This window comes from Passer montanus, unplaced genomic scaffold, assembly GCF_014805655.1.
Source record: "Passer montanus isolate IOZ18808 unplaced genomic scaffold, ASM1480565v1 scaffold2, whole genome shotgun sequence".
NCBI lineage: Eukaryota > Metazoa > Chordata > Aves > Passeriformes > Passeridae > Passer > Passer montanus.
This window is the reverse complement of record NW_024366591.1, coordinates 10,792,707-10,864,795: the sequence shown is the minus strand read 5'-3', so window position 1 is coordinate 10,864,795 and position 72,089 is coordinate 10,792,707. Positions and strand designations below refer to the sequence as shown.

The 72,089-nt window shown below is 35.6% G+C and overlaps 1 long non-coding RNA gene across 1 annotated transcript; it reads right to left on the bottom strand.

The window, feature by feature from the left end:
• Positions 1–19,446: 19,446 nt before the first annotated feature.
• On the bottom strand, positions 19,447–55,991 carry LOC120501087. Its single transcript, XR_005627226.1, has 3 exons — positions 55,882–55,991; positions 50,736–50,800; positions 19,447–19,699 (listed from the first exon to the last, which is right to left on the bottom strand). It is a non-coding gene; the product is annotated as an uncharacterized LOC120501087 (long non-coding RNA).
• Between the last annotated feature and the right edge of the window lie 16,098 nt (positions 55,992–72,089).

Genomic DNA, 72,089 nt, shown 5'->3' with positions numbered 1-72,089 from the left:
ATCTGAAACAGAAAACAAGCAAATCACATCTGGTAAATCTCAGAAGCAATCTGTGGAAATGACGTTTAGATGGAAGCACTGCAGCATGGATCCAGTGACTGGACAAACCTTCCTGACAGAGTAAGTATCACTGTACCAGAATAGAAGGATGAGCAAGTGAGATTCTCCAGTGGGTAATATTTAATTAACTAGCAGGATGAAAGAATAGAGATTGTACTAATTGCCTTTGTAGATGCATCCAAGCTGATAGTGGCTGCTGAAAGATGATCTCAAATTCAAAATGAGTTTGTCAAGCAAGACACAAAAAGAAAACAAAATTCAACCAGTAGAAGATCCTATGCTTCTGCAGAAATGGTTGCTCATGCAGGATTGGGATACCTAGCTAAACAGCAGAAAACATCCTGAGTGTAGTAGCAAATCATATCTAAACATGAACCAACAATATTATATACTATAATATTACAGCAACAAGGACATTCCATAGAGGGGTTTATACACAGGACTACATCTACAGGACAGTCAATAATCCTTTCCTTATACAGCTTTGGGGACGTCTCAGCTGGAGCACCTTGTCAATATTCATCACGTTGAGACAAACACAAGCCAGATAGGAAGGCATCAATCTGGGTGGATAATGACCATCAGAAGATGGAAAACAATCATCATGAGTCTAGGAAGTCTGATGGAATGAAGAAAGGATGAATGATCTGCAGTTTGAATAATATCTAAAGGAAAGCAAGAACAGATTTTTAAACTTCTAAGATGTACCAGCAAACATGAAGCATGGATAAATGCTGAAAGGATTTCCTGGAGGAGGTCTAGTACTTCTTTATCAGTAGATTTTCAGCACTAGCTTTCAGCCTTTTTCAGGTCTCTGATTCCAGTTTGATCATAAACTGGCATGCATATTTTTGCTGCCCTTCATGCATTGTTTCTTATTACACAGAATACAACAGACAGGTATTTATACCTATTTGAATAATAAATTCTCAATAATTCTATCAATAAGTTCATTCACAGAAAAGCAAATAAGAATTTATCACTGTACCTGACAAGTACAGGAAGCTCACTTGAATACCAAAGTGTTTGGAGTCACGATTTCACCTACACCTTGAATGCCAAGCAGTAAAACATGGCTATGGTGAAAGTAGAATGAAATTTCATTGAATGAATTAGTTCTATCTTCTTCTGGATTTAATTTATTCCTTCTTTACCCATGTAGGTAATACAATAGCAGAAAAAAAATATAAAGCATGGAAGAAGGTTTTCCAATTACTGCTTGACCTCTTGCGCAGCTCTCAGCTTACTGGGAGCCAAGCAGGGCAGTCAAGTGATATGGGACATTTAAGTCTTTGCTGTGATTGTTTTCATAACATTGGTGGCAGGAATATGACCAACTGATGCTTCCTCTAGTCTGAGATCATACTGGTACATACCATGGTTAGGTATAATGCTGTAATGAGATGCCATATATTGTCCAGTTCTGAAGTCTGCTGGGAATAAACTTTATGAACTCTGATACTTTCAAGAACCTTCTGTCTACTGCTTAGCAAGAAATCCTTTGGCAGTTAAGAGAATGTCAGTTTTAGAAAATAAACCAAATATATCAGAACGTGTACTGTAGGATAAGGTTTAGGCAGTAGAAAATTATACAGTTCCATACCATATAAAAACATAGTATTTTGTTTAATTAAAATAGTTTGGCAGAATTCTTCACTGCCTTAAAGGTCATAGTCAGATAGCTGACGCAGTGAGAATCTGATGCAAAGCCAAATAGTGCAAAGAAATCTAGCAGAAGATGATGCATAAAGGTGACTCATGCATCATAAGACACAAGGGGAAGGAGTTAAATAAAGAAAAGAAAACAAAACTGGGGAAAATCAAAGGAATAAAGATTCAAAGAAGGGAAAATTGAAATTTCCTGAATGCACTGAACAGGTAAAATATCTTCAATCCTATGGCAACAACCTGTGATCATTTCTGCATTGTCTCTTGATATTCTACTGAGATTTCTGTCTGTAGATCCCTCTAATTTTTACCTTAGAAAATCTTTAGCTTTGAATATGGAACATTTAGAACTAGGGATCAACATATCCCTTAACTGTACTTAAAACATTTCAAAATAGACAGAGTTTTGTAAAAACAAAAAAGTATATTCAGTACTATCCATTCAGAATTTTTTCTGGTTATTTCAGGAACACTTTTCACTTAATTTTTCTGTTGATCGTTGAAAGCTTTGGTATCCTTAACATTTGCAGAAGTTAAAGGTGATGGCAACGTAACATCACCTATCTCTGAACTCTCCATGGCATTTGATGGTACTATACCCTTATAATTTACCTCCTGTCCACCTGACAAATAATTGAAGCTTTCTATCATGCTTCAGAGTCATGATGCCAGATGTAGAAATAATTGACAGTCAAGCCTCTAAGTGAATTAAGTGGGTGCATTTCATAAGCCCATATGGATCAGAAATAAAAATACACTAACTGACAAAACTGATGAATGGTTTAAAATAGCAAGAAGAGGAAAGATTAAATCTGCATTCTATCACATATTGCACAGTTACTTACATTGACAGTGATTTCTCAAGAAATGTCAGGACACTTTCATTTTATCGGGCGTTTTCTCAGATATTTTGGCAGAAGTGCTGGAAGAAATTACATCAGGTTAATCTAATTGAAAATACCATCATAAAATTGATATTTCGAGCTCATCTCCTGGCCTAGTAGTTGCAATACATTGGAAAAACCATCTTGAGGATTCAAACTTTATTACCACAACAGTGTAAAATTCTGATCAGACTAATAATTCCTCAGCTGTTCAGCAAAGATGGTTGCATGCGCTCATAAAATCTTCAGATACAGATGATTTTTAGATCACTCAGTGGTGAAAAATGAAGAAACTCCACTTTCTTAACCCCCAAACCTCCCCCCCACAGGTTGCCTGATTATACAAAAACAAGAACAAAAGATAAAGTTTTAGGTTTGCCTTTAAGGAAAAGAGTAATTAATTCTTTTGCATAAAGGGGTAGAAAGTATCTCATTTGCTGCCTTCACAGTGGTTTCTACACCTTCATGTAGTATGTTAACTTGATAGTGGGCTAGATATTCCTGATAACAGAGCTGCTACCAAAGGAAACAGTTTCTGCTCCCAGTGACGAATTCATTTTGGAAACTTCCTGCCTTCTTCTGCTCATTTTTCCAATTTCCCATGTCACAGATCTCAATATCGTTAGCTGCAATAATTGAGAAACTACAGAGCATAGAAATATTTGTAGGTGATTTTTCTTATTGCCTGAGGATTTCAAGGAAGGGGAGGGGGAGGGGGAAGGGGAAGGGAAAGGGGAAGGGGAAATACATGCTTCCTGTTTTGTTTTGATTTCAATCCAAGCATGATTAACTCTTACTGTAAAATTGAAGGCAGTTTTCAAAAGATACATTTCGTGAGTCACTGGATTAATTTCATTAAGTTCACTTTGCATTAACTAGTTTATGTCAAAATGTTAGAAAAAAAATATTACTTCACTATGCAAGCTTGATGAAATGTATCAATTAAAAGTCTCTGAGCCCCTCAAAAGAGCCAGCAAAATAAGGAAGACTAGAGTAGATCTCTCTAGAAGTGTGTCATATTCAAATGAGGAAACAGAGGAGCTAACATTTAAATGGCATTTAATGACACCTTTTGCATCTCACTTTTGAATGCATTTTATTCTAAGGGAGATGGAAAAAAATTAGGGGAAAATGTCTGGGGTTTTGAGTGGTGTTGAAAACAGTTGAGAGGTCCCTGTTAGTATTACATGTTTCTCAATAGCTTCTGATTTTCACACCTACATTCTCTTGATCGTATGGGAATCACTGTTTTATTCTTTGTTAAAGGTGTTTTCAGCTTCAAGATTGAAGAGAAAAAAGTCTAGACACATGAGTAGGTTCAAATGCATCTCTGTATATGGTTACAGTAAATGCACCTACTTTAATTTTTTTTTCTTCAAATTCCCCAAATCCAAGAACTCTCAGTTTCTTTGAATATTTGGAGTTGACAACCATTGAGGTATTACTGTGATCTTGTTTCTATATTCCTACTGTTTTGTCATAGATCTTGTTTTTGTATTCCTACTGTTTTGTCATATTTTAAAATTCTAAATACAGGAAAAATGTATCCTGAAAAATGTAGGTTAGTTTTTTGTCTATTACATTTTTGAGAGGCTGCTGATCTCATCATACTTTAATTAATGTTTGCTCTTTATTTTAATGTGATCAGAAGGGCTCCAGAAGGAATAGATAAATAATCAGGATGGACAGTTTGCTGAACATCTGCCAATAATTTGATTGCTAACAAGAAATAAAGTAGCACTCAAGAGAAGAATATACTTCCAATGATATTTGAATTGATGAATTGATTGAATTCATGTTTTTTCAGGTTCTTACTGGGGAAAATAAAGTCTGGTTTCCCCATTAAATGTTCCCAGAACATTTCTAATTTTCATATGTTTGTTTTTTTTCCTTAAATTCATTGTAGATGGAAGGAGTGTTTTTAGAATATAGTCTGTGATCCTAAAGCTCTCTGGTGTAGGCAGAGATGAGCTGCTGCTGCTGCTGGTGGGGTGGCAGCATCAAATCAGGTTTTGACTCCTGCTCTGGTACCACTTCTTTCTCCTCACAGTTACAGATGTTCAGGATTCTTTCATACTTCCCTTCCTCCTTTGTGTTTCCTCCACAGTCATGTCTGTGCACGCCATTTGTAAGCTCTGTGAACACTCACATTGCCTCAGGCAATTGTTATCCAGGCACTTTTGCCAAGGCTGGGCTTTGTAAGCACTCCCAAACTGGTCCTATTTTAAGAGAAACATGAGAACAGGCCCAGTGATACATATATTCCTCTCTCCTTGAGGAGCCTGTTCTTGCCACTTTTCTACTTCTAATTTCCAAATATTGATGGGCTTAGAACAGATATCATGCTAGAGTGACTTACTTCAAGTGTTATTCTAGGGTCCAGCTCTTTGGTTTTCTTTGTGTAATGTTTTAGTTGATTTCCTAAATGGAGGCTTTTTGCATTTGTCCAGTTTAAGAGCTAAACAAAGATTTTTTGATAGCTGTCAGGGTAATGACTAAATAATGTGCATCAAAGGATATTTTCTGGCTCACAATATTCCATAATTATTGTAGTGCTGAGGAAAAAAAAAAGGAAATTATCATCTGATAATTTATTATCAGATGATAATAAATAATAATCTTATTATCTATCTGATCATCTTTTGTCTGCTCTGGTGACCTTCCAAGAGCTAGTTTGATCACTGTTCTGCCAAAAGAAACTTGTTTCCTGGCCTGACAATGTTTTTCCATGGAACATCCCCTGGTCCAGAAACATCCAGAGTTGTTCAGAGCTAGCACCAATTAAGCCCCTCTTTACATAAGGGGGCTGACTTTAAGCTAGGTAAACTGAGTGGGTTTTAATTTAAATTAACTGCTTCGGGAATAATCTGAACAATGCTATTTCCACTTTCCCCACAAAATTTTTATGTAAAGCAATGGAGTGTGATGAACATTTGAATTGTGCACCAAAGTGGCAAGGACCCATGAGGCCCCTAGTAAGTCAGCAGGAACAGCACTACTTACAAGACTTAAAAGACACTTACTTGCTTAGAGAAAGGCATAAAATTATATAATCAGTACTAATCTCCGAATGCCTTGTGTAGTGATGGGTAGCTGAATGGAAAAGAGACCAGATGTGCAAAATTGTCCTTTTAATCCAACCTGAGATTACTTGAGACTGATCAAAGCCAGAAAATTCCTGAAATATTTTTTCAGCTATGAATTGTCAGTGCACAATGATAACCAAAATGAATAACCAGAATATTATGTCCCCAAAGGAGGAGTGTCTCAAAACAGTAGAACAATTTTCTAGATTGTTCAGACATTTACATCAAAAGATATGTTTCTTTTTACATGCAGTAGTGTAAATGTGACTGCTTTAACTATGGATTTCCATAAGCACAGAATTTAATTTATGTCATCAATGATAAAATTCTCATTTCTGTCTTCTCAGAATCACGCCCAGTATTTTGAAACAACAGCCAAAAATTCTCAAACTGTCAAATCAATTATGCTTTCACAAATGTTCTATGTTTCCAAAACAAGACTTAATGCAATGCTTAATTTGCATAAATAGTTTCTTCCATTAAAAATAAAAAGGGACGTGTCCCAAATTGAAAATCGTCTTTCTTTCAGCCTGGACTCATATGCTGGTTTAAGACGGTGACTATGATAACAACTATATTAGAACAAAGCAGTAATATTGTTTAAGAGTCAAAAGTGAAATTTCCCATGCTGTTTTGCTCGTGATCCATATTAATAGTTTCTACTCTGTACATTTGTCCAAAACTGTGCTTACGGTTTATTTATTTCTCCTTGAAAGCACTTTTGCACTTTACCAGTGAAACCTAACAGAAATAATTGAACCTGGCTAGCATTAAGCTAGTGAGATCTTAAGCTAGTGAGCAGAGAATTAGGGTATTTACATCTGACTAAATATTTTACAATTTTGGGATAATGGGACATGGTACAACACATAAATGCTGGAAAATTGATCTGTAGTTTTTGGCTACCCAAATATTTTATAATTTGCCTATTGGAATAGAAAATAATCTGCTAATGTGTTTTTAACAGACTGCAGAATAAGAATGAGCACAAATTGTATTCAGTATCACAGAAACTTTGATCCCTGAAATATGTCCAAAGCTCTTTCTTAAACTAAGCAGGCTTATATGTCATTTGTGTATAGCAGTTAATGCAGTAGTGCATCTGTTACTCTTTCTCACCTAAAAATTATTTCCTTGCTTTCAATGACTGTGAAACTATTTTGTTTGAAATTATGATGATGAGTGTAAAACCATCAGATGCTTAGCAACACCATCATGAAATGATTTCATGACTTAAATTGCTCCATTGGTTGTCAGTATAACAGCAAGTTCTTAACAGATGCAGATATATAACAGTATTATGTGTTAATTCATTGAATGTGTAATTTCTTTTTTCATTACAGGACTAAAAACTACCAAGATTTTTTTTTTTAATGTAACTAATCTTTAAGGTTATAATTTTTGCAAATTCTTCACCAAAAAGTCTTAGAGACCCTAGTTATCTGACACCTCATTAGCATAATGCTACATCTGAGTTAAGAGTTCATATGAAAATGTTAAAGGCAGGTGTTAAATGTTACTTTGGACACTGATGAGAGCAATTTGGAATCCCAGCTTTTGTGAGAGGCAGCATAGAGGGGTCTGCTTGAAGCATCAATCTTTTGGCAGAAATCTGAAGACCTCTGGAAGGCCTCAAGAAACTTTCACTGCTTGTAAAAAAAGATTGCATCTCTTTTTTTTTTTTTCCAAGATTCAGTGAGAGTACTCAGTACAGAAATCTGAAGACCTCTGGAAGGCCTCAAGAAACTTTCACTGCTTATAAAAAAAGATTGCATCTCCTTTTTTTTTTTTTTTTTTTCCAAGATTCAATTAGAGTACTCAGTGCAAAAGTTTCCGTGATAAGAGCCAAAGTTACCCAACCTGTTTGCAGAGAGGGGAATGAGGAAATCAGATGATTTGCTGCTAAGCATGAATTCTGTTAGCACTATCATTTAGGGAATCGCCCTCTAGCAGAGCATAAAGCATCTCTTTCCCAACGGAAAGTGGTGCAGCTGTGGGGACCAGGAGCCTTCCCTGGTGTCTCTCAATCAACCATTGCTGCCTGAGGGACAGGCTCTGCTGCCACAGTAAAAACCCCTTTCCACTTAGCTGCTGCTTGGCTTTGCTTTCCAGTCTCGTTTGCAGTCATGCATAGAATGAATCGGATGACTTGGCTTCTGTGGCAGCATTAGGAAGGAATTTAAATACCAGCTGGGTGGGTAAGAGGGCATTTAGTCCATCCACTGGAATCTAAAAGTCAGCAGCCTCACAAAAGCTTTACCTTTGTGAGTCTGAGGCAGCTTCAACAGGCATGCTATAATTTTCATTATATAGAAACAAAGAGGTAATAAAAGCTCAAAACCACAGAACTTGTGTGAATGGGGCAGAAAAACTTTACAAGGGCTAATGTTAGGATTAGTTTTAATATCAGAGGACATGGGAGAGTTATGAATAACGCATTAACTGAATTTCCAAATGAATGCTAGCCAGGGAGTAGATTCAAACACTTCCGTGCAGGCACAGAGTTTGTGGTGATCAGGAGTGGGGCTGCAGCCCAGCCTCATCCCCAGTGGGCCACAGCTGTGAGCAGCAGGTGAGCAGCACTGAAGGCAGTGAGACCTGGAGTGCCCAGGGACACTGAGCAACCACAAACGGGAGCAGAGGGCACACAGGTGCATTAATGGTGGGGGTGTAAAAGGTTGGGTGAAGCAACAAGAAGGGCAGATGATTGCAACCTTCTGAAGTGACCTGATGGTACTTTGTATGGGTTGAAGCTTTCTGATGCTGTACGATGATACTCTCTGTGTTGTTGTTGTCTCAGCTGTGACACATGCTATGACAACTTCTGTGTGTCCCTGAAGGAAAACGCCCTTATTTTAACTGTTGAAAAAGTCATTGGCTTACCCTGCAGGGATACAAAGGCAGAATACCCAGAAAGGTACTAAGATCATTGCATTCAACAGGAGAAACCATTTTGCCATCCAGGCAGTGCATCCTGTTGTACATTCTTATGTCTTATGTGTTTGTAATCCAGGCAGACTACAAACCGGACCACTTCAATCTGACTTGATCAAGAAAAAGAGGCTAAAAATCCAACTGCTTAATATGCTAGTGCTTTTCCATTTTGGAGATTTCATGGTTGTTCCTTTATTATTTCATTTTCCAGCTTTTGAAACAATATGACATATGCAGATAGAGGAACAATTGGGATTTCCAAAATCCTTTCTGAGTTCTGCAAAGATGTTAATTCTTGTGATTTTAGCAGCCTTTCTCCTGCTAAGAAAAGCTCATTCAACAGTAGGCAGATATTAAAAATTACAAGTCTACTTTTCAAGTATCACAGGATTATCCTTTAAGAAAGAGAACTTCTACAGGGCTTCTAGTCTTTTTCACATCGAGGGAAGAGACATCAACTTGCTAAATGTCTGTGGCAGATAAAAATGACTCAATGCTTTTTGCTGCCATCGTTAGAACAAAACTGATATTCCTAATCTCTTGTTCTTTGGAGGACATCTGTCTTTAAGGCACAGATTACTGGTTTGTTGTTACATTTTTAGGTTGAATCAATGACTATAAACATACTCGCACTTTTCAAAATTTTTCCTTCGCTTCATTTTTTAGTATTTTACTGCTGTGCAGCAGTCTCATAGTTCTCATTTTATTTTCACAAAGTTTTTAAAATGTATGAGATTCTTAAACATAATTTCCCTCTGATACAAGGAAGTCTCTACAGCTTTACAGAGAAAGAAGGATGCAGAAGTTGAAAGAGGAGTGTTGTATGCCTAAAAACTTGTCATCCTCTAGCTGTATTGGTTGCTGTAATATAATACTTCTCCCCATGAACATTGCTTCATGGGAGAGGCTTACTTAGGAGTTTAAACACTTCAGTCTCTTCAGAGCTGAGATTTTTAGTAGCCATCTGAACCTAACAAGTGTTTGCCAGCCCCTTGCTGTACAAGGTCTAATAAGATTTAATCTTTTATTAAAATTTAACAGGTCTGGGTGTCTCTGCTCTTGCTTGAACCAGGATGACTTATGAGGAATATCCTTTCTGCAGCTTACACTTGTTTTTTGCAACTGAGTAGATGGTGTTATTTCAATGCAAAAACTAGCCCTCCCTTTAAAATATTTTTGAAGCTGCATTAAGGATTTGTTGGTGTTATTGCTAAAATTATATTTACTTGGATACAACCATATGAAATGCAACCATGTAACTGTAAAATCAAACTCCATGAAAACCGGGATATGCTTAAGGTGCACAACAATATTGTCCAACTGGTCATGTTTTTGTTTTCTGTTTGAGTGACTCAAAGTATTGTTTTTCCAGTAAAAAGTTAATTTATGCTATATGGCTTCTAATGCTGTTGAATTTTCACTTTGGTACTGCAATATTTTAATTTTTTCAATCTGGTTCCTAGTCATCCTATTTTTTTGTCTAGAGTTACCAGTTAAACAGTGGGGGAAAAAAGTAGCTATGAATATTCATTTTAAAATAAATTTATTGCAATCCTTCTTATGAATCTATTGTATTTGTTTTCCCCTGGTCCCATAGCTGAAATTTATAAGCATGAATGTTTAAGTAAAGACAATTTTGAAGTCACTTGGTTGAACACACACTGATGATACACCCTGAATTTGAAAGCAAAAATATCAGAAGTTCTTGATCGATCATCCAAACAGGGAACAAAACCAAACCCCTGGGCCTGTTGAGAACAACCAACATAGAGGGGCAATAAAAATTAAAAAGGGAGGAGTGAATGGGAATTTAGGACTGAAGACAGTTAAAATAATCTATAAGGTAGACTCAACAGAAAAACAATTTTTATAATCAATAAATAATAACCCTTGTTAAAAGATAAATTCAGCATCAGACTAACATCCAGCTAGAATTTAGAATTAGAATTTCTGGATAACAGATAAAGGTAAATGAGTAATACCCACTTGTGTTATTTGGGAAGTTCACCAACAACTTTTCAATTACAGAAGATTTCAGCTATGGCTATTGGGATGGAATACAACTGCAGCGGGATCACGCCTTGCAGCCATCTCTTCCAGGTGGAATTGGATTTAAGTCTCCAGTCAGAGAGAGGTAAAAGGAGGGTCAGAGCATAGAAGGACTGGTTCAGCTTCTAAAACTCTAGCTCAGTAAAAAATTAAGATATTAGTAAAAGATTAGGAGTAGTCACACGGAAAACAAAAAAATCAAAACAACTTTTTAAAGAGGCTGATTATTCCTCACGTACTGAGAAAGTGTCCCTAGGTGTAAATATGACTGGCAGATGCCAAGAAAAACCAAGGAAAATGGTCCTTTAACAGACCTTAAGTTAATTACCTACTATGACTTAGCCCAGACAGTAATAGTGGAGAAATTCAGATGAACAGGTGATAAATAAATGTTATAGAGCAATGAAGTACTGAACGTGTGAGTTTATTTGACCTGAAAAGATTGTTTTAATGGGCCCTTGTATTCCAAAAATTTCCTATTAAGCTGCAGACATTGATCTGTAGGAAATTGTGATTCATGAAGATCACATTAATTATTAGGGGAAGTAAAATCATGCTATAGAATATATATATATATATATAAAATTGTCTTTTTTTGTCTCAGAGAATTAATTTATCATATTATTAAATCTGTGTATTTAAAATGAGATTTTTACTGAAAGATGTAACTTTTCATTTTATATGGAGGGCACTTACGCTAGTGTCTTGAATTTACAATGAAGTTTGTGTTGCAGTGACTCCGTATTTTGAGACTTACTGAGTGTTTAAAAGTAAGGATAGACCAGATTTCATACTCATAAGAATGTGTTTAGTAGTTCAGGTAGCTATTTAGAGGGCAATATCAAAATGGTCATCTCCACAAATCCAGGAACTCAGTGTTTCATCTTCTCACTTCTGTGACAGTTCTGTATATTTTTGCTTAGAATTGCTGAACTCTTATGATTTGGTGTAAAATTCATAAAAAGGAACAGGATCTACTCTGGGACTTGAAACTTTCCACTCATGAACAAATATCTGAGCCAGGCTACAGATCAGACACAGAGCAAAAAAACAACTGGTCTTTTGTTGAGATTCTACATAAGTGTTGAGCCAGGAACAGTCCCAAAGAGACTGTATTGACAAGTAGTTGGGTTGTTTTTCCTAACATTGCTATGGATTCTATCCACTGCAGCATTAGAGCTCAGGTATCAAACATCATGGTCTGAATTTCACTCTGGAATGTTTGGATCAGTTTGAATAATGAAAGGAACGTCAATCTGAAACCATGCGAGAACCCTCTGTAAGTTAGACAGGCTCTACTACCCAGGATTCTCCAGTTCTGTGATTCAAATTATTGCTAGAAAGTTCCATGTTCTCTGTATTGCCATTGGGTAGTTTTTTCTGCATTAATTGTAATATTCTGAATCACTTGTTCCTGTTGGACCCTCTGTTTAAACCCTGCCTTAACCTCGCCCCTTTCCAAAATACATAAATACCCGTGCAAACCCTGGACCCTGGATTTTTCTGGTTCATTCCTTATACTGTGTACGCCGTTTGGTTTGTTATTTTATTGTTACATTAAATTTGTTTTTCTGGACAACTGGATCAAGGGGTCTCTCTTGTGGGAGTCACCAGAACCAGTTCCCGGAGAAGGCCTCGGCCAACCATCTGGGCTAAAACCAGGGGGCTTCACCGGAAGCTACTTTAGCACTGAAGGCCTTTATAGGATTTGGCTATTAATGACCTAGGTTTCTCTTAAGGTAGGGTTTTAATACAAAAACCTGCAGAAAATAGTCTTTTTCTCCCCCTTCTTCTTTCCCACACACTGCTGCAAATGAATATATTGCAGTACACACTACTTCATTAGGAAGGCAACTTCATTCATTAGAGGCAGAAAATGTCCTGCTATTGTGCTATTCAATGGATCTGCTAAAATCATTGTCCCAGCAGAGAAAGCAGAGTATATTGTAGAAAGGGGAGAGAAAAGAAACTCAAATATCTCACAAAGGGATATTAAGTCAAGCTGGTAAGTCTTTTATTCAGCTCTTAATAAGCTTAAACAATGATAAGCCTGAATGGGAGAAGGGTGTAGCCCAGAACTTCTTAAACCATTTAAATCTTCTTAGAAGTATTTTTTTCAGAGGTAGGAAATGTTTCTGTCACTTACCATTTAGATGATGAGAATAAAAAATCAATTAAAAAAAAAAAAAGAAGAGGAAGGAATTAAAAAGGCAGAGGGAAAAGAAATTTCCCATTCAGAAGAATAATCTTTTATTACTCGAAGGTCCATTTCTGACTCATAATGAAAATCTATCAAGCATAAAACATGTGTGAATACTCTGGACTACTAAGTACAGACACCATGGTGGAATTTTCATTTGCCATTATTAGACTAAGATAATTTTCAGGCAATATAATGGGCATTAAATTACTTAGTGTCAGTTTCACACAGAAATTATAGTATTGTGTTAGTGAAACCAGTGTAAAATACCTCATAATCGTTAAGCATTGTTTTTCCCTGTCCTAGTATTAGTTATTCTTCCTGTCTTTATGCCAGTACTTAATTTGCCATTCCTTTTAGCAAGAATATGTGCTATAGTAAAAAGAAACAAATTCTGTCTCAATTACTTTTGCAGTTTCAGGGGAGAAGAGAAAGAATGAGAATTGAATTGGTAGATGCACATTTTCATTCCTGTGTCCATTTTGTCTGCATTAATAATTTGCTGGTGAAAATAGGAGGAACCTACTTGTCTGGACAGGCTTAAACAGCTGCTACTGGGAAGACAGCATACCATGCTCTGTTCAGGTAAACAGACATTTCTTTGTCCTTCAGCTTAGAAATTAAATAGATAAAACTAAATACTTCTTGTCTTCTTAGGTGGCAACAGGTCTAATATGGAACAACTGCATTGCAAAGTGATAAACCATAGCAGTACACTACTCCAGTGGCTTTCCCTTTGAAAGCATACAGTCAAAAGCTATTTATAGTATATGGGAATTAAAGCCTGTGGATCATGCGAACTTTGATACTAATCTTCAGAACTTCCTCACACTGGCATCAAACATGCTCGCACTACAGGACAGGTATGATTTGTCCTTTGGAAAATTCCCTAAGTTGGCCCTTTCCTGCAGACAGCCAGCTTCTTCCTTTTCCCAGACCATTGTGGAGGTTTAGAATAGCTCCTCTTTTGACAAGAGAGTGAACAGGAAAAATGAAGTTAAAAGCAGTGCTCTACTGGGAATACTCAGATCACAGAAAAGAGTGGTGAGTGACTTATAACTGCCTTGTGGTCCACTCAGGAGGTTTTGTTTCTTTCTTTGAAAGTTCTGCATGGGAAACATGCATGGCAAAGCTTCTGATTCATTTCTGGTGTCAAGGTCTGCAGAGTTCTCGAAGCTGCTGCTGCTGAAGCCAAAGTAGTGTAGCTGTGATAAAAAAAAGACAGTATAATTCAAGTTTATATGACATTTCTCCAGGCTTTTTTTTTTCCCAGAGAAGAGTGGAGTTCAAACAGTAGATCATCCCATGGGATGTCCCTGGCATGAAGAAAGCCTCATGAAGAAAACCTCATTCAATGGGTCCTATGGGGACAAATATTAGCTGTGTTATAACCTCAGACTAGGGTTTTACAGTTTCTGAGAGATGAAGGGTGAAAATGTGCAGCAGCTGAAAATTACAGGTGGCAAGCTAGCTATTCAGTTAGTGTGAAAATATTTCTCTCAGCTTCAAGAGAAGTGTAGAAGTTCAGCCAGAAAGCTGGAAGGAGAGCAGGTGTGGGTAACACAAGTATCTCAGAAGCAGGCTTTGTAAAGCAGAGTGGGCAGTGCTGCATGGTACTCATGACCTAAAACTCCAGCTGGGGACTGCCCAAGTTTGAGTGAAATAGAAGCAAGCTTTTATATAGGAAAGGTAAAACTTGAAATTCTGTTCACGTTTTAACAGAGGGAAAACATTTGATTATATTTTGTTGTGTGGGAAATAAGAATAGCAGTGAATCGTATTCTTTAAAAGTAATCTAATCCTGTGTTTACATTAGTCTGTCATTCACAGAGATGAAGGACTGGCTATGTGGCCTTGAAGGCCAGCACTTAATGATGGCAATCAAATCTTTGAGGCCCCCAGAAAAGCAAGTGATTGATGAAAACTAGAGTCTGGAAAGATGAAAGAAAGTCCTAGAGCTTCAGCAGGAGAAAAAAAACTCTTTAGCATATCAACTACATCTTGTTAATTTACAATCCTTAAAGAATGCACATGTCAATGCATGTGAATTCTCAAGGAACAGTACCACATAAAGCATATCTGTCACTATAAGACATGAAAAAACACGATGCGAACACGCTGGTGTTCTCGAGGTAAAAAGGTAGTTTATTTTCTGATTCCAACATTTATAGATTTCCAAAGGTGACAGTGGATTGGAGGGTGAAAGTGCCACCTCTCCAATGACACTGGACAAACCAAACCAACAGTCCATTAAATTTCTCCTCTTCCATAACAGAATGCAAAACAAGCTGTTTACAAGAAGTGTGAGAGAAAGTTCGTTACAAGAATGTAAACATCAGAAGGCTTAGAAAATCTTAAAAAATGAAAGCAACTCATATCTGGCTGTCTTTCCTGCGTGAAGTGTCTATATAATACAGTGAAATAAATAAATAAGTGAGGGTTTTGCCATAATTTTAGCTTTTTTTTTCTTCAGAAAAGGCTTACAAGCAATTGTATACAGGCCAAAAGGTAAATTGATTGGAATCCAGCAGTGAATATAATACGTGTTACTCAAAATCAAGCCTTTAACCCAAATACTTTTCATCTCTCAGCCTTTTTCATACCATTTCTTTTGAGAACAAATTTTTTAAACTGTCTTAAAATTAATTGAAAAAAAACCCCTTTATCTCCAAGAGATGGAAGTGATAGTCTGCCCAGAGGAGAAGAATCATTAAAATTATCTGAAGTCAACGAAGTTTAATGGAAATTAATACATTGAAACAAATGCAATGTGACATCTGATATTTCTAAAATAATTGATTTCCATTTGCTCAATTAAACAGCTGCAGCTCAGAGTCATGATTCAGAGGCACTCTTTTCTTTCTTAGTTTAAAGGAACACAGCTAATTTTGATAGTGTAGTATTGGGTGTAAAATATACAGCTTGTGGAAGAGAAAAGGCTTCAAGAGGTGCTATATTTGATTTAAGGGATAGGAAAAGTATCATCAAACTATTCTTTCACAAGTAAGTTTTTGTGCCTCATGGTACATTATGTGTCTGCAGTTTTATACTGAAATTTTAAGATATCAAAAATTAATTTATTGCCAAAAATTATTCAGTGCAATGACTTTGAGGCAAATAGCCTGAATATTGTAAAAATTAGATAACTTTTTGGTTCATCTGCCAATACTTTGTGACTTGTTGTAAAATACTTGGGGTTTGAGTAACTTCCCCTGACATTAATCACAAAACCCTTGGCATGAGAGGGGAGCAGGGAAATCAGTAGATTGCCTGAGTGGTGTGGAGGTGGGCTGTTTTCCCCCATGTTTTTGCAAAACAAGAGGTCTACACTAATTCCAATAACTTCCCTCCTTTCCAAAACAAAACCATCCTTATCTCAAGGAGGAGTCTGGGTTGGGCTGGGTGACAAGCAGACATGGTTCCCCAAGTCGTTGGCTGAACATTTGGTAGAGCAGGTGGAACAGGCCAACGTTCCCAATCCCTAGCATCCACACAGCTGGAAAGCTTGTGTCCTATGGCCAGACAGGAATGCATAGGGGAGTGGTGCTTACTGCACATTTTAAAAACCTATGGGGCTGTAATAAATCAAGACTAGATATTTTCTGAAATGGGCGTCAGAGGTCCTCACAGGTAAGTATTTAATACCTTACACTGTATCATTACTTTTCTCATTAATTCTAATTTTCACTCTGTTTAAGATCCTGAAATTTTGCTTTGGAAAACAGAATGATGACCAGATCCTCACCTGTCCTTGAGCTTGTCTAGCAGAGCAAATCAATTGGAAAAGCACATTAACTTCTACTGAGAAACACTGCAATGTCCTGAAGCAGAGGAGTTAGATACTCTCTCTTTGTGTTGTATCCAGCATCTGTCCTCTACAGATATATAAATTGTTAATGAGACAAAAATATACATATGATTTGATATAATTTGGCTCATTTCAGTCTTTAATTTTTACTATCTCAAACTTCGGTTCTTTAAAATAACTGTAGACAAATATTTCTGAGGTATCACCTTTTCTCTTTCTTCTTTTTCCCACCACATAGAGCTTGTTGTCAAGCATTCACACATCTCTAATCTTGTGGTAAAGCATTCCAACTTCTCTAATTTTGTGGTAAGACCCTATGAGAAGCAAACAATGCATCTAAAAATGTCTCTATGTGATGCAATTTTTCTTGCTAATCCACTCAAGTACAAGGGGCCTTTTGGGTTGCAGAGGCAATTTCCCTGTTATTTTAAGTGATTACTTAATACTGTTTTTCTCATCAGTAGTGATCATGTCTTAAACCAAGACATGGTTCCCTCTCTTCTCACTCCCTCCGAAATAAGTTTTCTTTTTTACAAAACTCATCAGTGTCATTATTTGAAACCATCTTTTAACTCCCTTTTTGCATTTACTGGGATCAGTAATACAGTTAACAGATTTAACAATTAACCTCTTTTTTAAAAGAGGTTACCATCCTCCTTCTAGAATAGGTGATACATTATGGTTGTTAATTATGTGAGAACTAAAAAATTATTACATGTTTATTGGAAGCTTATGTAATCATGCATCATGGCTTAATCTTTCATTTAGTTTATTTTGGGTAATGGAATTAACATAAAATGAGGTGAGGAGATAAGCCTTAGGAATGAAACAATATTAAAATCTATAGTTCCAGATCCAACCAAACTCTTAGAGAAATTCTGACAAGACCTTGGGAATGTGCTTGACCTTTTCTCTTTTCTGAGGAGTTCTTTAAAAAGGTCAGAAATATAAAGTTTATAAATCTTTTTCTTTGGTAGTAGCACAAATAAAGCTAGTGTATAAAATAGGACCCTTTTCTATATGACAGACAAAATTGTTAGACAGAAAACAACTTTTTTACCTCTCTTTAATATTGACAAAGGACACTGAAGGTAATATTTTCAAAATTGTAATGATTCATACACTCCTTTCAAATGGTAAAAGGAATTTCCAGTTTTGGAAATTTTTTTTTCTTCATTTGCTAAGGTAATTTCTGTTATATGAGTAATCTGGATAATTGTCAAAGTCTATGTAGCTTTCTATGGTGATTTCCTTATGCACACACTGCTCACATGCATAAAAAAAGCTGGTTATTTTAACACAAGAATTCTTATAGTTGAGGAAAACTCCACTTTTCAAAGAATGATTCAGCCTTCCATGCCTGGTTTCACACTCAGATTCCTGTGGCATTAGTGTTGACAGCTGATTTCCTCTCTTTACATGTCTCCTACCTTTTTACAATGAACTTCAAGATAGATTGTCAGGGGAAGTTAAAATCAAAAGCTTTCAAAATTGGCTTTCTACCTGTCAGCTCTTTGTTGTTTTCTTTTATTACAGTTTGCTTGTTTATTTAGTGTGCATTGTTTTTCTAATCAAAAAAGTAGAAAGAGGAGGAAAAAAAGCCATGACATTTCTGTTTGCGTGTTTTGCTAAGCTTAAGCTGGCTAGGTAGATTTATCCTGTTTTATGGGACAGATGAACAGCACAAGGATTGTGTTCACACAGCTACAGCAATTATTGGCCAGTATTTTGAAAATGCTACATGAAGAGAATAATTTTCCTGTAATGTTTTCCTGTAATCATTTTCCAGTGTTTTTTTTAATTGGTTTTCAATTAGGCTGTTGTTGTAGTATTTGGAAGTTTAAGTGAACTAATCATTGTCAGTATTCCAGAAGGAAAAATAAAAGGGCTTTCGGTAAGAAAGGAACAGAAAATGAGCTTTGTTCTTCCATTGGAAAAATGATTTGGTTATTTTCTGTGTTAGAACATCTTTCTTGAGCACAGGTTTCTACCAAACTGTGGGGACATTCCATGCCTCATTAGGTCACTTTAAACCCCTTGGGGTTGACACTCATTTTCTTGTAACCAAGAGATTTCTAAGGCATGTGATTATTGGTGCATGAGTACAATCATTCTGAGAACTACAAGTTTAGTCAAATAAAATTGCCTGTTAAAAGGAAAAGTAAGAATGTAACATTTTCATGGGAAAATACAATTAAACAAAAAATAACCTTAATTTAGCAAATCAGTCACAGTTGAGACACTGCAGCAGCTCAAGTTTCATGAGCTGTTGAAAGGCAATTCTCCAATTCAGATTTATTTGTAAATGTACTTTACAGTCCATACTTGTACATCCAAATAATTCTTGGTCAAAGTAAAACATTTTCTTTATTAGAATATAACTGCTGCTGTAATGTGTGCTCTGCACAAAAGAGAGAGCACACATTAAAACTGACCAAAGCAAAAAATCAATCTGAAGCCACACTAACACAAGTTTTTTAAGTAACTTTAAACTTTTCCTTTTTATTTTATCTGATTTTACCCTGCTTTTCAAAATAGAAAGCACTTATTTAAACACAGTTGGACAGAATGACATATAAAAAACATTGATATGGTAAACAATGTTTTCTCATCCACACAGATGGCAAAGACAGCCTGTGCAGACAGTGGCATTAACTATAGAAGATCCAATGCACTAGGACTGTTTCACATTTATGGGGAAGTTCTGGATCGGCATGAATATCTTCACTTTTTGATAATGGTCAAAGAAATTGTGCAGGAAGGGAGATGGCAAGTCTTTCAGACATTGTAGGTTGCAATACTTCATGTTGTGATTCAACAGCTATTTTGTTTCACTCTTCATACATTTTTCTGTCTCGAACTTTGAATTCACAAGGCTCTTAAGCGTGCAGGACAGGTTTGCAGGTCTGCATGACTACAGAAGTAACATGTCCCTTCTTTCTAAGAGTGATCAAAGGAAATTGATAAGCAGAGTTCCCTGTAGATCCATCTCGTTCTCACAAACACACCTCTGAAAGTACATAAGGAAATAAAGATAGTAAAATGACAATAAAAGAATTCTGGATACATTTTTACTGATACTTTCCAGTAAGCATATAGTGATATGATAAAATTCATGTCTTTAAAATCCATTGGGAAATACTTTGAACTATGACAAGGAAATAGCAATTGCAGCAAGCAAAATTAGAAAGAATCAAGCCTCATAATCAGATGTATAATTACTAGAGGGCATTTTGTGGCATATTTCATTTTGTGACTTGGATAAAACAAATGGTTCAATGATTTTCACTTATTGGATGCCTGAGGCTATGTGGTGATATGGATGTTTTATCAAATTTCAGCATGTACAAGTTTTCAAGGACTTTCATCTGATTTAGAACATGTCCCATTTGGAGGGAAAAATGACAAAGTGTAGGGGGAAGTGAAATAATTTTAAAATTAAATATTTTTTTAAAGATCAGGCTTAACTTATACAGTCATGTATATCACAAAGTTTTCCCAGTTCACTGATTGGCCTTAGTATTTTCCAGAGAAGACAAACAGTTTCTTGTTCAAAATACCTACTTAACTTTTTTTTTTTGCTCTCTTATATTTCTTTTTTATCTTCTATGTTTTAATTTCGTGAAACCCTAACAACCACCTGAGCCAGTTAAATCCTTGACTTTGCAGCAATAGTGTCAGAGATTTTAATAAGAAAGCAGCAAACCTTGACATTTTCTGTAGGAAGCAAACAGCAAGCCTCCTGGTCTCTTTGGAATAACCATCTCTATATTGTATACAAGCCTCATTTCAGTAAGACTTACCTTGTCTGATCCTTTTGGTAGTTACAGTCACAGTGAAAACAGTTTGCATGAGAGAGTTTGATAAAATGATGGCAAAAGAAGCAATAGAACATGACAAGAAAATCTGTCTGCACAATAGCCTATGAAAATGGAGCTTCATTTCTGCTTTTTGCTTTGGAATGGAACATCTCTAAGTCTATCACCTCTTAGGCTTACATAATTCTAAATAAAGTTAGGCTAGAATTTTAAAACCATATAGCAGATTATTTCCTTCCATTAATCATATCAGCTTAATATATAGATTATGATTGTACTTTATTATTATGATGACTGATCACTAAAATTGGAGATCATGTCAAGCAATAAATCAAGAAAATGATTCAAGATTGGCTCTGACCTGAAATGATACTGGCTTGAGTGGAAGAGAAAGTTTAATTCTCATTGTTCTTTTTTAAAATCTAAAAAATTATCTAAGGCCATTTCTTTTTCTCTAGTAGCTAAAAACAAAACAAAAAACAAAAACAAAAACAAAAAAAAAAAAAAAAAAAACAAAAAAAAAAAACAAACAAAAAAAAAACAAAAAAAACCCCAAAAAACCACAGGATTAGATTTTATTTAAAAGTTTCCATTTTTAATAGTTATTATGTTTATTATTGATAGTAAAATTTGAAATTTCTTAACTTTTCATATTATGAAAATAGAATTAGAGTGAGATTTGTGCTCTAGACCCTTCACCAGCTCCATTGCCCCTCTCTAGACACACTCCAGCATTTTCAGATAGTTCTTGTAATGAGAAATCCAAAAAAAGCCAGAAGATTCTGGGTACTGCCTCACCAGTGCCAAGTACAGGGGGACAGTCACTACCATGGAGCTGGTGGCCACATTATTGTTGCAGGCCAGGATGCCATTGTCCTTCTTGGCCACCTGGGCACGGCTGGCTCATGTTCAGCCACTGTGGATCAGTGTCTCCAGGCCCTTTTCCATGAGGCAGCTTTCCAGCCACCCTGCCCCCAGTCTGTAGCACTGTCAGGGGTTGTTGTGACCCAAGATCAGGACCTGGCACCTGGCCTTGCTGAACCTCATACCCTTAGCCTTGGCCTGTTGGTCCTGCCAGTCCAGATCTCTCTGCAGAACCTTTATACTCTTCAGCAGAACAGTCCCAGCCAGCTCAGTGTTGTCTGCAAACTGATGGAGAGTGCACTGGATCCCCTCATCCAGATCACTGATAAAGATATTTAACAGCTCACAGCCAGTTTCCCCAGGAGAGTGCTGTGAGAAATTATGTCAAACATCTTACCAATGTCTAAATAGTCAACATCCAGAGACTTCCCTCATCTACTAAGCAGGTCACGTGCCATAGGAGTGGATCAGGTTGGTTGAGCGTGACCTGCTGCTCATAAACCCTTCCTGGCTAGGCCTGATCCCTGGTTGTTCTCCAAATGTCACATCATAGCACTCAAGACTACCTTCTCCAGGACCTTCCCTGGCACCGAGGTCAGACTGACAGACCTAGAGATCCCAGAATTCTCCTTCTAGCTTTTCATGTAGATGGGTGGCACACTGGCTAATTTCAGTCAACTGTGACATCCCTGGCTGGCCAGGACTGCTGGTAAATGACTGAAAGTGACTTGGTGAGCTCTTCCACCAACTCTCTCAGTAACCTTGGAGGTGCAGGTGGGATTGCTCACCAATCCACTCTTTTCTTCTCTGTTATTAAGAATATAGTGAGTGTGGTTTACTAGTTGGGAGCTAGTTCACACAATGATTTGTATTTTAGAAAAAGAAAATACTGTCACTCACTTCTCATTTTCTCTGTAAATAACCAAAATGCAATTGTTTCCATGGCCCAGGATATCATAGTCTGGAAAAGAAGTTATGACTACTTCTCATACTTGATAAATGTTCTTGTAAAAAGGCTCCTCATTACAATGAAGCACTTATAAGTCTTTCATTAGAAAATCCCACTTGGCCATTAAACAGTACTCATGTTTTCCTATTGTTCTTAAAAAATGAATAATTAATATCCTACATGAGAATAAACTAGGATGATGAATAACAAAACAGAGCAAATAGTTATATCTTATTTTGTATATCTTACAATTTGCTGGCTACATGTGATTTTCTGCCTTCTTTTTTGTTGGCTAGGGTGAATTTTATTAATGCGTGTGTGCGAATAATCATGTGTATATGTAAATGGATGCACGGATCAAAAGTAACAAGCTTCAGTGTGTCACATTCATATTTTCTGGAAAATCCCTTCGCCCAGGATTTTTCCCCTGGGAAGCTGAGAAGCCTCAGAGAAAAAGGAAAACAACAATTATCTCATTTGCTTCTCCTGTGTTTTGCTCCATTGGAATGTGATTGGAGATCGTTTATCAACAAGTGATTGTTTCATTGGTTTCTACTGTGAGTTGTTTTGACTTACTGGCCAATAAATGCCAAGCTGTGTCAGGACTCTGGAGAGAGTCACGAGTTTTCATTATTATCTTTTTAGCATTCTGTAAGTATCCTTTCTGTATTCTTTAATGTAGTTTAGTATTGTATTCTTTAATATAATATAGTATCATAAAATAATGAATTAACCTTCTGAGAACCAGGAATCAGATTCATCATTCCTTCCTTCATCGGAGCACCCCATAAATACAGTATCAGTGGATATTTGTGAACATTTTACACACACAGACACACACAGATGCACACACATATGTTCAAGAAAATTTAAAGGAATTTTAGGAAGTAATAAAAGACTTGACAATACTTTTGATCATGGAATAACTGCTTGGAAAATCTCAGCTCTTTTATGCACTGTATTTCCCTGAACTGTGTCATGGCTGTAGGTACAGTCTTTTCTGGTTGTTTGTTTTTGGGTTTTTCCCCTGCACGACTTTCAACTAGAGTTTTCAAACATTCCCCAACATATCTTACACGAAGAGATGAAAAATGGTCAATATAACTTCACATTTCCTGAAGCCCAACAAAAAAAACCCCAGCAAATAATCCCTTTAGGGGCAGAGAGAACCTATCTTGCCCATAACCCTAAAAAATTTTAAAAATAAAAGAAGAAATTAAAAATTAGTTTAATTTTGACTAATAAAATATTACTGTTAGACCACATAATTTGTTATAATTCTCCAAATCTTGGAATTTATTAAACCAATAACAGTGGCCTAATAAAACACTCTTACAGCAGAAAGAGAATGAGTGTGTTTTTTCATGTCTGACATTTCATGTGTTTTCACAAGGGAACCAGAGCCTAGTCTGCTGTTCCTTCTACAGAAACTTGGTAGTTCAACCTTTACTGTTGATTTCAGTTGTAACTGATCACACCGTGTTATTGAAAAAAGAGAAAAATTCATTTGAGGAAAAAGAAAAAGCCTTCATTTAATTTGGAATTTACTCTGTTATACTACTTCTTGTAAACAAGAGAAGTGTTGGTTTAATTACCATAATTTCTGGCCCACAGGTTTTGGAAAAAAGAATTAATCCTGCAGGATGTAATGGAGTATAAGGTTTGATAAAACTTCTGCTGCGAGACCAGTTTCCTTGTAACACATCCTTAATTAATGTAAATGTTGCCAAACACCAGTTAAAAAAAAGCCAATTCAAGTTGTTTCAGTTAATTAAGCAGCGCTGCTGCTCCCGATGCTCTCTTTGCAGTGAGCAGGCACTCGTGTCCCTCGTGCTTCTCCCCTGAGGATTTGGCCACGGGAGGGATGGGCAGGACTGGTCCTGCTGAGCAGAGGCTCCAAGACCCAACATCCCTGGATGCTGCCAGACCTCTGTCAGTCACCGTGGCTGGGCTCCCCGAGCCCCAAGGAGATGCCTGAGCCCTGCCTGGCCCTGGCCCCCAAGGTGGCACAGGAAACATGGGCTCTGCAGTCAGACACCTGTGCTGTGCCTCCACATAGCAACGAGTTAAATCCTGTTGGAGCGAAGAAAGGATCTGAAGATGTAGGAAAGAAGAAAGAAGAAACACTCTTTCTCATTGTATCATGCCTGTAATTTCAGGTGTGGCTGGAAACTGTTCACTGTTTGGCTGACACAGGCTTCTCCTTCACCACACTGCTTCTTTTTTTTTTTTTTTTTTGTCTGGAAAATTTAATTTTGAAATTAAAAGTTGTTCTAAAAAAAGTCTGTGGCTGCACAAAATAAATGAGGAAAAATTTTAAAAGAGTTTATCAGTTGATGGAAAGCTCAGCTCAACCTGATTCAGACAAATATGTACAAGACAGGGTGGGAGCACCCAAATTAAGGACTAGACTTTGGTGCATTAAAACAATGCTCCCAAGTCAAGATGTAAGGACTATTAGCTTCTGCCTTGTGAAATTATAGATCATATTTATAGATACACATAAGCATGTGTATGTGTTCATATGTGTATATAGGCAGAGAAAGCTAAATTTTCTCTCTTCTTTTTGTCTTTCTGCACCTATCTTCTCCATTTGGATAAATAATGCTTCTGTGAACAGCACACTAATCTTAATCTATAACAAATAAGATTCATCTAGAAAGAATCATCCATCCTCCTGAATTAACATTTATTTCTTATTGTAATGGAGGCTACCCCTCTGCAGTACTTTTGCTGAATGCAATATTTTATCACAGTAATAAACAAATTAGAAATGTTGAAAGTCATTCTTTGTCATCATTGTATCTTTTTCTCCAATTCCCTTTTGACAACCCAATGATTTATAGTATTTATATTAATGTCTATGGAAGATAATTTTTAATGGCAATATTTTATAGCCTAATCTCTTTTTGACTCAAATGGTTTTACATTTTTACTGACTGATGCTTATTTCATATGAATTTTGTCATCCACCGACAAAGAAAACAAAAAAGGCATTGCAACCAGAACACATTTTTTTAGCTCACAGTAGTAATTTAACACAGAGGATACCTAGCTGTCTTTGTAGATACAACTGATAAATTAACGTATCATTGGTGAAAGTGAAGAAATTCCATCTTTTCATAGTAGATAATTGATCTTTGTTTTCTCATGGTCTTGTTTGCAATCAAAACTATTTTTTTCCAGGTTACCTTTTAACTGACAGCTAACATAAAGTGAGAGATATCTAGATTTTAATCTTAATTCTGCAGTCAGAAGGCCTTTCAAGAAAAAGATAAGTGTATAGAACAAAAGCTAATATCAACCCAGAGGATCTGCACTGTGGGTATGTCTGTCTGCAGAAGGTTCTGCAAAGCACAAATGCAAGAAAAAACACTTCCTTCTCTGCTAAAAAAAGACATATTTTATGGTTTATACATTAATTCACTGAAGTCTTTGGTTTGCAGGAGTCTCTCTCTGTCCAGCCATAGCAGGGTAGACAGCAGCAGAAAGCCACAGCTGTTGCTATTTTCTCCCCACACTGTGCAACCCCAGCAGCACCTACAACTCACATTGGTACACAAAGGGTCACTTCAGCAGTGTGTATTCTCACAGGAAGCCATGCATCTGGGCAAAACACCAGCATCCAGTGGAGAAAGCCTGAAAACCTGTCTTTAGCTTGTACGAATTTTAGAAAATGTTCTCCCTTTCCTCTCCTGGTTGTTAGATTCTGCCTGAAGACTTTGGGAAGGATCAAGGAGCTAAGTTAGTAGAGTAATACAGGGAACAGATTGACAACAGCTCACTGGGTGACTAGAGAGAACTGAAATCACAGGCAGATATTTGAGACCCTATTACTGGGAAAGTAAGAGATGGTGCTAATTTCATGAGACCTGTAAGTACTGGCCAAGGACTTAAGGGATCAACAGCCCTAAGTAGCCCAGAAATAAAATGAAGAATAACTGGCATCAGCCCAAAAGTAAGAATGTGTAGTTCTGTGTGAAAATAATTGCTTTAAGAATAATACAAAAATATAGTTTTCAAAATTATGTTGAATTTGTTCTAGAAGAATATAAGAGAAGAGTTAAGAGAAAAATTTAAATTCTTGTAACATGGAAAAGGTAAAAATTAAACAGAATACAACATAAATATGGATATAATACAGGCTTTAAGTGTAGCACAGATGAAATTTGTGGTAAAAAGTCTAGGAGAAAAGTTTAAAAGATCTGTTCTTAGCTAGTTGGATTTCTGTGGACTTATAAACAGTTAGGTTTTCCAGATAGGGGTTAGGTGCCTATGTTGTTGTTTTTTTGAATGACCAGAATTAGTGTTGTTTTCATTGCACTATTAGGCATCTATCAGATATTTACCTAACACTGAAGTCCACTTGCCCATATCTTAATATCCTGGAAAAGCTCATTCTACTAACATTGTGGAGCTGACACTGACAGTACTGAGGTCACAGCACAGCATAGCTCAGTCAGACAATGTTCTTTCAAAAAAAGACTGGTGGAAGACTGGAACAAACCATATCTGGTTTGTTTCATAGCCCAAAAAGCAGCCTTGGTGGAGCTTTGCAGTGCTCCACCACTTTACACTGCAAGAGAAAGGCTCAGTTCTTTCAGGCTTTTCTGCCTGTCCTCTCCTAACAGCATGCCAGTCAGGAGAAAACACACAGATTAATAAAATTAACAAAATCTTCTAGTGCTGTAAGACTGAGTCTCAATACAGAAACTGAAATATCTGAAACATGTGGACAGCACAGGGCCAGCTGGACTTACCAGCTGCACGTTCACACCAGCAGCAAAGTTCCTGCTTCTGCTCAGCTCTGGGTTCTTGTGTGTGGAGACTCCTGCCTTTAGGATCTTATATCCTTTCACCTGTCTCAAAACATTCCTTGAGCCATCAACCTGAATTACATACACAAATCATTCATGGAGTGAATTTCTATGCTTGGGAAACACAAAGGTGTTCTTTCTGTAAATGAAAATTCACATAAAAGATCAAGACTGCTCATAAATTTTTTTTATATGAAAAGCTTTCCCCAGAATTGATTAGTAGAATGCATTTTCTTATTGACTATCAAGTTCCAACTTGTGAATATTTATACTGTACATTCAAAGCCTTTAAAAAAGATTAACATTTTTATTGGTTATGTCAATTATAATTTCAAGAAGGCCTATTATATCAAGTTTAGAGACAAGGCCAATTTTTAATAGATGATACATAAACTAGAATAAATCATTGAAGCAAACAGACAATGAAATGCATGAAAGTACTTCCCAAAAGTGATTCTTTTCCATCCTATTAGCATAACACATAAGAATAATATCCATGGCAATCAAGAAGGACAGCAGACAACTTGATGGCACATCACCCATCAGTAGAGTCATTACGTTGCAGAATTTTAAGTAATAAGAATTTCAATAACAGAAAAAAGTGTGTACATGGCATAACAGCAGGAACTGATAGTGTTATAACTGAGAAGGAACTCTTTCCTATTTCTACTTCTACAATTGCTCATGGATTTCTAAAAGTAATTATTTTTTAGATAAAATTTCTCCATTCCATATTTCAGTTTTAAAAAGAAATTCTGTCTTAGAAGACCAACACTTTTGCTTTTCCTACATACAAGAAAACCACAAACTGATTCAAAATCAGGTTATTTCAGGTGTTATAGTTTAGTCCTTACTAAGATAAAAAACTGAAATTATTCAGAAAATTGGTATTGATTTCACAGTCTGTATAACCATCTGTTAAATGACAATGTAGAGTTTGGGTTCTTCAGTCTTCATTTGGTTACTAAAAGGATTATGAGCTTCATCAAGTTGGAGAGAAAAATCTTGCTTGAATAAGTTTAAAGCAAGGGATAGTTAAGCTGGGTAATTTAATTTTGTTGATTAAGATGGTCCATTTCCTTTACATTCTCTGTTTGTTTCTTTCCAAAGAAGAAGTTTAGAATACAATGAGTTGCAGAGGTTTGATTTTTGCTCAGGCTGTGTGGATTTAAAGAGAGCTTTAGCTAATGAAGTCACGCCTGGGTGATAAGAGCATTGCACATGAACTCAGATTGTCCCTGCTCAGACACTCTCATTTCAGGCCATAGCAATTGAACAGGCAAAAGCACAGTTTGACTTCAGATTCAGAGTTGAGATATTAATACAAAGAGTCTGGGGTTTTTTCTTTTTATTTTTAATTTCTTATTCCAAAGCTGAAAGATTTTTTTTTTTTAAAGTATATCTTTTGGCTGTATTTAACTTAACAGAACTACATCTCAACCCAGAATAACCCAGAGGCCTAATTTCAGCAGTGATGCCTTAGGCATTTTTGGGTAATTTGAATGCTGATATTTGTTTATTTGGGGGAAAAAAAATTTCTTTCTTTATCAGTATCAGCATTGACAATTAAATAATTTTAGTTACGTTATCTCCAAATTAAAATTAATTTATCCTCAGGTTTTTTGATGAGACTATCAGATGCACTGGGCTATCTTAAAAGCTCTTGGGGGGAAGTCTGTTCTTCTTAGGATACCACTCTTCAGTACATTCTTCACTGCATTGCAATGATCACAACTCATCTATGGTGTCAACCTTTGTCATTTCTGAAGCAGTTTTAGAGTTTCATGGCAAGCAAAACCTATGTAGTTAACTTTTAAATATGCACAGAGCAGCACAGCAAAGCAGATCAAATCTTCCAAACTAGTGTGAAATTGAGAAGAACTGCACAAATGTTAATATCTATATAACTGTTTCACCATACCAGCTGAAGAAGTAAGCATTAAGTTCTTCAATAACTGCAGTACAGCTTGCAAAGTGCCATTTTGTGTGAAAGTAACTTTTTTTTACTGAACTTTTGTGATAAAGAATTTATTATACATAGTCACAGAGTAATATGGGACTGGTAGTTTGTAAGAGCCAAGAGAATTTCTTAGAGATTCCATATTCCTTGGTATAAAATTTCCAAAATAAAGAGTTAACCTGGGTTCAGTGAGGAAATACTTTAAGTTCTGTTTGTAATTTCTAAATATCTGTTAGATTTCATTTTTTTGTCCTTTTTCTTTAGGTAGCATTACACCTACTGGCTTTAGAAGACACTAACTTATTTGTAAAAACAGTTGAGATCACTTCTAAGAGAGGTCCCTTCATTCTTCATTTAGCATACTATTTATTTTTAAAAATCTAGATTCTCCCTGCTATGCCAAATACTTGTTTCTTACTGTAATTAGAGAGGGTACATACATTATATTATTAGTGCTGCAAACTATTATTTTTAGGGACTGATGCACTCATTTTCTGTCTGATTTTCAGGGATTAGAACAGTTTAGATAAAAATAAACCAATTATCATAGACATTACAGAAATTAATATTTTCATATTAATAAAATAAAATAAATCATTATTTTCATAGCTGAATTACACTGTTGCAATACATTGTACATATTTAACAACATAATGGTGGTGTAGCAATTATTTTGATTCATCTCAACTTGCACATCCAGTGATAGGTGTTAACTGCTGTTCTTTTGATTCCCTGAGGAACAGTGGCAAGAGAAGTCCATTAGTCCAGACACAGGGGAAAATAAAAAACAAGCTCTGAATTAAGCATTGTATTTCTAATCTGTAAAATATAATATATTAAATTCTGCTTTTATTTACACTAGTTAAATTTCAAAGCCTTTATCTATGCACAAAATATAAAATACTTGATTCCTGATACACTGGGAAAAATGTACTGTGGATACAGTCAGCTAAGAACTTTCTTGTAAATATGCTCTTCTCCTCTACAAAGAATGCACTCTTACTTGTAAATCAATAGTCAAGCTTGTGCAAGACAGTAAAGTGAAACATTCATGCAAAGAAGCCCAAATTAATGTCAGGATGGTAAAGATTAATATTATATGCATCAAATCAACTTGTCTGAGTCAGGACTACATGGGAAAAGACAACAAAGTCTTGATAAATTCCTTTGTTGACATTTGAGAAAAGATTTATGAACCATGAACATTGCATAGTATTTTGATAAGCAAATAGAATAACTAATAGTCCAGGAAATCACTGGAGCTTTAAATGGGTGATGGTTTGCAGAAAACAATCACATCAATCTCTGATATAGAAACACTTCTCTAATAATATCTTCCCAAATGTGTGCAAGTGTGTGTAAATTTTTTTTTTACTAGGTCTAATATAATTTGTGCATACATACATATGTTTAACAGGGTAAATAGGCAGAGTAGTATCCTTCCTTAAATCTAACTTCACAGATTTTCTTTTACATAGATATTTTAATGATTAAAGATGTAAGTATAGACATGTGTCACTGGTTCCTTAACTAAAATTTGCATTAGAATTTCTGCCTTATATATTCTTTTCACTTTCCTTGATTTCATTTCCCTGGGGAGAAAAACAACTAATTGACATACACATCCCCAATTAAAATAAGAAACAACAAAACCCAATCAAAAACCCAACAAAAAACAAACCTTCAGTTCATTCTTTACAAAGGTTTTGTGCTTTTAAGATAATTTTGAATTTTGAAGTTTGCAAAATGTATTAACATTTGTCATAAGCTGTCTTGTCTGTGATAACTATGAAAGGATGCATTCACATTAGTTTACTTTTTCATGGCACAGTCAATATTTGTAGTTGTCTTAAAATTTATAAATATTACACATGGAAGTTTTAGATAAGATTATTTTTTGTTTGCAAAAATTATGATCAGTTAAATAAAAGTTTTGAACAAAAGACATTATTCTGGAAAGAGGGAATATTTAAAAGCATGAGTGGTAAAGACATAGAAAATTTTATCAGACTTCAATCTTATTCCTTAGATATTAGTAAAATATTTCAAATGACTTTTACAAATGCAGATTTGTTTCCTGAAAAGAAAGTCTTAATATGGATGAGTTGAAAAAATAATACCCAAAGCTATGATGAGAATGAAAATATATTCTCTGATTTGTGATCATGGGGTGTAATGATAGTGTGGTACTTGCAGTCAGAACACTAAAAACATGAATACAGTAGTGCTGCTTATCTTTGAATAAGAAAACTGTTTTTTGGATTGTTTTCCAGAGTTAGCTTTGCTTCAAGAATGTTGCATGCCAAGCACACACCAAAAATCTTTCAGGAAAAAACCCAAAAATTGTCTGACAAAAAAGGACCTCTTTTTAATTTATATAAGTAGATCCTCACAGTCAATTCCCCCTTGTTAAATGTGTAATGTATTAATTTAAAAATTAAAGAACAAAAGATTACAGAAGAAGGTATTAGCCAAAAAGCAATTCGTAGTGCTCTGATTTTTTACATTAATTTTAATCTCACCAGAGCAGAATATTTTTCTTTTAGAAAATTCTTATTGAGGGAAGATTATGATTTATACATTTGCCTAACATATGCCCACTAAAGTTGTCATGATGGCACACATAATTGATTTGACTGTAGTAATGACTATTTAGTTTTTACATTCACAATACCACTGACACTAGTCTTTTCACCTTATAGCTGAGACCTGAAGCATTTTGTTAATTTTGAATGTTGGAAAAACCTTACTGCATACACGGGTATAAAATAATTGACCTATGTGAATGCTAACTGCACTTTAAAGTGTTGGCTCTCTAAACACAGAAGATTAGCTTGGCCATGAATTGATAACAAACTGGATGTGGTTGTGAGTATCACAAAGACCAGTGAAGGGAAAAAAGCCATTAAAAGATTACACAATATGGGAGATCCGGGAATAAAATAGATTCAGATAATATAAGATTTAGTTTGTGGTCCAAAATAGGTAATAACAGAGCTATGATTTTCTGGTGTCTCCAGAGGTCAGAAGTCATTGATAAAAATGTGTGAGAGCATGACAGATGGTGTCACTTTCCTGTGTTTGGAGTTTAAAGGACAAATTCTTTCTTCTATTTTCCTATCTGGAAGCTCCTAGGCCTGCAATTTGGTCCTTTTCCACATGTCTTATATTTAAGCTCAAGGCTCCATTTATTCAGCTGTCAGAAGGCTGGAGGGTTTCTGGTTAACACAAGAAATGCTTTTTGTGCTGATGAGCCTCAGTATATTCTCTGGCATTTCTACTGTTTGCAAAAAACATAGTTATTGTAGCATAGGGTCAGTCTCTCAGCAGAGAGCACTGTCCAACTCCATGGAGGACTTGGGAAAAAAAACAAAAACCACCTGAAACTGGACTCTCATGTCTGTGGTCCAAACCATGGCAGCAGTTGGGAACCTTAGTTCAGATGAGCATTGAGAACTATGCATGAGTGAATCCCTGATTTCCTTTCTCCAGATTTCATAGGACAAGTATTCTGATCATAGATGGATAAGGGAAGACACTTTCCAGTAATTCAATTCCAGTATCCAACAGTATAAAAAATGCAGAGACTCCTGGTTCAAAAGTACATGAAAGAAAATGCCACTAACAAAACATTATAAAATATGATAAAATCATTTAAATAAACATTAAGAGACAATGCTGTAGCAAAATGAGTGTTTTGGGCTTCTTAAAGCATCATGGAAAAAGGTATCAGCAAAGGCAGGTTTTATGTACATTTGCAAAATTATGACAAAATTTGGTTTCAAGGTTCACTCTATTGATTACTACATGGATGTAATGTACACAAGCATATGAAAATTAGGATCTATTTAGAATTATTTATGTGTAGACTGGGGTTAAAAAGGAGATAAAGTTTTAAGAGGGACACCCTCCGTTGAGTCACAAGGTTCAGAGAGGGCTCCTTGCTTTTTAATTCCTCACGGAGTCCAGGTGTGACGGAGTCCAATCTTTGTCCCAGATTTGATCTATGGTTTATATCTAAAAATTTAGTAGGGAAATGCAAGAGGCAAGGGAGACTGTGCTTTTGGGTCATGAGGTTCAGAAAGGACCACCTTGTCACCTGAACTCCTTGTCAGAGGGAATTCTATTTGTGTCTGTTTCCCATCCTATTCCCCGACTTGATAAGCAGTTTATGTCAAAAGGATTATGGCAGCAGTTTATTACTGACTAATTTATAAAGTGGTTCAATAGAATTTACTACAATTATAACAGTGACCTAGCCATGTATTCCTCATATTAATGCTATGCTTGTTTTAAGGCACTCAGATCAACGCCCACACAGATGTAGGAGTATGTGAATACACCTGTGAAAAATTCCCCTCAAGAGTTATTGAAATGACAATGCTTTGGGCTTTCTCAATGGGCAAAGTATTGAGCATCAAGAATTGAGAGTATCAGCCTAGGTCCTGTCATCAGGTTCTCTAAGTGTTCCACACTGGAGAGCTGGCAGGTTCTGAGAGCTATCCCACTCACAGGCAGATACTGCCACAGTCCACTGCAGTCCAGGAGAGCTCAAAACAAGTCATTTAGGACTGGTGTTAATCGGGTCTCAAGATGACTTGCTTTAGCCAACACTATTTTTTTCCATTCTCAGGTCAACAGCTAATGAGTTTCCAAAGGAATTGTTCCAATACCATGGAAAATGGTTTTTCAAAACTCCAGCAATAACAATACTGCTCTCCTTAGGCTACAGCTCTGATAGAGAAAATTGCAAGTTTGTCAAGAGATAACTGATTGCTCTTGTTCTTTACTTCAGGAGTTCCTGGTGTGGCCAGTGCCATTCTACCTTAGCTGTGTAACAGTTCAGTCAAAGGATGTTTCACCACTGAACTCACGACACAAAGGTCAGTGAAAGGCCTGAGAAATACAGACTCAGGGAGGCACTGAGCACCTCCTTTTGAGTCTTTCCTCAAAAGACCCTTAAGACCATTAAGAATTATTGAAATCTCTGAGAGTGTATTTTATCAGTGTATTGAGTAGTCACAAATTATTATTTATGAACAACAAACAAATATAAGGAAAACAGGTACAAGAAAAGCTGTGCTCAAGACTTGAATATGCAGAAACATATTTGTGTGTCAAACATGAAACAGACTAGGATTATTTTTTTTCACTTCTCCTTTGGGAGGGATAAATTATAGGAAGACAAATACCACTGGAACCTAAAACAGTTTTAAATGGAAATATTTTCAGTCAGTAAAAAACAGTAAAGACAAATCTCTGGTACAGCCAATTATCTCAAACATCAGGGTACTGCAGCTCATGTCGCTTCTAGTGTATTAGCTTCTCTGAAGATGTCCTCTTTCAGCTTCTCTTTGTGGACTAATTATCTTCTGTAGTACTAGCCTAACTATATTTTGACACAGGCACTTGAAATTAATTCTGCTAACTCCCTGATCCCAAAGCATTACATGCACTCTTTCTTTTTCTATCTGTAGTGTTCATGACATTATAAACCTTTGATTCAAATGACTGTAGAAAGTATCTCATAAGTTTTCCATTAGTTTTCTACTAGTATATTAAAAAACAAATTAAATTCTATATATTTGTAGAATAGAAGAACTTCCTTCCCAGATACATGGAGAGTTGGGAAATTATACTAGAAAGCTAAATACAAAATTGCCACAGAGAGAGAAAGGTAACAGGTAGAAGGGGATACAAATTGTCCCTGTCACTGGTGGGGGCTATGAAACGTCATGAAATGCAATCTCCACACTTTGTCAGAGGCACCCACAGCCTTGAAGACTCATAATGTATTTTGTCTGTTGCATTGGTTACTAAGAATCTGAACAAACTATTCTCAGTGTCAGGATAAACTGGCTGTGTATAATACTGGAAGACAGAAAATATAATCCACTTGGTTAAAATGTTATCCTAAGAGAGTGAAGGTTGGACCACTTTGCCTTCAAGTACGGTTCCATTTAATTATCTGGAGACAACTTGTTTACAGACAGACAATAAAACAAGATTTGTGCAGTAAAACAGCACGCTGTCTCAGATGAACTGTACACTTTTGCTCATGGCAGTTTTCCCTAATGCTCTGGAAGTCAGAAGAATACCAAAATATAAATTACATGATCCTTAAAATAGTGTGATTCAGAATATTAATTACTTAACTAAAGAGCTGGAGCAGAATATGACTAAAGCCAGTGGGAGTTCCCCAAATAAGACTAATAAGGTTTGAATGAGATTCTAATTTAATGTCTTTGAATAAATAGTGAGGTTTTTCTTTTTTTTGGTTTTTGGTTGTTTTTTTTTTGTTTCTTCACGACTCCTCCTTTTCCTGCCCACACAAAAGACAACAATAAGAGAGTGTAGTTTGAACTTAATACTCACCAGGAAAGAAAAAATATTGAAGTTTTATTTGAAGTTTGGTTTTCATTGTAAAATATGAGAGCTGGCTCCTTATATATATCCTCTAAAATGTCAATATATATCAAAATACAATTTAACCTTAGAAAGCTCATCAGGAATTTATAATTTGTGACATTACTTCTAAAAAGTATCTGAAGATACCAACTTTATGGTGATAACAAATTTTGTTCATTAAAGAAAATGATTAGCACCAAATTATCTTATGATAATTTGAAGAAAAAAACAAACAAAAAAAAAAAAAACCAGCAAAACGAACCAGTGGTCTCCTAATAAAGAGTCACAATAGTTATTATAAAATGTCTGTAAATATTGCTGTAGTACCCAAATTGACTATCTCACTAGTTTCTCTAATAACAGTCCAAAATATTACCTGTCTTCTGCAAGCGTAAGAGTTACTACCTCTCCCACCTTTTGGGCTGGTCATGGGGGTGGTGTTACCTTTCCCCAAAGGGCAATGGAAGAACTGCTGAGAACAGTCTTCCAACAGCTTGATCCAGGCCATGCTGCAGCCCTGCAGGGCTCTGTATCCAGAGGAGTATGGAGATAACAGAGAAGGCCTTTAGTAGCTCTCCTGTTTTGGGAAAAGCACCCAACACTGTGAGGGATGAAGATCAGAGCACATTGCTTACATTGTCTGCTGATGCTGATTTCTGTATTCTATGTTTATGAGAAATTTTGAGTGATTCAGCTTAGAGAAAATTTTTGTGATTTTTCTTTTAAATTTTTTTTTTTTTTTTTTTTTTTTTTTTTTGCATTTTAGCCCACATGCCTCTTAAATGGATTAATGATACTATATAACTCCTGGGGCACTTCCCAGGTCCTTATAAATAAAAGAGGCTTCAAAAATTCCATTGTGATCTCATCTCACCTGTTCTCTTTAATATTACCTCCTCTACATATTAATATGATACTCTTGTGGTGATCTCAATTAAACATGTTTGAAAGGTGACTGATAAAAAGAGCCTGTCAGCATCTTTCGTATTAATTCCAGTGTTCAAGCATTCATGTGGGTTAGACTTTTTAATTTCATTTGGCTTTGCTGAAGACCAGCAGCTGTCTCTTGTTTCACCTTTCTTCAAAACGCAAGAGCACATCTGAACACTAATTAAAATGCATGGGCTGAAGTGTGGGCCTGTCTGGAACCCTGGCTTCAAAAGGCATCTTCAGGAAGGTGCTGAGCATCAATGGTATCTGAGGAATTAAGACTCCCCTTGTGGTAAGGGTGGGATTTGAAGGTTCTCAGACTGCAATGTATTTCCATTTGTTTCAAGGTAAATTGTCTTTAAACCAGGCACAAGTGTGGTTATGAATTTTTGATTATTTGGTTTTGACTAATATGCAAAAAAATATGGTTAACTCTTCTTCCTTAAAGACTGTAAGATTATCTAATAAATCTTATGGCTAAATGAAGGGGTTTTCCCTGCATTGCCCTTATAACTCTCTCCTAAAACAAACTACAGACAGTTTTAATTAGAGAGCTGCAGACAAGAAAGTAAGACAGAAAAGACAACAGAAACTAGAGTAATAAAATTAGGATGCATAGGGATGTAGATTTGTGCTGGAATATAAATCTTTTCAAAAGTACATAAAGTTTTGTATTAAAGTGAATTATGTAATTAAATAACCAGAGATAAGTACAGTAAAATCCAACTTGTAGGATCACAAACCCTTCATATTACTAGAAGTTCATATTACTGGGAACAGAGGCTTCCTCTACAGATACACAAACATGGAAAAAACACTATTGTTAAAATCAAATAGAAAGAGAGAAGTATAAATAAAGATTATTTGAAATAAACAAAGAGGCCATTAGAAGTGTAACTCCACTTTAATAAGACTTAGAGGCAAAAAGAAAAGACCTAAGGAGTAACACTCAATGTATTTCAGCTACTATTATTTCAGTCAAAGCTTAGCAAAGAAAAAGAGAATAATTCGGTCTCTAAATACCACTGAATTCTAATGGAAGGAAAAAGTTAAGTTCAAACCTCACATATATATATAATGAAGCAGAGCATAAGGGTACCCAAGATAGTGTCAACAAAAATAACATCAAAACTCAAAAACTCAGGGGAAAGTAAAATTCAATGAGTACCCTATAGTAAAACATCTATGCCCATCATAAGGTATTCAAAACTAGAGAGGCTGAATTGATGTGCAAATATTTTTAAATGTTATATAGAAAATGAATCAATTGTCACATTATTACATTTTTAGGCATATTTTACTCTTGCTGCCGTGCCACATGTGTATAAAAGTGAACCAGAGATCACAGCCCTTCTAGGCCATGCATTCAAAATAGTCTTTGCTGTTAAATGGTACCAAAAAGTTCCTATCCAAAAAAAACCAGAACAACCAGGATAGAACAGCCATCAAAGAGCAAGGAAACAGTTGTATCTACTGTGTGCCCATTAATGAGACAGAGCAATGGATTAGGAACCAGCAATCAGCATTTTTTTTACTTGGTTTTATTGTTAAAAAAGTCTTTGGCTTATTTTGTGAATATTTATGCCTTACTTCATAAACATAAATTTATGCTGCTTACTCTACTTACAGGTCCCTTTCCTGCATGCTTTTCGGTAATAAAGTAGATGGCATTTTATTCCCTGAAATGTTCTTTTAGGTCCTTTATTACATGTCCTGTAACACTTTATTTAAATTTCAGACAGTAAACCAGGAGACTATATTCCACTATCTACTAAGGTTGCTTCAAATAACAATAATTTCCCTGCAATTAAGAAGTTTTATAAAAAGTGACTTGTTTTAAAAGTCACTGTTTTAAAGTCAGATATGCAGTAACACAGTGTTCAACCTCTCTTTCCTTCTCTACCTCCCTTGAAATTTGTCTCAGACATCCATCAAACCTGAGACGATTCATCAATTCAGAGACCAAATAAAACCATTTTCTTCCTTCACCAAAAGTTATGTGAGCAACTCAGTCCACAATAAAATTTCAGATTAAATCGTAAGTCAAGCAAGCTTTTGTATGTTGTCTCACAGCCTGAGTAATCCCTGTAGCTCAGAAAATTTCAACAGACTAAACAATTTTACTTTCACCTGAGATCAATGAAAATGCAATATTTTTTGTCTCCTCATTCTTAGTATTTTCATTAGTGCAATACTATTTATCTGTATTCGAAAGGAAGCCTGAAAACCTGACTGGTTTAAAAGGTGGAGATGTTTGGATTATAAAAAATTTCAGCAGATATATTGGTAAACACATGATTCTGTACATGGGAAAAAAAAGCTAAATAAATCATTAAATTAAATAGATAACCCCACCTAGAATCAGTATATAATATTGCTAAAAATGATACTTGCATTTCCTTCTTTCACAAAGGCATGCGGCAAGAGCATGAGATACAGTATCCTAACTGTTAAATTAGTTTTTTCATTAACTTTAATGCAACCAGTAGTGAATATGTTTTACATTTGAAGAATAGGTTTTCCTCAGAATATATTATTTATAGTTATGGCAAGGATGGACTACGTTTAATTCTATTTCGGAGCCTAATCAATATTGAAATTCTGTGGTTCGAATCACAGAATAATTTAGTGGTTTTTTTCCTAGACGATAACTCTTTTAATGAAGTCCACCAGAATTTATTATGCAGAAAATATATGCATTTGAAAATATTTTCCTCCTCACTATAAAGAATAAAATTTTAAAACAACATTTGATTTTATCTCATTCTAATTTTTTTCAGCCCTGAATTACTGAGCAGAAACCACCTACTTTCATCCTTCACATAATTTACATTTAGATTTTGAGATGGGATTTTCCTTCTGAAAATCCGCATGGATCACTAATAATGCTCTTTAATAGTCTAATAGAGGTTGTAGTAAAGCTGAAAATTGAAATATAGCTTTGGATGTGGTAAATGCAATCTATTTCTGAGGAATGAGCATTTAAGAGCAACTGATCCAATTCATTGTGATTTTACTCTGCTGATATCAAACCAAGTATCCCAAGATCTTGGTCCTTTTACCTCAGATTAAAAAGATTTAAATCTTCACCTTTCAGTTTTGTGGACAAATGTAGAAACAGTGCTGGAAAGGAAAGGGAGGGAAAATATTCTCTCACTCATTTCTAGAAAGAAGTAACAGAACAAGGCAGGAGGAGCAGCATCAGGACCCAGCTCCAAGGATTGCCATTAGGCAGCCATCTCACAAAATAACTGTCCTTCAACAAGTGCTAAACTAGCCTGGTCACACAACTTAGGATACAGCTGAGAAACTAAGGAGAAGCTGAGGAGGCCCTTGAACATCTTCTTTTTTTTTTCTTCTTTTTTTTTTTTTCTGGTGTTATGTGGGGTAGCAGTAAATTAATAAATGAGAATGGCAATTCTACAGTAATATGCACACTCGACACCCTATATGCTGGGAAATAGTGGAAAAATTGAGATCTTCATGTCTTCTTATTCCAGGATGGTGGCTTATCACTGAAGGGTGGGAAAGCTCTATTCATTACCACTACAGCATTTAGAATTCGGCATGACCATAAGAATCACCATCAATAATTGGTGCCTTCATGCCACATGCATCTAAATCATCTGGATCTAACAATTTCAATACGGAAATAGCTCACTGATTCTAACTTTCTTACAAGTTGTTTTACTAACACTGAATTCAACTGCAAGTGGTGTTGAAACATCTGTTAATTGCTAGAAAGTTTTTCAGTAACATGTTCCCCCTGCTTAATAGACCTTGGTAAACAACACTTATTTTGGATTTGATTGTTTGGATCAAGGTTTTATCCTCTAGGACTGAGAACGATCCAGGTTTTCTGTTCCACTTCCTCAGGCAGCTCAGTGAGAAAGGACACATAATTATTTGGTTGTCCAAAGAGACACATACAGTGACACAGATCTTTCAATAGCTCCTCAGCGTGTTTGCCTGGCAGAAGGGAGGGAATAAACACACCATGCTCTCTAATTTCTCTCTTTTGCTGTCTTCAGTTTCCCACAAGCAGGACCAAACCTCTGCCTGTCCTTGTCTGCGGACTGTGGAGGCAAAGAGCAGGTATTTTGGTTGGGCTTTTGCAGTTTCCTTCATTTGAGTGAGTGAGAATGAATCTTTAAGCAAATGAGGATCAGATGCTTGTGGTGTCACTGCACCTTTCAAAGGACTGAACCAAGTGGTGTATCTGAGCTGATATTAGTGTTTTTCACACCGAAACCACATTACAAACGTGGTGAGTAGTAGGTCTGAATGAGGAAGTACACTCTGCTCATAATCCCATCCAAGAAATGAGGTGAGATGCCTGAAAGTAACACTAACTTAAAACCATAGAGACACCAACTATTTTGCTCTAAGCCTAGCTCTCTGTTTGTTGGTTTTCTTTCCAAAATCACTGCTTTCCATGTGTGACAAAACCTATCAAACTGATTACTCTCTGACAGCAGAGCAGCAGCTTGCCGGTTGGGCAGCCGCAAGCATTTAGCTGGCCCTTTTGTCACTCCTGACATCTGACTCAGATGTTCAGGCACTAGGTTTTGATGAGATTTCAGGAAAGTGCAGAGTCCAAGCCTGACATATTCAATATGCCATCTCATCCAAAATAGACAGAACAGACAGCTTTAGCTTTTTGCTAAAGCTCTGTTGCAAGGGAATAGTTTGTTTGCCAGCTGTAAAACCCTGTCTTTGTGGAAGGGGAGTGTGTGCCAGGTTACTACTTAACATAGTTATTTTCCCTTCTGTTCACAAATCCGAGGTAAATGATAGAAAGGAGCAACAGCCTGGGTTTGTTTTGTCTTCCTTTAGAAGCTTTTCTAATGAGATTTTACTTTTTAGTTTGAATTGTTTTGAAATAAAAATCAAGGGTCAATCAGTATCGGTATGCCTTAACATTTGACAAGAGATATGAACTATCCATGTATTCCATATGCACCTAATCAGAATGTGCAGTCAACTGTTCCACAGTTTTCAGAGGCTTTTTTTCAACAACATGTTCTTGAAAGGAGATATCCCTCTTGATGCTGAAGCTAAATCTCACAATTATACAGAAAAGAATGGATTCATTCTCCATTAAAAAGAAAAGTAAAAGTTTTTAAGTTGAAATATACCTGGGAAAATATATTAAGTCCTATGAACACCAAAAAATATTTTAGGCATATAAGAAATAACATCAGGAAACACAAGTTTTCTATAGTTTAGGCTTGTAAGCATACTGGAGCATAAATATCTATAGAGGACAATCCTGTCACATAAGAATTTACATGGTATCTCACCTAATTTCTGTCTTCATTTCTTAAGTGCCCTAACTGGCTACTTTCAGAGATAATGCTTTCCAGATTAGTGGTCTTGACTTCGCTTCTGTTTCTGATTTTGCTCTTCATTAAGTATTAATCCAAAGCCAGTCTGCATCCTGTTTTGTGGTTAAAGGTGAGGTTTTTTTCAAACACATAGTCCTTACAATATAAAATCCCCCAATACTGTCAACAAGAGATTAAGGAAAAAGCTCTTATATAATAACCATATTTACTAGTGGGGCTGCAAACCATTGTGACTAGCTAGGGGAATTGGTTTTCCTTTAGGTCATATCCAGAATTGTTCTTGAGATGTCTGTTTCAGCAGAACCTGAAAATAATCTTTCTATAGCCCCTCAGCTCGCAAGCTGTTATGCTCTTCCCAGTTGCTTGTATTTCCTTTGTTTCCAGATTTGGAGTTTTCACATCAGCTCCTGTTAGACAAGAATTTTATCCCAGTAGATATGCTGGAATTTTTTTGGCCTGATTCCTAAAAATATTCAATGACCCACACCTGTGTTGATGCTGCAGGTTAAAATAATTTAAGTGGAATTAAGGTAGTATCCCCTGAGTTTTACACATAGAATTTTTCCTTTTTGCAGCTAGTAGCTCATGAACTATAAGTAACAAAATGTAGTGAGTGATTTCTAAACATAAAAGAATCAATATACCCTGGGTATGAATAATGTAGGCATGAAATTCTTTATTAAATGATCTCACATGCAGAATCCAATCACTCTTTGAAAAGCTTAAAATCTCTCCCTTGAATAAAGGCCTAGCATGTGTGTAGCCTAAAATCCATCACTGTTAAGTCTTGTTATCCTTTTGTCAGTCACAACAATTAATGAGTTAATTATCTTGCCCCACACACCTAGGTGAAGCCCTGTAAGCCTGAATTTCAAGCATAATGTTTAAGAGCTGGTTTCAATACCAATGCCCTGCCAAGAGTACAAACTTAGAATAGAAGTGTAAAAATACAGGATGGGAGGGTCGTTTATGTCTTTCTTTCTTTCTTGGTGGCAACAGAGAAGCTTAGTTTCCTTATTTAATGGTTAAGTAAAAATTATTACAAAAATACTCAAAAGGGTGGTCACTGTGACTATGTAGAAAACAAAGAATCCCTTGAATCTCCTTAAAAGACTGTTCTCCTGTAATGTTGAATGGGTAACTACTGCCTTTTGAGAGAGACATTAATCTCAAGAAGTTAGCCATTTCTGACATTAATGATCATCCTATCTTTTGTTTCTTGAAGCATTCACTGATTTTGTGTTTGCTTTTAAATACCTCCCATCTCGATTTAATTGTGGTCATAATTAAATGATAACAAAAGTAAGAATGGAGTAGTCATTGAAGTTAATGGAGTTTAGCTAATTGAAATGAAAAAGTGTGGAGATAAATACTAACTAACTAACTTACCAATTTTGCTTAATTAATGAGGCTTCCAGATGAAGGAGGCACAGTTTGAATTTATAACATATATTTTTGCAATAAAAATATAAGAGTATATTTCCTTTTTACAGATAAAATAAATCTTTATATGGAGCTGCTTAATCCAGGAGTGTTTGTGGTGATTGACTATCCATCTGCTAACTTCTTAGAGACGTGGTTTAGTGGTGATCATGGCAATGATAGGTTAATGCTTGAACTCATTGATTTTAGGAGTCTTTTCCAAAATAAAAATTTCATACATAGTTCAGCTACATTAATGTTTGACTATGCCTTTGAATTAATTTTATGATCAGCATTTTATTTGAGAGAAATTAATTGTAAGCACAGGATAATATTCCCAGTACTAACGGGTTTCCTTACAGGTCTGTGAGCACAAAGATATAAATAGACACTTCTAATGTTTATCATCTCCCACTGTTAAACAGTATGTTTGGATTTTACACAGACGGGGAAAAAAAAAAGATACAAAGGATTTATTTGCTTTCCCTTACTAATTAGAGAAAGTGAATGTGATCACCTATGAACTCTGTGAGAGATGAGAGACTGAATTCTACAGATCAGTATCTCTTAAATGCTATTTCTGACAGTATTTCTGTCAACAGCTTCCAGGCAGCCTGTAGTAAATTATTGGACACCTGGCCACTGGGTCATGTAACTTTTCTGTGCCATCATTTCACTTCAGGCTATAGGCAATTGTTGGTAGACTCAAAATTGTTTTGCCTTTTATATTTGCACTACTCAATTTAATTGGGCTGTAGATCTCTCACTTATTAGATGTTTTTAGGTTATCTCGAAGTTGTATTTTGTATGACTTGTGTTTTGGTTTCTACTCAAGAGTGTAGCTCTATTACATCATCAGATTTTCAAGTATTGCTCATGTACTGGTCTTGTGTAGCATCTGTAATTTTTTGCTGAAGAGTTCACAAAAGCAAAAAGAAGTAACCATTATTCATGCCAAAGCTAATAATATTTTCAGAGTTCACACATAATTTTCTTAAATATATTTTTGATAAATGAATAATATGTCATTCTAAGAAGAGACTTTCCAGAACTTATTTCTTAGGTCATTCAAAAGCACATAATTTTCTTCTCATAATTCTTCTCATAAATCAGGAATTTCCATGATAGTATGCTGTGCTGTGAGAAAGTATGTGAAAATTATATAAACTAGCACATAAAACTTCTCTGTGATCTGTCTTGAAAAACCATGCACAGCAGTTAGCATAATTCTATCAGTAGGAGGTATCAAAAACACAAAGGCCAGGAGTATGACTATAAATTTTTTTACAGAGGACTGAAATCATGTGTATTACATCACTGTTCAAACTACATTGAAACATCCAAGTGACTAATAAGTTTCGAGCAAGCTGAAGGGATACAGGGGAGATTGCTGTGCTCAGGTAAGATAGAGCTTGGATTGTGAGGAAGGAAAAATGGAGATATTGTTGGTGTTCTGGTGAGGCTGGTGAAAGGATTCGCTGTATTATTAAAGTATTAACAGCATATTAGGCAGCAGGGATGGAATGCCAAAGCTGGACATACATTGAGGTTCTGCCAGCAGTGGATTTTCTTTGACTCCTGGCATGAGGAAAAAAGGAAAAAAAATATTAGCCTGTTGTGTCCTGTGAGAAGGAGAAAAGGGTGACTCCTATTACCTTCTGGTTCTTGATCTTACTCATCCCCATCATGTTTCTTAAAAAGTCTAAAATTATAACCTTGAAAATATTGTAAAATGATTACTTGGAATGACTATGGAGATAGTCTTTCAGGAGATCTCACTGTACTTCATAGCAGAAGCAAGTAATACAAGATAAGCTGCATATCATGGACAGCAGGAATATATCCTTAACAGCAAGTCATCAGCAGGGACTCAGGTATCATGTTCTTTAGCTATAGTTTATCAAACAATTTCTCTGGAAGAAGTCACAGAAATTTAGTATTTTTCAGATTTTCTAGAATATGGCTTATAAAGCAGCTTAGATCACCAGATAGGCTCTATAGACATTGACCTCAATGATAGGGAGGGATTTTAATATAAATATTGTACATCCAATTCTTCAAATACTATAGAAGGAAAAAAGGAGAATGCTAAGATCTGTAGGCAGCTCTCCCAGTTTCCCAGGTAGGAGTTGAAAACTTCCATCTCAGAATCAGGAGCATTCCCTGTTACACATTTATTGATAACCTCAGCAGCAGCCCAGCCTTGAATTTGAGCTCTGTTGAGCTTGACAAGCATTTACACTTTGTGTCCCTGCTGTTTGCATTACACATCCATTACAGGATTCTGCTGTACTTGACACAGCCTTGTATAATTTTGGTCAATGGTCAACATTTTCTAGCAGGTCCACAGAATTGGTAGAAAATAGACCTGGAAAATGCAGTGCTTCATCCTTTCCCATCTCTTTATGGCTAGACCATCTTTAAATGATCTTTACTGGTACTTTTTTAACCTATTCTCAGACACTTCAAATTATTTCTACAGCATCCAAAGCAATTTGTTCTACTGGATTATTACCTTTTTTGTTAAAAAGGTTTTCCTCACATCTAAACTGAATCTTTCTTGCTGTCATTTAGGAGCACTATTTCTTGCTCTGTGCATGATGAAGTGCAAATTGTTCCTTTCCTCTCTGCAGCAGTCTTTTATGTTTTTAAAGGCTAGTGTCAGGTGCCTCTACAACCTTATCTCCCCTGGATTTTAAATAACCATTTCTTTTTTTTTTCTTGGTTTTGATGTTTTCTAAACCTTTGATCATTCACTGGATTGTGCCCAACTGATCAATATGTTTCATGAATCAAGGTGCCTAAAATTGAGCAATGATCTTAAGATACAGCTACACTGCTGTTTGTACATACTTTCTCTCTGTTTATGTGCCCTTTCCAAAAATGTCAATGTTTGAGTCATAGTCATGTTGTAATCCCTTTTACCAGAAGGACTTTTTCTGTATCACTGCTGCCAAATGAGATATTTCATAGCTTGTAGTTATGCTACGGACTGCTCATATCAAAATAGAAATATTTATGTTTGTCTTTACTAAATTTAATCTTATTTTTTCAGGCCTTTTGTCTAGCTTATCAAGATCCAGTTCAATTCTAGTCCATCAACCCATTCTCTTGAAGTTTCATTTTGCTTAACTGCAGCAGCCAGTACTAGAGTCAGTAGGCATTTGTAGAAGTTAAATACATATGTTTTTCTATTTGATAGTGATCTCAGTTACACGTTTTCTAACCAGCTTCTGAGAGTTGTATCTAGAGCACTTGTTCCCAGGTTGTTTACAAGAAATAGCACTGTATTAACACACGGTAATGGTAAGGGACATCTGTTGCATCTTCCCTTCTCACGAGTCCTATTTCTCTATTACAGCAAGTAATCAAATTTCCTTGATATTGTTTGTTCTCAATAAATCTTTCATTGACTGTTAAACATCTTTTTTTTTTTTCTTGGCACTTGTTTGTTCCTACAATTTTCCTGAAAAATTAAAGTTATATATTTATAATTCAGTTTTCACAGACCATACTTGGCTCCAAGGAAGCCTTATTTTGTTTCTCATTAGTCATCCAGTATCACTATATTCCAATAACTCTTTAGAGTAACCACTACAGTATATTGCTTAGGTCACCTCTTTAAATTATAGAGGATAAGGGTTATTGTATCAAATAATTTTAAAGTCCCTAACTTTCATAGGTGTTCAAAAACCCTTTCCTTATTATAGGTTAAAATACTATCTTTTTTGTCATTAACAGAAGTTGCATCAGTCACCCAAATGCAGATCACACTCATTCTTTGAAAATGTTGAGACAAGGAATGTCATCCATCAGTTCACATTCTTTATGTCATTTACAAATAAATTTCCATCTTTCTTTAACTGTAGCATGACATTTTCCTGCAGCATATATTACATTTCCCACATAATTTTCCCTTATCACTTACATTGCCCCTCTTGTTACTTTTTATGTCCCCTACTAGCTTGGTCTTTTTAGTGCCTTGTACCTCCTGATTTTGTTCCTTTGTGTTATTACTCTGTCATCTTCCCCTTGAATCTGACTTAATTTCTGCTTTCTGTGAACTTCCCACTTAAGTCTTGAGGTCCAAGAAGAACCCATTGTTTAGCCAGGCTGATATCCTATTAGACTCCTATACTTCCTTTATAATAAATGGTGTTTCTGCTTCTGCTTCTTTGTTTGCCTATATCTTATGTCTTAAATTTGCTCTCTATGATATCCTAAATGCTGAATATGTAAGACAAAAGAATTCTGTCTTGGAAATGTCACAGCTTACAGAAGTAAAAAATACTTTATGAGAACATCCATAATATGCTCTTGTTCCTGCTGAATGAATATTAGTGACAGTCAAGGAAAATCATGTCATGAAAGCACCATTTTCAGTTCTTGTACTTACTGGATCAGTCATAAAATTCTTTACCTTGATGATAAAACTTTAATATTATAGCCCAAGTCATTGATATAAGCAATATATATAAATATTTATAAACTGAAAAAAAAAACTTAAGCCCCATAAATGCAACTTTAAAATGCCTTTCTAAAAGTTCTGTTTTCCTTGACAGAATTTGTAACATCTTCTTGAAATGGCATATACATTGCTACTATCCCATAAATATTAAATACAATTCTTGTTCAGAGAATCGAATTGTACAGCTATGAATATCATTACAGTGGTACCTCAGTGTGAATCAGGTGCCACTTAGGAAGGCACTGAGTCAGTTATGAGACCCATACCACAGGTTTAATACATTTGGAATTCAGGGTCTTCTCTTGAATATATTCAGATAGCTCAGTGGCAAAGCTCTGTCTGTTGGATTCTGCGGATAAATTTATTAAATTTTAAATAATTAATCTATGTTACAGACAACAAGAATTAAGAATTGGTAACTTTAAGGAAATGTTCTGGATATCCCTATAGCTAATAAAACATTTGATTTTTATTTTGAAGTTCTGACTCTAGGAGCTCATAAAGGAACATTTCAATGGCATGCTAAATGCATTACAAGAAATAAGACATAAATACTGTTGGATTCTCAGATTCTTCAGCTATTCTCTTAGCATATTGCATTTTGGCATTTAAAGGCTGCATGACCAGAATCTAAATAACTTTAACTAAAACAAGATGTCTGATAAAACCAAGTTTAGAAAGGTATCAAAAATTGGTTTTAGTGCTGTCCTTAAAAGGAGGCAATAATCTGTACCAGATGTGGTCATCTCAAGTAGCTCTCAATATACTTACCTTTAATTCTAGCAAATTAAAAGTAATACTATATGCTTTAATATAGTGAGCCCTATATAGTGAGCCTTGATAAAGCAGGGCTCTTGCTTGCATCTCCTTCCATCTGTTGTTAAAATTATAGAGAATAAATTAATAAGCAACTAGTCACAAAACCTAGGTCTTGGCTGAAAAACAGATTTGCTGAAGAAGGTGTTCAGGAGAGATTTACTTTCAGCTGTATGGTTTAAACAAATAGGAGGAAAGACTTAAAAATTCCATGTCATGTGATATTTGCTTGCCTTTGAACTTAGAGTGTAACTCCCAAAGGATTGAAATATTTCTCATTTCTGATAAGCAGGGGTGGGTTTAGGAAGGCAGGGCAGCAGGCTGCTATTCACCAATGGTTCAGATAAGGAGCCAGCCGCTGGTGAGTTAGACTGAAAGACCCAGGGCTTGTGCCAACTTGTACCAGAGAAACCTAAGATACATAGACCCAATATATGACATAAAACCAAAAATAAGCTGTGGAAGACCAGGGGCATTCACAATGCCCTGTAAGGTAGGTGCTGCTTACCTAGAAGAGAACTAGAAGCAAATCCAGGGAAAAAATAATTGCAGTTGCCGGAGAAAGTCTGAGTTAAATCAAGTTTGAGTTTAGGCCCTCCAAAGTTGCTGTCCTTACAGAAGTCACTCTGCAAGTCTTTGCAAATCAAAAGTTGAGCCGAGGAATAATTAGTCACATGCTGTTGCCACCATATTCAATGTGCAAAAGTAAGCAACTCAGAGCACAGGAAGAATATATGTAGGAGATTTCATGTGTCTAGATTTCACAGAACTGGTAAAATTTGAAATAATCTTTAATAGAAAAAAGAACTTAGTGTTGGAAACATTTATAGGCTGTATTCAGCTAAAGGAAAGGTAAGTACAGGCCATTTCTTTTCAGAACTGTACAAATCACTTGGCTGCTGCAAGGAAATTCAGTTATGCACAAAGTATGATCATAACTGCATTTCAACATTTCCCTACATTTCTAAGGTAAAAAGAAGGTCTAATTTTTTTATAGGCTGTATTCAGCTAAAGGAAAGGTAAGTACAGGCCATTTCTTTTCAGAACTGTACAAATCACTTGGCTGCTGCAAGGAAATTCAGTTATGCACAAAGTATGATTGTAACTGCATTTCAACATTTCCCTACTGTAAGGTAAAAAGAAAGGTCTGATTTGCAGGTAAGATGCCAGAGGTTGTGATTAATCCAGTTGTTGTGAAATAGTAAAAGGTCAAGACATTTCTTCAATTTCATTTAGTTATAATTCTCACTGCCTCAATTTCACATAAAAGAAATCTGTTCTCCTTTCTATTACCTATTACACAGCACTTGCCACACAAGTCACCCCAAATTGCTCCATCACCACAAGTTCAGATGTGCTGCACTCTTGAGACAGAGCAGACACGAGTCTGAGGCTGCTTCCTGGGTTGTGTTGCATGACTGATGGGTGATTTGTCCAAGGTCCCACTGAGACTCAAATCACTGCAGAGCTTCGGTGTCCTCTCCCACACCCTGACTGCTCTGCTGCCTTAATATTTAGCTTTTTAAAATGTTTCTTATTTTAAAATGTTCCTTATTTAAAATGTTCCAGCCAGAATTTCAGAAAATCCAAGATTCCTGACGTGCATTTGTTACTGATATTCTTTTACTAATGATGTTTTTTCTTGGGCATTTCTATACTGCTTTTATTCTAGTATTTGCCATACAACATGGAAATATCCAGCCTCGTATTTCCCTCAGCACGAACATAAGAATAATTTATTTAATCAGAGAGAATATGCAAACATATGTTCTTTTTAAGGTGGGGACAGAAAAGAAAAGATTGAGTAAAGAGAGGAATTTCAATATCAAGAAGTGCAGCTGCTTTCTGACCATGGCTAATCTGTTATTCAGAAAAGGAGCTTTTTTGCAGGTTGACAGCACTGGGACACAAATAAAAGAAGACATTTTAGAAGTAAATGACAGGAAGATCTTAAACTGTGGTAGTCTGCCACTTGGATTTTTAACAGCAGAAGGAAGCAAGTTATACAGATTAGAATTAGGCAAGAAATTGGTGGCACTGCTAGAAGACATCTTGGATTGCATCACTGCTACTTAAGCCTGGCTGACAACAGAATCTTCACTGAACAAGAGGTCTTAACTTTAAGGAAATTACAGTGTTTAACAGCCACAGACAACCTGCCCAGATCACTTAAGTGAAATACCAGTGAAGGGCATTGACAGAGAAAAGTGTTTGAGTACCTAGTAATTAAATCAGTTAATACTCACCATTTATTTGCAGAATCAAATAGGACGCTAATGCAGAGAGGTAGAAGCCTAGGCAATTTTTTCTCCTTTGTGACCAAAGAAAGAAAGAAAGAAAGGTTTGTCATAAAAAACCCTTCAACTTTCTTGGTAGAAATAGTAATCACTAGGACCTTTTCCAACTTATTGAGTACCATACTTGAATATCTTACTTTATTCTGTGTTGCTGACCAATCTTGCTTTTATAATAGAGGACTCCTCAGATGATGATCCTCAATATCAAGTAGATCAAGAAAAATACCATAGAGCCAGAAGAAATTTTTGGAACATCTAGATTTATCAAGATCGCTCCAATCTAGTTGAGGCTTAAGGTCTTTCCTATAAGGTCTTTCCTTTCCTTTTCTCCTTCTCACTGAGTTGAAGACATTATGTGCACTACCATCCTGCATCTTCCCATATTTGAAGCAGTGTCTCTATATAGAACACCCAGTGTAGGACTGACTTTTGAAGAAAATTATCCAAACCCTCTTGCTGAACGTGGCCTGTCTTTGTTCTGGAATTCAGGCCAAGGCCCTGTACTGGACAGTATATCCCTTGATCCTTTACCAAGATCCATTTTATATAGCACTGACAAAACATATCAAAAAACAACTACATTTTACATACTACTGTATGTAAAAACAATTACATTTTTTCTACCTTAAACCTCTCTCCTTTGATCAGTGATGTTCCATACGTAAGTTTCAATTTATTCACTGTATGTAAAAACAATTACATTTTTTCTACCTTAAACCTCTCTCCTTTGATCAGTGAAACGTAAGTTTCAATTTATTTATAGCCAGCCTATTCTTTTTAGATTTATCATGTTCTATCTCAAATAACTTCAAAGCAAAAATATTTTAAGACCTCATTTTTTCTATCATAAAGAATGAAAAGCCAAGCTATTAAGCCTATCTGCAGGTTTGGTTATTTATGTCTGGATTATAACTATGTTCATGTTCGATTTCATCAACTCTACATTCACATATAAGCAAACCTTCTTTTTCCAAAATCTCTCATTTCTGAAAATGAAAGGCAAAGAATTGGTTGAGATTTTCTAATCCCTTTAATAGTTTTATATCACAAAAACTTCTCTCTAAAATTGTCATTGAGACAAATAATTTAGAGAAAGAAATAATTTTAAAAATGTCTTAATACATGGGGAAGTATTATTTTTTTTTTAAGAAAAAAATACCCCAACAAAGAAAACTTTTAAAACCTGGGTATTTAGATGGATAGACAAGTAATATTTTTGGTTGGTGCAATACTTAGTAAGTAACGTGTCCTTTTGGTTCAGCCAATTAACTAGAAAATTTGAAATCTGTTGGGAAATAAAAGAGATGAAGCTATATAAATCAACAGTGAAAGACAAACCTTTTAAATTTTGTTATTGAGATAACACAGTACTTGAATCTGAAACCCTGTTATTGAATTTGCTATTGAAGTCTTGGTATTAATTAACCTTCAGTTATTGTTGGTCCTTTAGTGCATTGTGAAAAACAGGAGAATATTGGTTTTGTCTTACTCAATTTTCAATAATGAATATTTACACAGAGGGCAATAATTTATGTTTTTCTGGTCCTCCCCTAATTAGTATTTGCATTTAGAGCTCATGTCATTGTAGGATATTCTTCACAAGGTAGGATATTTTCAGGCTGTTATTCAGAAGCATATTAATTATGAACATCTATGTTTGCATAAAATTGTCTGATAGCCTTGTGATAAATGCTGAGTTTTTCCTGAAAATCTACCTCCTCTAAGGTCACCTAGTTCACTTCAAATCTTTAGAAATAGAAAGGATATGGCATGCTATTGAAAAGCAGTGATAAAACCTGTGTGTATCCAAAGGATTTGATTTAGAGATCTTTGTGAAATGGTCACGAACAGGGTTCTTAGCCTACGGTTTGGGGATGTGTCAGCATTTCCTATCCAATGAATGTATAAGCAGGAGCATACAGGGAAGTCAGCAGCAAAAGGAATAGCCAGGGAGAGACACGGAATGATTTATCATATGCTGATGATACAGGCTGGCTGGAAGTCGTGTAACGCCAGCAGGCCATGGTGCACTTGTACTGCAGTGACTGAGAAACAGCTGAGATGGGACTGCAGCTAGAGCTGTCATGGAAAACATTGGTGTGACTCTGGAATGTGAAACCAGGGAATTCTCTGGAGGAGGCAGCAGAGAATTAAAAGATCCTCCTTTTGAGTTTGTTGCTAGCTGGTTTACAAGCTTTTGATTTTAACAGTTAGATAGGAACCCAAGGAATTTTTCTTGCCTGATCTTGAGTGTTGTGGTAAAAGAATTGTTCTTTTATCCCCTTAGGATTACACTAGTGAAATGAAGCACAAATGAGACTTTACCTTAAGTCTAGGCAGAATCTAACATTGATTTTCTTGTGACTTTCCACATTTTCAAAGATGCTGAATGAAACTAACAAAACAGCAAATAAACAAAACGTTTTAAAAGGCCTGGGCCTCATTAAGAACAGATATGTCTGCTCATACTGTAGTTAGAGTCTGAAATGCATGCTGTAGCATGCCAGGACCAATTTCCTTAGAATGTGCAGTATATGATTGCTGATTCTGACCTCTACATAAAGCATACATCTGTTAATGGCTGTGCCTATCTCACATGCTGAGATATACTGTGCCTCCCAGTGCATTCATTCCCAAGATTTTTTTCAATGAATACTGGAACAGAGTGTGTGATAGCTGGTTCAGGTGGACAGAGGATGGAAAAAGGAAGAAAAAATTAGAACGTCCTTAATTAGTTCACTGCTAGCTAGCATGTTCCCATTGACAGCACAGGTGCAGTAGAGGAATATCCATCCATCATGCATTGCTAAAATCTGTATCATTTTATCACAGTTAGATCTTGATTTTTACCTTCCATAAACTAAACTGTGCTAGAAAAAGAGTGAATACTCTTCAACAGTGTTTCTCATTTGTGCTGACATAGAAATCTACGTATTTGGAGGATCATTGAGTACTGTGGGACAGTTATACGAGAATCATTGGAAGTATAAACTCAAAAGCCACACTACTGCAGAATACCAAAATCCCTTTGGTTGGATGACTGACGTGGAACAGCCACTTAATATCAACATGTATCTAATAGCAACAGCTTTGTATTATGTGGTTACTTCAGGTAATGGAGGCCTGGACCCAGCAGCCTGTGGCTGCTCTTGATTTAGTGCTAGTTTTGAAGTGGAAAAGTTATTTATTTGTCTTCTGATAATTCTGCCAGTTCTTCCTGGAACTAGATGTTGGTAACTGAAACTTCTTACATTACTCTATTGTCACAACTGATTCACCTGGAAAAGGTCTGCCATGAGTTCATAAATCTCAGATGAATTAAGTTATTTCAATATATTCAGTATAAATCCTTAATTTCTGATATTTCTGAGGTGCGCATATGTTTCGCAGAAAGTTCTTTTCTGGAGTTTTCTGCATTTTAAACAGTTATATGCTCCTTTTTTGCTGAATACTTCATCTTAACAATTAATATGAAGCCACATAGCTGTTCTCAACTTTTCAATAACCAAGTGAAAAACTGATGTCAGGCTATAAAAGGATATTTGATTTATTTTATTTTTCTTTGCCTTTAAAAAATATTTTGCATGTTATATTAGAAAAATCTTATATTTCCAAGAAAAATAATTAAATGGGTTAATTTAAAAGCAGTCATTTAGAGTGGAGAAAAGCAGACTACATTTTTCTGAATAATTTTCTCTGCATTTGCATTCTACAGCCAAAAATAAATTGTTAAACTACAATGTGGACCTCCCCCCATCAATATACAGCCTTCCCATTTTCTATGCATATAAGGAGATGCCATAGTCTTAGAACACACACTAATTTAAGACCTGTAAGTAAGGTCTATGTATGTTCAGTAGGTATCAAAAGTTAAAATGTTACAAATTTTTAGGAAAGCCACTAAAAAAATTAGAAAATTGTCCATATATGTGCCCACATGTTGAGTACTGGATGCAGTTCTGCTCCTTGATTTTCAGTAAGGATATTCTAAAACTGAAAATGAAAGAGGAAAGAAGACAAAGGAGAAATTATGACAAGTAATGAGGAATAATATCACTTACAATGAATGACAAAACAAAGATGTACTCTGATTAAGTAAACACTGTTATTGTAACTTTTCCCCAATTTACTAATTTCTCTGGTTTGCTACTTTTGCATGTCTAGGAATTTTATTTTAAAAGGCTAATAATTATATATTGATCATTATATTTACTGCTTGATTGCTCCATACTCACCTGTTTGCCAATGGCAAAATTAATGAAACATATAGTCCAGAAAAATTAGTTTGAAAGGAAAATGTATAATCCAAACCCCAATCCATAAATTTATTTTATTTTATTTACTAAAGATATGAAGAATATATTAGGGCACTGAGACATTATGATAATCATTGATGTCTGACTAGACTTTCAGTCAAATTCTAAATGTACATACAGTTGCATTTATTTATCTTCATCTTTTCTGGAAGCCACCAAGGACTTTGTGCCTTTTGTGGTCTTTGAGAGAAGATTTCACAAAATGTTAAATGTCCATAATGTTAGTTTTTCACATAAAATTTTCCCAGCCTAAATGCTAGGCTCAGGCACTAGAATGGAGTGATCATCTGCTAAACATGAGAAAGAATTATGGAGAAAATTTTGTTCTTCAGTAAAACAAGATCTCTTTCTTTCTTTTCCTATGTATTTATGGCACAGACATACTGCATAATCAAGAGTTTGATGAGTTTCCAGAGATCTAATAAAATATAATACAATTCCATTGCAATCAAAATACCTGAATAAAGTAAAACATTTGAATATTACCCATGAAGTTATCTTCTGTGTTTAAAGTGAAAAATGATCTTAGAATTTCAGAGAGATTTGATTAGTTATGTTTTGGGTTGTTTTGAAAAAGTTTTGTTCACCTGTCATTTTTCAAATTCATGTGATTGTTCACCTGTTTTGCACAATGAAGCATATAATTAGCACTAAAATTGACTTTACAGTGGCTTTTCAGAATTCTCCTGTTCAATACAATGCGGGTAAGGACAACAGAAAAAAAATATCTCTGTGAAGTAAAAATGGAGCAGAAAGATTCATAAGGAAAAGAAACATACCTTTGCTAGGTTGGCTGAAACAATTGGAAGAATTAAGCCGTTTGAAAGACATGGGAGAATTTAATGAAGAGATATGCCATCATATTTTTTCAGGTTTTTTTTCTGTTTTCTTATCCGCTCTTTCATCCTTGCTTAAGGAGATAAAGTTTTCTTCAGAAATGTTGCCCTCCTCACATGCCTTGATAGCTTCTGTTACCACAGCATTACTTCTACAACTAACACCTGTTTCCCAATGCAATGCAGAGAAGCTAGGAAATGAAAGAAACAAAAGCTTATGGTTTGTATACATCCTTTTTTGTCAGAATTGACCTGTTTGTAAGGCTTTCAGAAAGACTTCTTTAACTCATATTCTGAGTCCTACCCTGGGTCTCCTCTTGCACTAACACACTTGTAGCTGTCTTTGGAATTTATCATTTTTAATGTGCCAATTCTTGATGACTCATTAAGTATTGACTTTTATTGTCATGTCTTAATCCCTGGTTTGTACATGTTGGCAACAGAAGCAGATGTGATTAGGAAATTCAAAATTGTATTATTTCCTAAAAGGTGAAAACTCCTGCTGTGTTCTCTGCAACATCTTATTTAATTTTTCACGTGTTGGATATTGAAGTAAACATTGTGGTATAAATAGTAGTGCTTTAATATCACAGAAGATCTGTAACAGTAGTTTAGCAACTGGTAATATAAGAAATCTGAACTGTAGCCTGAACATAGAAAAATCCCACTCTTTCATAAATAATATAAATACATTTTTAGTCAAGGTTGTCTATCAGTAAAATATTTTGAAATGCTACTACTTTTTCTTTCAGTACAATCTTGAAAAAATGTTATAGGATCATAAAGAAAACACAGTATGTTATTATTAGTATTGAGAATTTATTTTAAAGCAGATTATTCTAAGAAGCTTTGTCATGCTCTGTCAATTTTATTCCTGTATCCATAAAACCTTCTCTTGTCTAAACATTTATAGTACTATGAGAAAAGTAATTTTTATTGTTTTTTCTGTATGTCTTAAAAAAACCAATTTTTATTAGAGGCTGGTGGGCCTTTCTTTTTCCTTGCTCATGTTTTAAAAGTATGTATTTTTTGATTTGCCTTTTTTCCTCAGCATCATTTTTAGAATGTAGGTAGGATTTTTTTTCTACAGTATAGCACCTTGGTAAGCAGGAAGCTACACAGTTCTCATATCAGGCCATCTGGTATGAGGGAACTTTATTTATTTTATTGTCTTTATTTAAAAAAGATAACCCTCTGTCCAGTTGTCCAGCCAGCCAGCCAGATCCACTGTCCCCTGAGACTTTATTTTGTGCTATGGATTGACATTTCTAAGGTTCCTATTCTTCACATCAGTAAGAAAGCCTTCAAACACCATTCAGTCACCATATGCCTTGCCAGTGACAGGACTGATAGATTAGTAAGTCAGTTGTGTGGTTTGCAGTTATCTAAAAGGCACAGTGCCTGGTTCTAAATCAAATCACCACACCTCAGTGCTGGCACAGTTAGTAGCTCTACTGTCAATCGCTGCAGGAAGATAATTCTGATATGCTGAGACTGGTGGAGAAACGTGAGTAGTATTGAAGCTTACTTTCTCTTACTTTTTCTTTTATTTTATAAATTGAAACAGCATGGGACTTCCATTACAATGTAATACCACAATCTCAGTTTAATTATACACATAGAATATACATGGGCTATTTTGGAGGGAAAGTTATTAGTCTCCAGTATACTCTTTTCAATATATTTTCAAAGTTCTCTAAATAAAAAGTTAGAAACTCTCAAACGTATCTCTGCAAATACAGGTGAAAAAAAAATCTTATGTCTGACTACACGATATTCGAGCCCATTTCTCAGACTTCTCTTTGAGCCCATTCACTGGGTGGAGGAGAACCTGCTTTCCAAGACATCATCTTCAGAAGATTCACAGCTGGAGGCAGAGATCACAGAATTGTCACATATTTTGCCTAACAGGTAGGTGAAGAGTGCATGGATCTGTTTGCACTCTGGCTTCCCATCCCCATATGGTAAACCTCCATTTCATTCATCTGCTGTTACTGAAACATGAATAATCAATGACTAATGTGGAAACAGGTCTTCTAGATACAGAATCATCCTAGTAAGTAGAAACAAGTTTTCCTCCTTCCAGTGCAGCCAATGATGTGAGCAGAACAGCAAGCATCTCTTACTCTTCAGCTAAAACACATCCCATAAAACAAGTCACTTGTAAATGAAACAAATAATTATTTACGACCAGTAGAGGCAGGTAATTTCTCTAACACATACACATTCACTGACAATTTTGTTGCTGTATAAAGTAGTACAGCAAAATGACAAATCAGCCAGCTACTACAGTATGGCCATACATTGAGAAAACTGCCACAGAGTTTCCAACTCATAGCTTATCCAATCTAATATGCCATTTCCAGAGGTTAGTACTAAAAGCTGAATAGGAAGACATAACCAATGATGCATGAACATATGCCCCTACATACATTTCTTTCAAAATCTAATAAACTTGAATATAAACCTTTAGGCATAAGAGTTGATATTTTTGAATGTTCTACTTTTAGATTTTGCATCTCAGTGTAATCTAGTCATCCATTGAGTGTACCCTTTGGGAGATAGATAAGGATCTTATCAATCACAAACTCCCTGGCAAACCTGTATTGTGAAAAATAAAACAAGCAAACAAAACTCTTGTGTTTTGCATGGCTTTTCTTTAATTTTCATACTTCTGTTTAATTCAATTGTCTTAGAATATATAGATATGTAAGAAACTACTATACTGAACTTTCTTTTCCTAAGATTGCTCAATGCCTTTTCTTTTTTTTGTCCCCACCTATGGGATGGAACAATATTTTTTTGAAAACAATCATTAATTCTAATTTCAGCATTGTCTTTGAAGTAAGTACATTGTCACTAACACTGCAGTGAATATGTAGCAATATCATATCTTCATAACTATTAAATTGAAACTCATATTGTAAAGGACACCTTAATAATATAATCTATAAAACCTATATCTACAGCATATAAATTCAGATGTTTTTTCAGTCGCTGGAGATCTCTGCATATAGTTCCATATCCACTCAGTATAGTGCATATAGAGTACTCTTGTTTGAACTAAAGGCTATCTGAAACTCACTAACTTTTCTTGCAGAACTTTTTACAAAACACTTTTATAATATGCCTAAGAATCTGGGCATCAGCCATGTCAAACCTGTAGTCAGCCCCAAATAACTGGTTCTTTTTGAGGAATATCTCAGTTAAAAGACATTTTTTGCAAATATATTAACATAGTTTTGTTCTAATCTATACTTTGATAAAAAAATCTAAGGCTTGCTGAAGAAATGCAGGTAGCTACCAAAGAAGAGCTCTTGATGTATTAAGAAACTTTTGATTAGGCAGTTAGGTTAAGGAGACTGCTAATACAACAAAGACACATCGATTTATCACTGGCAGGGGAAGAACACTGATTCCCCGGAAGACAAGAATGGACTGAGTTTCGAGGACAAAATATTTAATAGAGTTAGAGTTTGGAAGATTTTCAAGACAAACCTGGCAATAAAGCCCAACAAGATTTTCTAAAAAACAAAAGAGGTTATGTTCAAAGCCTGAACGCCATGTTTAACACTTTGTAAATGAAGAATCTTTTCCACAGGCAAAGAATAAAATCTGTGAGTGAAATATGTATGTCAAGTCAAGTATAAAGATGAACAAATTCTTGAGTTTAAAGTGGATCAGGAAACTGAAATACAAGGTGTTCAGACTGTTATAATTGCTGCTTTTTAGGCAAAAAGAGTAGAATAGAACATTAAATACTGATATTCCCATGAAAGCTAAATCTGTGCATTGGCCAAAGTCTGAAGTGATGGATAAATAAATATTGGTTTCTTGATCACTGGGGTCTAGGAATTAAAATTAATCTTGATCCTCCCAATAAGCTGTCCCCAAAAGAATAAGTTCTCAAGCTTTGTCTTCGCTTGCAAAATGTCATAAGCGTTAGCAGAGTCTGTAACACATCATTTAATATGTTTTAAGATCTTATGAAATAGAAAATGAAATGCTGCAGGTATACCGTGTTCAAAAGGCTTGACCCCATCACACTTACAGTAAATCAAGAGGAATGCCCTTCAAATTATCAGCTGAATTGGTTTTAAGCAATATGAGATCAGAGTCATGTCTCTATTATTAAAAGAGAAACTTTTTTTTACACTACACGATACTGGAACAAATTCAGCAATTACCACATCTCAGTGCAGTAGGAAAGAGAGAGGTAAATTAGACACTGGTTAAAATAGAATGTCACAGAAGACATGAAAATATATCCTGAAGCAGGTAGAAGAAAAGAAAATAAGAAGTTGATAAAGCAACACAAAAGATGGATTATGAGGAAAAAGAAGTCTCAGTAGAGACATATGAAAGAAAATATTGAAAGAGAGGGATGAATATCCTCTCTTGGATGGATGTGATATAAAATTAATATCAAATTGGCCTGAGGTCAGATCTAAGCATCAAAGCAGGTGTTCATTATCCACCCACAGAGTCTGAAAATTTATCATCAAGGGCATCTGGTGTAGACTCTCCCTGCTACAACTGGTCTGTGATCAAATGGTTTGCTAGCTCCAAGAGCATGGCAGAGTCTTTCATCTCCATCTCATGTCATGCTGCTTCTTGTCTTTGCATCAAAGGATGTCATGCCCAAACATCCAACTTCTTACATCTTTCTAGTACCACGAATGTCCCTGATAAAATAAAAGGATAGATAAAAATAATACTAAAATCTTTCCTGTGACAATATTACCTGGGGTAATGGCATACTAGGAAAATTCAAAGCACTCTACTGGCATGATTAGAAAGAGGAGAGTGACTGGGGAGAAGAGAGTCTCAAAAATTATATGGAGAGCAGCACTAGAAAATCTTTAGTCTTCAGAGAGAAGAGGCAGAGGGAAGGGAAAAGGAAAGCTCTGCTTGTTCTGAATTTTAGAAAATTACTCAATTTTCTGCATATGAGAATTCAGCAGTTATTGATTCATTGACTACACATGAGGAACTCAAAAAACACAAAATGCTGAGCTTATGAAATGGAAGCATAAAAAAATCTAATGATCCTATAGCTGGAGAAGGGTGAATGGGGAAAAACATTCAGCAGAGTCACAGGGTGAAGTTCAAGGTCAAGAAAATCAAAGAGTGCTCTTAAAAAATTGTAGGAAATAGAATTTGGTAGCGGTAGTGAAATCATTCTTGAGTCATAGAATAAGGAATAAATGAATAAGTAAAAGCAATTATGTGGAAAGAAAATAATAGAATATGACATAGAACAGACACAAAAGGATAAACAGGAAAATGAAAATTAAAAGAAGCCAAGCTGGTAAAAGAAGAATAGGAAAAATGGGGCTTAAATCAACCAACAGAAACAGATAAAGCTCACATGCTAAAGAACATTTTTAATTTTTGTATGGCATGAGGCTATCAAGCTATATACTCCCTCAAAGATGATAAATCACAAATATATATATGATTTGCATAAATTCAGGTTTTATGTCTTTATGGTAACTATTTCTTTGTAGCATCTACTGTCCATTATGAATAATTTTGCATACAAGTTATTTTAATTTTCCATCAACTTGAAGCATCTTTGTACTTTGTCTTTAGAACAACATCAAAATCTATATTAGTGGAGTACAAAGATAGACCTACTGTATGAATCATTTCTTTCCCAATCATTACGTCTTGTAACCTCTGATTTGTTTTGTTGAAAATCAGAATGTAAACATTTATCTTTTAAAAAAAAAAAGCCCATTTGGGCTGCAGATGATCTGCCTATGAAATGCAGTGCTTTATTTTCAAACATTGATGCCACATATCAGAAAGGAATTGAAATGTATACCTGTGAAATGCTTTGAGAAACAATTAAGGGATGTACAAATGTAAACAAATAGATCCAAAGATTAGTTCACTGATCAATATTTAATTTGTAGTATTTAGTCATCATCTAATCAGATGACATAATTGGAATGAATCCTTCTGGCCTTAAAATCTGTGCCTCTCCAAATACACAATTAATAATCGTGCAATCATATGGCTGTGGGGAGTATTTCTTTCTATTCTGTTAAATGGGTAATTTTATATTTTATTGTGCGTCATGACTATTGATATCCATTCTACATTTCCAGCTTAGATAATGCAATTACATACAATATTAGTCATATATCCTATTGTTTTCATACTCTTAGGCAATTATCCACAGTATTTTCTGACAAGATATTTCACTGATTAATTATTTGTGATACAAAGAGCATACACATTTTTATTTTTATTAAATTGAATGTGGTTTTATTTAATTTGGACTAGTTCCATTCTAGTATTCAATGCCAATTCAACATAGGTAACAGGAAGCATATGTAAATTAAACTACAAATTGTCTAGAAATTCTCTAATTTAGATATAGTCTATCAATTTTAACATTTATTATATCTGCAAATTCTGTAATTAACTAAAAGGTTTGCAAAAGTTAGAGAATATAGCAGTCTGCAGTAATGATGTTCTCATCACACTTTACTTATGTACACAAACATGAACACATACAAATAGAATATGACTATATAGAGATATATTTGGCACATATATGTGTATATAGTATCTATAATACTATATTATTATGTATATAAGATATGCAATTGAAAGGGTTAGCAGACATGCTCTTCTGTTTTCAAATGTCCCCTGGGAAATTACTGTGGCTGTTATAATAACCTGCTCCCAAACAGTGAAGAGCAGATAGAAATCTTCTACCATTTTATGGTACATTATACCATAAATGTACGAAAAGACATAAATCTTCTACCATTATATATACAAACGTGTACAAACATATGCACAAGTACACAGTGCATGAATATATACTTGGAACTCTTAACCACATACCACGCATGATAAAAATGAGTAGGCTACTGGATATGATCATAATTTCCAGTTATTTCATCCTCCTTGCTTTGATAGAACTTAACCAGTCAGTGCTGTGCTCATAATTTTTAGTTATAAAGCAGATCCTACAGCAAATGCATTGGAAGAAAAGATCAAAATTCAGAATGTTGCAATTAAGCTTGATTTAAACATCTCAGTTTAACGAGATCATAGCTCAAAATAACTAAACCATTTAATGAAGCCTATAGGGAATTTGCATTATGCATTGCAGGTAAAGCCTTTTTATCAGGCACACATGTAATAAATGATACATAAAAGGAAAAAAACATTCAATGACAATATATAATCTCTATTTTATTATCCCCCAGAATCCAAAGCCTTACAAGTGAATCCTGGTTTCTTTCTCTCCATTTTATTTTTTTATCCATCTTACATCCAGATGTAAAGGTTGTGCTGAGTGTTAATTATACAGTCAACAGAATAATAAAGGAAACTCCGGATCGTTCACCAAGTCCAAGTGTCCGGTGCCATATATATGGATATGTATGGATGTGCTGTGTCAACTGTATTCCTCTATTTCCTGTGTACAACTAAAAATTTTTGCCAGAGAAAAAGCTTTGCCACACACACTGAAACTTTCATTCTCATTCTGAAAGAGTCCTCATATGACATTAAGTAATATTTACTGATTAAAAATTTATTTTAAATATAGGATGTATCCTTTCAAAGTCTACAAAAAAACTACCAAAGGGTAATAAAGAATGGAAATGAGAATTCAAATATTTTTTTTAATAACAAAAGCCTTATTTGATCACTGAAATTATGTCCCAGTAATAGCTTCAAGCATTACTTCACCTGTGGGAAATACAGCGAACATTATTTTGAAAGCAGTTAATTTTGTGACAAAAGCAGCTTGTATGAGTTTTACATAAAATTATTTTTATGCCAGTACTGCTGCATCTGCTTATCCTTGAAAGTACACTTTTCAAATTAATCCCCAGCAAAGGACTTGGATTTCCTCTTTTGTTTTCTTCAAACCAAGCATTTAACTTGATTTTTTTTGAGTGCTGCTTTGTTGCATTGTATACAACAGTACTGTAATATTGCTGCTTTTCTGCAAGAACTAACGTGGTTTTTCTTCTTTTCTTCCTTTTGTTTTTTTATTAAATACAGCTGCTAAAAAGTGTAATACAGGCATATGTTACATGTCCTGTTTTTATGTAATTTGAATGGATTTAATCATTGCATGAGTATAGATTCAGTAATTTCACTGGTGAATGAGCCCTGGCACAGGTTGCCCAGAGAGGCTGTGGAGTTTCTGTTCTTGGAGATACTCAAAACCAGATGGGATGTCCTTCACTGGGTGAGCAAAGGGGCTGGACAAACAATCTCCAGAGGTGCCTTCCCACCTCAGCCCTTCTGTGATACTGTGAACTCTACCACAGCTTTCCTTTTGTGCCAAAAAACCCCAAGGCTCCCTGCTGCAGTAGGCTCACTGGGCAGCTTTTGTGTGGCTGTTACAAACACAACCAAAACCATCAGCAACATGAAAGTGGTAGGAAGAAAAAAGGCAATGAGAGAGAGGGACAGCATGCATATGTTGATTTTACAGCTGAAATCTTCAGTACAACATAAATCCAGATTTTTTTAAATTCTACTGAACTATGCTTATTATAACAGCAGCCTGTGTTCAACATCCAGACACCTGATTTGAGGGTGTGAATACTCCTTTGCTACTTTAAACAGGGTTTCTTAGCCTGCTGGAGACTGTGGTATCATGCAGACAAAACAAATTCATTCTTTTCAGATGAAGAAATTCCCCTTGTGCCCCCTTTTCTGGTAAGAAAAGGGCTGAATGAGAAAACACAGCAGTAAATTAAAGAGGCAGAATAGGTCTCCTGCCCTGCCGCCCACTGACATCAACATTAAGAGGAGGCTGGGTGTGATAAATAAACAGCAGCCTTCCCAAAGGATATAAAGAAAAAGTACACAGACATGGAGACAGATAGAAGATTTTTTAAATAATTATAACGTAATAGTTCAGAGTCCTCAGTGAAAGTGAAAAACCTATTTTGCTAGGTGGTGTATGAACTTGTGCAAATATACATCTCCTACTTCGAAGTGTCCTGTTAATGAAAAACACTGCATTTATGACAAGTTCCAGATTTGAAATGTCTTCTTTCTCCTCTTATCTTTTCTCAGTCTTTTTCTGGAATAAATTGGCAGATCTCTGAAGAAGAAAGAAAAGTACACCTACAAACCAAGCACCTTGGTAAAAAAAATCATGTTGTCCAGAAAACCATTTTCCCCTTTTCTGATGTCTGGGATGGCTGCATGTGTAGTAAAAAATTACTTATCTTCTGCTTGGCTTCATTTGAATGTATAGGTAGAAGGAGAGGTTTGTTTTTTTTTCCCCACTCTGTTAGGTTTAGCTGCCTCTAAGAGTGAGAGTGCTGGAAATGGGCATGGTAATTTAAAATAAATCAGAAATAAGAGCCTAATATTTTCTTAGCAGCTTTCTTGTAAGGACAGTATGTTTACATTAGAACACAGTTCTCTGCACATGTGTGTGCATGTATCCTGACAACTAGCATTGCAGATATGGAATGCTCAGTGAATCCTTAGAACATAAAGGAAGTAATCCAGATGTGTGATTTTAATCTGCAGCAGAATTGGCCTGAATGTATAAGCATTGCTCAAAAAGACATGAGAGAAATAATTATTGAGTCTTTAAAATAACTGGCTTCAAGAGACAACATAACCCACAGAAGTGTAGGGTGAGAGGAAATCTGAGATCATAGAGACCACCCTTTGCCCTGCCCTCCAGCACACCTCTGGAGGAGTGCAGTTGGATGATTCCTGACAGGCATTTCTCTAAACTGTTCTTGAGAATCCCCACTTCACTACATATCCATATACATTTTCTTACAGCCAAACCAATTGCAATGCCAGTGAATTATGACTCCATCTCTGGGTGGGATAAGGACCTTCCAATTTTGGTTACAATGCCCTCTTAATCCCAGAATAAAAATTGAAATCTAAATGCTAAAATAAATCAGGAAAGATCTTGTTAAGCTGTAGTGAGAATGGTTGAACAGGACTAAAAGGTGTCCTGGATGCAGTTGTATGATGCAGAAAGAACAGTAACATGCACAGATGTGTCAAGTGTGCTAAAAGCAATGTCAGTGAATGTGAGAATTAAACAATTTCCTTCTAAGAACACAGAAGGCAGGAGGCCAATGAGGCCACTTTGCTTAGAGAAATGGAGACAGAACACAATTTCCACTTTATTCTGTTAGTAAAGGATTCAACTGTACTTTCTATTCTTATTGACAGACAAGTTTCTCCCAGCAGGTAGCTGCCATAGCATCTTTCCTGGGCTTTGGCTTAGGTCTTAGTTGTCAGGTGTCTCAAAATTGAAGGATATCCTTGAGAAAACAACATGAAAATAGAAAACTACATGAAAAAGATTCCTTTGGCTTACTTTTATTTTGTTCTTCTGCAGTAAGCCAAAGAGTGCTTCATAAATCTTCCCAAAAGAAAGGACGCCTTTAGTAATATGAAATCATCAGAGAATATGCTTTACTCAATTTTTTTCCTGAAAAAAATTCCTCAAAAAATTCCATGCTCCAATTTTTGCATTAAATAAGGTAAGACAGCTTTTTGTCACACCTATGATAGGAGAGAGCTTTGAAGACTTACTACTTTGCTATTTCAAGTTCTTCTACTAAAGTAATTAAGTAGGACAGACCTCAAAGCCACAAGAAAATCCAGAGTAGATTCATTGCCTGTGCCAGCTCATTCTAATTTCAGTGAGTTTATTCAGCACTAGAAATTAATTATTTTAGGTATTAATTTATTTTAAGTCCTTTAGGTGAATGAAAAATTAAGGTTAAACCCTTACAATGAAGGAAAACATATAATCTGATCCATCTATATTGGACTGATTGTTTCAGTTTTGAACATATTTTCACTAGACCTTTATAGCTCATATTTTATCTTGCAGGATAAGTATAAGTACTGTCAGATGGTTCCATGGAATCTTTAAATGTTCAGCAAACCAAGACTAGACTACAATACTACAGTACAGAATTTTCAGCTTGTTTAATTACAGTGAGCAAGAGTACAGGATGTATCACTCATTAACATGCATGGAAAATCCCAGTTTTGGAGCTGAGTAAAAATAACTTCACAATTTAATCAGATTACTTTTAATGAAGTTCATATTTTATAAACTTACCGAGGATAATCATATGCATGTTTTGGTTAGCACAATTACACAATTAAAGGATGGTTTACCTATTTTTAACCTTTGTGCTCCAAATATTAGGTAAAAAAAAATAGATTTTGATTACTATGTGTTAACAAGAATTCTAATTTTTAGCTAACAATATGCCTCACAATGGAACCAGTATGTTAATGAAATATATCTCTAGGTCTCGTCACCACAGTTTCTTTTTCCAAATGAACAGCCTAGTTAGCAATCAAAACACTAGAAAATAAAAGAATACTTTTAGTATGTTCACTCCATGGGATCATCAAAAATGAGATCATTTCTCTTATTACAGCATTAGTGTAATTATTACAGATCTGTCCATTCTTCCTTATGCTGTGAATATGAACATCTATGTCCTTGAAAACTTGAGATTAAGGCCCTGACAAACAGGAATGTCTCTTTCATAGGCCTAAGCAACTGATCCTCCCTTAAACCAAGGAGAATTAAGGTACTTTGTCAAGGTAAGGGATGGAGTCCTTCCAAGCACACACATTTTACAGGCCTTTCACTTTGCTGGAGTGGATTAACTGTGAAGAAAAATGAGTCAGCTGAAGTCATTGGGTCTGTGCAATTTTGTGTGAATAAATAATTCTTGTCAAAAAGTAAGCACTGATACTTTTTCTTTCACAGCACATAAAGGTGGTGAAATTATTATATCAATTTCCCTGACCATGCAGTTACAATATTGATTTTCTTGTTTCCTAACAAAGAATTGTTCAAATTTATTACGAAGCAATATTTCCTTTGAAGAAGTGGACTACATAAGCCAGCAGGCTTTTCCAGTGTGGGATTTACACTAAAAATTCTGGTTAACACAAAAGCTCTGAAAATAGTGGGGGTAAGGAGCACTTTGTCTAAAGACAGCTGATAACACCATGACACAGAGCTCCTTTATGTTTCCATGTGGCTCTAGATTACATGCCTTTGTTCATTATTTTCTGCACTTGAGCACAACAAATGAGGCAATGCACAGAAAGCATGAGCCATGCCCAAACCTTCTGCAGCTCAGAAGACAAATATCAAATACATATTCATAATACTAATTTTCCATTAAAGTTGATGCTTTAGGTGCTAAACTATACCTATGTTATTGCTAAGATCATTACATTGTTTTTAAGGCTACTATTGAGATATCTATATAGCTGTTAATGTCCATGTCCATACTTTGCTATTCATGGGGATGTTGCAGAGCAATATAGCAAATACCTCAATGCTATTTAGCACAGGGAGGCAAAATGAGTGATTCTGTATGCATTTTCCAACTGCAAATATTCAGTGTTCAATACTGGCAAGATGGCAATATAGTTTTTCAATAATTAAATATTACTGTTTTTACTTCAAATCTGGTGTAGTCCAGGGCACATAAAATTCCCCCTCCAAAAGAGGATGTGCAAAGAAATTAGTGAGATATCACATTATAATCAAAGAAATCAAGCTATTGTAAAAACCTAAACTTTTATTTCAAAAGAGAAGTACAAGCATAGATTTACAAGACACAAGCACAAGATCATGTGGACAAGGCGGGGGTGAGAGAACCTCAACTCCTATAAACTGCTGTCATTTATTCTGATCACCTGAACTGAAAATCTGGGACAGTAGATCTTGTGCCAGCATTTTGTGGCTTTTGCTCTAACACAGGAAGCAAAGAGAAGGCAGAATGGTTGTTGTTTTTTTACTATAGCTTCACAGTTCCTTAAAAAGCACCAGAAAAAAAACCCAAAACATTTCAGCTGTTGTCTTCCTCCTTAAATGTTACATCATTCAATAAGGGGAGCCACTTAACTGTGCTCTGATCTTTGCTTTGACAAGCAATGCTGAAAAGATTTCACACTACATGAAAATGAACTCTTATTTCTATGTCTTCCCCCATTTACTTTGTTTTATCAGTGCTGATTTTAATATCTCTAATTGTGTTAAGTATCTCTTTTGTGTATATATTTATATATAATGACTATATTTATGAGTTTCAAAATTTGCTCTATGTCTTAATTTTATATTATTAAATTCATTATTATTCTAATTACCTGAGTCACATTTTATTTACACACAGGTTTTCCTCTTTCCTTTCAGAAAAGGAATAATTCTGTCAGCAGTATCCATTAAAATATATCTGATAAAATGATCTCAAATTATATTTACTTTATTATTCAATATCAGCCTCTTGAAATTAATATTTTATTTATTTATTCAAGGCACTCAAGCGTCACCATGAATTATTCATTACCTGAAGTTGAATTTAAAATATTTCTTCCTTCTACTCTATAACTCAAAGGTCACATGGTCCAAATGGCTTAAAATCTCAATCACTTTAAGCATGAGCAGCTTCAATCTGCTTGCAAGTTGAGATCAGACTTTCTATAGTACAATCTAGAGGTAATATTATTTCATAATTATTGTCCATGATGGCAAATCAGATAAACCTCAAAGTGGTATTTCCATTAAAATTAGTTGGGACTCACATTTTTAAAATATTAAACTTTCAGAATAGATTTTACTTTTCTCTTTTGTTTCCTTTTTCTTCCCTCAGTCTTCTCTATTTTTTTTTTCTTTTTCTATGTCATGTTTGCAAGGTGAACAGAGTAACAGAAATTAAAAAGGAAAGGAAAACCACTAAACCTTTGAAAAAAAACCAGCATGATGGCTGATTTTGTTAATCAGTTTCACTGGGGGAAAGAGGTTTGTTTTTCTCAGTTTTTATTGACAAAACTATTTGATTCCTTATAAAATAATCATCTTTTAAAAATCATTTTAATAAAAGCATCAGTGTCCCTATTTGTCGTGTATCTTGGAAAAAATGGTTGTGGATACCCTCAGACGGAAGCACTTTTAAGGGTGCCTTTGTACACATCACTGGCAGGCACAGAAGAACATTTATTATTAGAGGCATGGGCACAGCATCTCAGATATAAGAGCTCATCATGAATGCAGGGGAGGACATGCATTATTTTCATCAAAGTGATATGAGCAGCCTTATACTGAATTACTGTAGCGTGTCTAACTTGTGAACAGAAATCCACATGTACAGCAGATGTTCTTGGGGATAAAAGGACGTATTTACATACATTTACACATCCATTAAAGGAGAAGCTGCTTCCACATGCTGAGATATCTGATTTGTGTCCTTTTAATTGTTCTTGCCAAACCAGAAAAGTTGTGAGTAGAATAATCATGGAGTGTTCACTTTACTGTTCTCTTTTCTAGATATATAGACAAAAAATTTAATTGAATTTTAATTGAAGAGTAACACTTTTCCCCCTATTTTGATTGTAATAGCATCCAGATGCCCATTTGAAAGAATGAACTTCATTAAAAAAGTATTTTTATAAGGGCCATTTAGGTCCCTGCTGTGGACCAGGACCCTTTGCACTAGACCAGGCTGTTCAGATCTCTACCCAACCTGGCCTTAAACACGTCCAGGGATGCAGCATCCACAACTTTTCTGAGCAACAGGTTCCTATACTTCAGCACTCTCACAGTAAACAATTTTTCCCTAATACCTGACCTAAACCTATATTCTTACTGCACATAAAAGACTAAAATGGTTTATGGCTTAAACATTGTTAAGATTACTGTAGAACTTTTCCCATTATGGCAAAACTGTGTAAAGAGGCTGTGACCACCAAAGCCCACAGACTCATTTGCCAAGGCCAGGTTTGCACACAGTCGCCCCGAGCTGAGGGGGAAGAAAGTGAGTTTTTGAGGGTGTGATGGCATAACCTCTGATCAGCTCAAGGCAGAGGGAGTAAACACCCACCCTCACTTACACAAACTCTCTTGGCTGTATAACTTCCCCCCAGCCTGTGAATGCCACCTGTGACACATGTGAAGGCCATATGGGACATTTATGTGAGGGACAGTTGAGGAGGTGTTAAACCATCAAAGACCCCCAAAGCGCTGCTCAAACTGATCCCTAAGGCCTTGGATCACAAGACTGCACGTGATCCAAGTGTTGCAAGAGATCCAGAGTTATTATAAGAGACTGTGTATTTTCCCCACACACTGCAGAGGAGGTATCTGGGTGTTACCACCTGTCCTGAACATACCTAATCCATTGAACTCTGTGTTTCATGGGACCCTCACCACTGAGAAGAGCAGAAGAAGAGGACTAAATGGACTCCATCAGAATCCATGGAGTGGTAATATTTTTCTACTTACCTTGCCTCTCTGTCACTTTCCCTCCTCGTCCCTTGTTTTCTATTTCCTTCTTTCTATTTCCTTCTCTCTCCCTCACATTTACTGTTAAGTAAAATCTGTACTATTAACTTCAGTACATGGCTTCATTTGCCCTTAATTTGGGCAGAGGCACGCCTCCAATAGTTGTAATAACCTTAACACTGACTGCATTTTTTTCCCTTTGAAAACAGACTGGCAGTGGCTATCTGGAGTCAAAGCTTTTTCAGTTGGAATATTGCTGATCACACTTGCTGCTGCTCCACAAGCTTTCCATGCAAGTACTGCTGAAAGCAGTTTGGCAGCTTCCACTGAGTTTTACAGTAGCTTCATTATGGTAATTGGAATCAGGAGTTATTTATTGCTGCCCACATTGATTTTGTATAGCACACAGATAAATGATAGTGCTGGAGAAAGTTGTTCCCTGGCAAATCAATTGAACTGTGCAACAAAAAGTCATCAGACTTTGCACTATAAAAGGCTGGGCCATTGGTATTCAGACTGCAGATAACCCCATGATATTGTAATGGTTTTGGATGCCCAAATCATTCCAGGCTGATTTATACCATTTTTCTTTACCAATCACTGCATGTGAGGATTAGATATTGCACACATTAATTTTGTCACATACCAGTTGTGGTTTTTTGCAAATCTAAACGAACTGAAATTGTTGAAGTATTATGTCTTTGGTTATCAAGATACTGTACTGGAATTGGCACTACAAGAATATTTAGGAACCATAGTCCTGTATATCATTCTGGTGATCAAAACATTGTGTAAAAACTACTAAGAAACAAAATGCCAAGAGCCATGAAGAGATAATAGTGATTTGGTGCTTTTA